This window comes from Cannabis sativa, chromosome 1 (assembly GCF_029168945.1).
Source record: "Cannabis sativa cultivar Pink pepper isolate KNU-18-1 chromosome 1, ASM2916894v1, whole genome shotgun sequence".
NCBI classification, from domain to species: Eukaryota; Viridiplantae; Streptophyta; class Magnoliopsida; order Rosales; family Cannabaceae; genus Cannabis; species Cannabis sativa.
Window position 1 is genome coordinate 68233132 of NC_083601.1, and position 72089 is coordinate 68305220.

The window sequence follows — 72089 nt, forward strand, 5'->3', positions numbered from 1 at the left end:
CTGTCGATTGACAGTAAGGAGCTTGGGAACCCACACTTTCTGATTCGCCTGTCTACCCAAAGCCGAGGTTCGACCTGTCACCATCTCCGATTGCTTCGAACCACGCCCCACCATGACCTGACGACCCAATCGTCGCCCACTCGAAATCATGGTCGCCGGCATAGGCTTCCTCCGAAACACATCACGGTTAGCCCGAGAAGAAGAAGTCTGAGGCGGGAGGATTGAGTTTGCGCCAGAAAAAACATCAAGGTATGAAGAAGCCATTGAAAGCCACGGGCCATACATGGGATAAGGAATACCAAGCTCATTGACCACTGTGACAGGGGAAGAAAGAGAGCAGCCTCTTCTTTGATGCCCCAGTTTACCACAATTGTAGCAAAAAATTCCAATTCTATCATATTTGAACTGAATCCAACGGTGGCCACCCGAGTCCAACTCAAAGAAACAGCCAGAAAACAGAGGAGAGTTCACATTCAACTCAATCGAAATCTTAAGAAATTTACCCCACAAAGCCGGAGCACCTTCATCCAATTCCACCGAGAGGACTTTACCAGCTTTCCCCCCCAGGATCCTTCCATTTTCAACAGAGTAGTAGTCCCGTGGAAGATTATAGATTTGTATCCAAATTCTCGTCGAGTCAAAAGAAGTGGAGAGAGCATTCCTAGGGGTCCAAGCTTTAAGAATGAAAGTATAGCCTCGGACACACCACGGTCCATTATCATGAGCCCAAGCACGGTCCTCTGCTCGCGTGAAACCAAGCTCAAACCAGTTAGGGATATTAGTAGTCTCATACAAAGCAGCCACAATCACCTCAAATTTCCAAGTTTTGTCCACAAAGTCCCTAATGGTATCTTCATTAACAGACATAGGGGCTAAAACTTTCCCCACAAGGCCGAAAGTGGACAAAGCTTTCTGAGAAGAGGCACAAGGATATAACTTTATAGTGGATTCCACACGAGTAAAGCACTTACCCTTACCATTGAATGCAGGGTTGGTGGCATTAACTATGTCCATACTCGACAACAAAGGACAAAACCACCAAACACCACCTTAAACACTATAAAAAGATACACAACACTTAACCCCCCGAACCCCACACAGATGCTCACAGAAGGAGACAGACCAAACAAGAAGAAAGGAATCGAATCGCCCAAAAAGACTCACAAGTCAGCCAACAAAAACAGGACAAAGATAAGAAACCAGGAGGGAGTGAAATCTACAGAAAAAGCTCGAAAGGGAGCAAACAAAAACCACTGAGCTTTGACCACAAACAAAACCTCAAAACTCACCAGATATTCCACTCACACCAGTCAACAGCCTCTCGAAACCACACTCTCAAGCTCACCAGACTCACCACGCACACCAGACACTCACTCTCACTCTCTCACACTCTCTCGTTCTAATTATATGTAGATATATATGAGATATCTACTCTACGTCATTTAGTTTTGACCCTATAGTATAAGGTAGTAAAGTAAACTAATGAGAAGTTAAATATTGAAAGTCTTCTTTAGTTACAGTGGACTGTTCTACATTATAATTGAATTTATTTATTATTTTATATAACTAAAATTACTTTATATAAAGAATAGGCATACTTGAGTGTTTTATAAGCGCCCAACCTAGATTTGAATTTTTTTTATACTTTTTTTTTTCAGTTTTTTTAGTTTATTATTACTACAACTTAATATTTTTTTATTTTATCTCAAATTTTTATATTCTACCATATTACCATACATCAACTTCTCAGCAATACAAAATTTATTTTATTTTTCAAATTTTAATATATTTTATTCATTTCAAACATATAATATTAATATTTACATATATTCTCATATGTAAAGTAAAATTAAAACCCCAAATAATTAATCAAATATATTTAGAGCAATGAATAATAATATTCTATAAATATAGAGCATGAATATTGAATTTCAAAAAACCTTTAAAATAGAGAAGGAGTTTAGAGCATCTAATATAGCGTGTTTTCAGTTTAATTCTTTAAATATTTTAAAAATTCTCTATTTTAAAGCATCTAATCTGAGTGTTCTTAGGCCTCTTTTTAGTAATTTTTTTGCTTAATGGTCTATTTTTAGTAGTTCAATGTTATAAGAAAATTCTACAGTGCACCCTCTAAAGGAGGTATATCGACGCACTCCTATCTAAAACAATTTTACTACACATTTTTTAAAAATATTTATCACTCTTTTAATTAAAAAAAATAAATAAACTACTAATATTTATTGCACAAACACATCCAAAGTTTTATTATTATCATTTTACAAAAGCTTTGAATCAAAATTAATTTATGGCTGCAAAAAAAATTATTTTTATCATAAAAAATTATAAAGAACATATACATACATATGTCCAATATCTCCACTACTGCAAGCACGTAAAAGTAACAAAAAGAATATATATAATGGGTAATTTTCCTGTAAAACCCTTAGTTTGTACCTCATAACATGGTATAGTTTTTTGGCCAATAACATTAAAGTCGAATAAAGGTTACATGGTATGGTAGTGTGTAAGTTGTAAAGACCGCATATGAATAATACTTTGGATTATTAAATAATTAGGGTTTATGTATGATATTTTATTATTATTAATAATAATACAATTATGTGAATTTATTTGAGTTCGTATGTATTTATTATGCTATTTTATGTTTAATTATCCAATTTCTGTGTTTGTGTTCGGAAGCGGTGGAAAGCGGCGTTGGGGCCTTTAGAGAATTGTATTATATGGTTTAGAATATTTTTTCGGGATATCATTGCTAAGTTTTAGCGGTGTTGGTGTTTTCGGGGTTTGGTAAATGACTAATTTACCCTTGAGATGTTTAGCTCTTTCTATTATTGGTTGGGGGGCAAGAAGGTCTTTTACAAGACTTCTTTTGTCTTATTTTAGTTATATTCCTTGGCTGTGAATAAGTTAGAAAATGAATGAAAATAAGAAAAGAAAAGAAAACTTTGCTTAAGCTTGAAGAAAGGAAGGAAAGATAGGAAAATTTCTCTCTCTCTCTCTCTCTCTCTCTCTCTCTCTCTCTCTCTCTCTCTCTCGATTCTCTTGGGCAGCAGCTGGGAATTGGATTTATGAGTTTGAATTTGAGGATATTAGTTGTGATTGAAAGCTTTGCTTGAGGTAATTCTTCATATCTTCTATCTTTTGAATTTTGGTAGTTTAAGTTAGGTTTTAGTATGAATTTGGGGAATTGATGGCTGTTAGCTTTAAGAATTGTTTAAGTTAGTTTCTGGAATTGCATAGAGATTATTTTCATCTTTGTAAGCTGAGTTAAGTAGGTATTTTAATGGTTGCTTTGAAATTGGGTTTGTGAGCTCAAGTTGGAGCTCTAATGGTGGATTGAAGTTTTGTTTGATTTGTTGTGTTTTATCACTTGGGATTGGTTTAATATAATATATACAGGTGTTCTGGAAGTTTTTGAAAGATTTGGGATTGTTTTGAATTAAGGGGAAGATTTTTGGGGTTCCCAGCTCAGAACCGGAATTCCGGTTCCTGGGGCCCTGTTGCAACTGGTCGACCGGTTGGTCCCAGGAACCGGACTTCCTGTTGGGAACCGGCCTGCCGGTTGGGGCTTTTTCCCGAGCCCTAGTTTTTCCCGTTTTTAAGTAATTTAGAGTATTGGCATCCTTTTCATCGATAGGGTTAAGCTTAGTTTGCTTTTTATATCCCCGATAAGTGTTTTAGCGAGTCTCTCATCGGTTTTTGAACATAATGGTTTAGGGCCCTGTTAAACGTCGAGCTGTACTTCCACTCAGGCTGACCGGCACACTTGAGCACGGAACGAGGTAAGATAGCGTAAGAATATATATCTGAATGTATATGCTTGTTTTGAATGTTAATGTGGTTACGGTGTTACCAACACGAGTACCTAGGGTACGTCGTGTTCGTGGTACAACACTTAGTAATTTCTGGGAGTACAGTTAGGGCTCTACCAACACAAGTACAGAGTTGGTACTTTAGTGCATTTGGTATAGCAGTCGTACTACCCTTAAGAACGTTCTTAATCATTTGGTGAGCTTCGTTGTTAAGCTCAGGGCAGCTTGATCATAAAGCTGGCAGCGTGCTACTTTTATATATTTCTTGCATACCTTACTGAGTCTGTTGACTCATCAGTTTGCTACCTTGTATAGGTAAAGGAAAAGCAAAGCTGGAGGAACAGTGAGGTGGAACTCGGCATGATTGTACATATCGCGGCAGTGCAACCTGGAGGGTTTCGGTTTATTAGTATTTTGGAGTCTGTATTTTGGGGATGCTTGTCCGCTAAATTTTTAAAAAAAAAATGTATAAGTACATATTAGTAAAATACTTTTAACTAGTATTTTGATACTCGGGATCCCGATCCATATAATTATTATTATATTAATTATGAAAATTAGACTTCATATTTTATTATTATAAAATACGGGCGTTACAGTTTGGTATCAGAGCCACCGGGTTGTTCACTGAAGACCGTCAAGATATGTACAATCAAGGCCAGTGTCGAGTTCAACTCACGGTTCCGTAAGCTTTATTTCTTTTTGCAAACTATTTTAAGATATGTTGTGTTGTATATATGATTAAATAAGATGTTTTAAATCTTAATTGCGGTCTTGAAAATATTTTGACCACTGTCTGACCTACGTGCCTTGTGGGTTCGTAGGCTAAGTCCTAAATAATGGACGACCAGCGAAACGTTAGAAGGCAGGGTGAATTGGTTGAGACCGGAGGTGGTCGGGGTGGTAGAAATCCCCAAAACCCCCGTGGGCGTGGTAGGGGCCGCGGTCGAGTCCCGAGAGGTGGACAGGAGAATCCACCTCAGGTCCCTGTTGATTGGGAACAAAGGTTTGCTGAGATGCAAACTAGAATTGAGCAACAAGAAGAAGAGATCCGATGACTCAGGCAACGGGATGCTCCTGTTGAGCCTCCCCCGCAGCCGCCTGCTGCAGCTCCGGCAGTTCCCGCAGCCCCTGTGGTGCCAGCTGAGCAAAATATTGCTGGTAACCGCATGGAGCCTTTATATGAAAGGTTCAGAAAGCAAGCGCCTCCAGTATTTCTGGGAGGCCCTGATGTTTTAAAAGCTGAGCAGTGGTTGACCGTTATTGAGAAAATATTGAACTTTATGGGAGTAGCTGGAAATGATAGGGTGGCATGTGCCACGTTCCAATTTCAGGAGGATGCCCTGATTTGGTGGGAAATGGTATCCCTCACTAGAGATGTGACTAGGATGACCTGGGAAGAGTTCCGGGAATTGTTCAACGCCAAATATTACAATGAGGCGGTCCGCAGTGCAAAGCGGAAGGAATTTGTTGAGTTGGTACAAGGTGAGGGTATGTCAGTAACCGAGTATACCACCAAGTTTGATCGCTTGGCTAAGTTAGCCTCCGGGATTGTACCAACAGACTTCAGTAAGAAAGAAAAGTATTTGGCTGGGCTGAATGCCAAAATCAGACATGACCTGGTTATTACAACGAATGATACCACAACTTATGCAGAAATGGTTGATAAGGCTCTTCAAGCTGAAGGAGCAGTTAAATTTTTACAAGAAACCCGAGAGTCTTCTGGTGTTGGTGGGATCACTACTTTACCTATGTCGGGTCCTGAGAGAGAGTGGGGGTTCTACCTTTGAACAGAAGAAAAGAACTTTTCCATCTTCGGGAAGTTCAGGGCAAGGAAAAAGGTTTCGAGGAAACCAGAACAGAGGGGGACGTCAGACTTATTCTTATCCTGAGTGCCCGCGTTGCAAGAAGCATCATCCCGGGGTTTGTAACCGGAGAGCCTGTTTTCAGTGTGGTTCGGTGGGACATCTCAGGAAAGACTGTCCTCAGTTGAAGAAAGAGGAACCGAAGCCCGAGGTCAAACCTGTATCTGCACCTGCTCGTGTTTTTGCTATAACTCAGGCAGATGCTGCTGCCAGTCCTTCAGTAGTTACAGGTCAGCTTCTAATCAATGGTTTTGCTTATACTGTTTTATTTGATTCGGGTGCTACTCGGTCTTATGTGTCATCAAGACTTCTTGATCAGTTTGATAGACCTAGTGATATTCTCGAGACGGGGTTTGGAACTCTGTTGCCTAATGGAGAATTAATTATTTCAAGAAAGTGGATTAGGTCAGTAATAATTAGAATTGAAGATAGAGAATTGAGTGCTGATCTCGTGGAGTTACCATTGGCCGAATTCGATATTATACTCGGTATGGACTTTTTGTCCAAATACTCTGCTAGTATTGATTGTAAGCGGAAAATGGTGACTTTTGAACCGGAAAATGAGGAACCTTATGTTTTTGTTGGTTCAGTCCAAGGTTCTCGTGTCCCAAGAATCTCAGCGTTGAAAGCTAGGGATTTATTACGAGATGGGTGTGTTGGTTTTCTGGCAGTGGTAGTGGATTCCAGTAAACCTGTGTTACTTGGACCAGAAGAAGTTAAAGTGGTTAAGGAATTCCTGGATGTATTTCCAGAGGAATTGCCGGGATTACCACCTCAGCGGGAGATAGATTTCATCATTGATTTAATTCCTGGAGCAGAACCTGTTTCAAAGGCACCCTATCAAATGGCACCTGCTGAATTAAAAGAACTAAAGATACAACTCCAAGGGATGTTGGATCTAGGGTTTACTCGGCCTAGTGTGTCACCTTGGGGAGCCCCTGTACTATTCGTGAAGAAGAAAGATGGAACTCTTCGTATGTGTATTGATTATCGGGAGCTGAATAAGTTAACCATTAAGAATAAATATCCTCTGCCCAGAATTGACGATTTGTTTGACCAACTTCAGGGCAAGACTGTATTCTCTAAGATTGACTTGAGGTCTGGGTATCATCAATTGAGAATTCGAGAAGAGGATATCCCAAAGACAGCTTTCCGAACCAGGTATGGTCATTATGAATTCCTGGTTATGTCTTTTGGGTTAACAAATGCACCGGCAGCTTTTATGGATCTCATGAATAGGGTATTTAAGGATTTCCTCGATAATTTTGTAATTGTATTTATCGATGATATTCTTGTGTACTCTCGGTCAGAAGCAGAACATGAGCAACATCTTCGAATGGTTCTGCAGCGACTTAGGGATCATAAACTTTATGCAAAGTTCAAAAAGTGTGAGTTCTGGCTGTCACAAGTGTCTTTTCTGGGGCATATTGTTGGAAAGGACGGAATTATGGTTGATCCAGGGAAGATTGAAGCGGTGAAGAATTGGCCTAGACCTAAAACAGTCACGAAAATTCGAAGTTTTCTCGGTTTAGCGGGTTATTATCGGCGTTTTGTAGAAGGATTTTCCAAAATTGCGATGCCGCTATCCGAGCTAACTAGGAAGAATCAGCGATTTATATGGTCAGATAAGTGTGAAAAGAGTTTTCAAGAGCTGAAGCAACGATTGATTACAGCTCCTATTCTAGCCTTGCCTTCTGATCAAGAAAAGTTTGTAGTGTACTGTGACGCATCAAGGCAGGGTTTAGGCTGTGTGTTAATGCAAGCAGATAAAGTCATAGCTTATGCTTCTCGGCAATTGAAAGATTATGAGCAGCGTTACCCAACTCACGACCTAGAACTTGCAGCACTGGTGTTTGCCTTGAAAATTTGGCGACATTACTTGTATGGTGAAAGGTGTGAGATCTATACTGACCACAAGAGTCTCAAATATTTCTTTACCCAGAAGGATTTGAATATGAGACAGAGAAGGTGGTTAGAATTGGTAAAAGACTATGACTGTGAAATCCTGTATCATCCTGGAAAGGCAAATGTTGTGGCTGATGCCTTAAGCAGAAAAGGACCTGATCAGATATCCAACATGGTTATGATTTCCTCTCAGCTAGCCTCGGAAATGACTAGAGCAAACATTGAGTTGGTGACCGAGAAATTATTTAATCTGACACTTCAGTCAGATTTGCTGGAAAGAATCAGAATGGTTCAGTTAGAAGATCCTGAATTGGTTAAAATTCGAGAAGATGTCTTAGCAGGCAAAGCTAAGGACTTCTCCATTGCTGACAATGGGATGCTTTTATTTAAAGCTCGGGTGTGTGTCCCTGATTTCTGTGAGCTTAAAAAGGAAATTTTAGAAGAAGCTCATACTACCCCTTACTCATTACATCCAGGAACCACCAAAATGTATCAAGATTTGAAACCTTATTTCTGGTGGTATGGGATGAAGAGGGATGTAGTGGACTATGTCACTAAATGTTTAACCTGTCAGCAAATCAAAGCTGAGCATCAACGACCGGCGGGGTTACTTCAGCCATTAACACTTCCAGAATGGAAGTGGGAAGACATTGCAATGGACTTTGTGGTTGGCTTGCCTAGAACCACAGGAATGTATGACTCAGTTTGGGTTGTGGTGGATCGTTTTACAAAGTCAGCACATTTCTTACCTGTTAAGGTAACCTATTCAGTGGATCAGTATGCTGATTTGTATGTGAAAGAAATTGTTCGTCTTCATGGAGTACCGAAGTCAATCGTTTCAGACAGGGATCCTAAATTTACCTCAAAGTTTTGGGTAAGTTTGCAAAAGGCTATGGGAACTAATTTGAAATTCAGCACAGCCTTTCACCCTCAAACAGATGGGCAATCTGAACGAACCATCCAGATACTTGAAGACTTGTTACGAGCTTGTGTCATGGATTTTGGAGGGTCATGGAGTAGGTATTTGCCTCTGATTGAATTCTCCTATAATAATAGCTATCAAAGTACCATAGGAATGGCTCCCTATGAGCTGCTCTATGGAAGAAAGTGTCGTTCCCCAATTCATTGGGACGAAACAGGAGAACGGAAATACTTGGGTCCTGAATTAGTTCAGAAGACGAATGAAGCAATAGACAAGATCAAAGCTCGAATGCTTGCTTCTCAAAGCAGGCAGAAAAGTTATGCAGATCCTAAGCGACGGGATGTTACATTCCAACCTGGTGATCATGTCTTTTTACGAGTATCCCCGATGAAGGGAATCAGACGCTTTGGAAAGAAAGGTAAATTGAGCCCTTGGTTTATTGGACCTTTTGAAATTTTGGAAAAAGTTGGGCAAGTTGCTTATAGGTTAGCCTTACCTCCAGCATTATCAGCAGTGCATAATGTATTTCATGTTTCCATGCTGAGGAAGTATGTGTCTGATCCAATGCATGTTCTGAGTTACGAAACATTGGAATTGCAACCTGATTTATCATACGACGAACAACCAGTGCAAATTTTGGATAAAAAGGAAAAGGTTCTCCGAACCAAAACCATATCATTAGTCAAAGTACTCTGGAGGAATAGTAAAGTGGAAGAAGCCACTTGGGAACTGGAATTTGACATGAGGGCTCAGCACCCTGAGTTGTTCAGGTAGATTTCGGGGGCGAAATTTTTTTAACGGGGGGATAATTGTAAAGACCACATATGAATAATACTTTGGATTATTAAATAATTAGGGTTTATGTATGAGATTTTATTATTATTAATAATAATACAATTATGTGAATTTATTTGAGTTCGTATGTATTTATTATGCTATTTTATGTTTAATTATCCAATTTCTGTGTTTGTGTTCGGAAGCGGTGGAAAGCGGCGTTGGGGCCTTTAGAGAATTGTATTATATGGTTTAGAATATTTTTTCGGGATATCATTGCTAAGTTTTAGCGGTGTTGGTGTTTTCGGGGTTTGGTAAATGACTAATTTACCCTTGAGATGTTTAGCTCTTTCTATTATTGGTTGGGGGGCAAGAAGGTCTTTTACAAGACTTCTTTTGTCTTATTTTAGTTATATTCCTTGGCTGTGAATAAGTTAGAAAATGAATGAAAATAAGAAAAGAAAAGAAAACTTTGCTTAAGCTTGAAGAAAGGAAGGAAAGATAGGAAAATTTCTCTCTCTCTCTCTCTCTCGATTCTCTTGGGCAGCAGCTGGGAATTGGATTTGTGAGTTTGAATTTGAGGATATTAGTTGTGATTGAAAGCTTTGCTTGAGGTAATTCTTCATATCTTCTATCTTTTGAATTTTGGTAGTTTAAGTTAGGTTTTAGTATGAATTTGGGGAATTGATGGCTGTTAGCTTTAAGAATTGTTTAAGTTAGTTTCTGGAATTGCATAGAGATTATTTTCATCTTTGTAAGCTGAGTTAAGTAGGTATTTTAATGGTTGCTTTGAAATTGGGTTTGTGAGCTCAAGTTGGAGCTCTAATGGTGGATTGAAGTTTTGTTTGATTTGTTGTGTTTTATCACTTGGGATTGGTTTAATATAATATATACAGGTGTTCTGGAAGTTTTTGAAAGATTTGGGATTGTTTTGAATTAAGGGGAAGATTTTTGGGGTTCCCAGCTCAGAACCGGAATTCCGGTTCCTGGGGCCCTGTTGCAACTGGTCGACCGGTTGGTCCCAGGAACCGGACTTCCTGTTGGGAACCGGCCTGCCGGTTGGGGCTTTTCCCGAGCCCTAGTTTTTCCCGTTTTTAAGTAATTTAGAGTATTGGCATCCTTTTCATCGATAGGGTTAAGCTTAGTTTGCTTTTTATATCCCCGATAAGTGTTTTAGCGAGTCTCTCATCGGTTTTTGAACATAATGGTTTAGGGCCCTGTTAAACGTCGAAATTTGTACTTCCACTCAGGCTGACCGGCACACTTGAGCACGGAACGAGGTAAGATAGCGTAAGAATATATATCTGAATGTATATGCTTGTTTTGAATGTTAATGTGGTTACGGTGTTACCAACACGAGTACCTAGGGTACGTCGTGTTCGTGGTACAACACTTAGTAATTTCTGGGAGTACAGTTAGGGCTCTACCAACACAAGTACAGAGTTGGTACTTTAGTGCATTTGGTATAGCAGTCGTACTACCCTTAAGAACGTTCTTAATCATTTGGTGAGCTTCGTTGTTAAGCTCAGGGCAGCTTGATCATAAAGCTGGCAGCGTGCTACTTTTATATATTTCTTGCATATCTTACTGAGTCTGTTGACTCATCAGTTTGCTACCTTGTATAGGTAAAGGAAAAGCAAAGCTGGAGGAACAGTGAGGTGGAACTCGGCATGATTGTACATATCGCGGCAGTGCAACCTGGAGGGTTTCGGTTTATTAGTATTTTGGAGTCTGTATTTTGGGGATGCTTGTCCGCTAAATTTTTTAAAAAAAAATGTATAAGTACATATTAGTAAAATACATTTAACTAGTATTTTGATACTCGGGATCCCGATCCATATAATTATTATTATATTAATTATGAAAATTAGACTTCATATTTTATTATTATAAAATACGGGCGTTACATAAGTACACTTGATTTCTTTTTTGTTAAAAAAAGCGACTGACTGTATAGAAAAAATTTGTTAAAAAAACAAAAAAAAAAAAAAAAAAGGCGCTTTATATATGTCGTGTGTATGTATACATTAATGGACTTTATTTTTCTCGGCTTTAAGTTAATAAACTTTGTTATTTTAATTTTTTTTCGTTATTGAAAAAAAATGTTTTAAAAAAAATACATATATAATTTAAAAAAAAAAAAAATTAAAATGTGTCATAAAAATTATATTATGTTCATAAGAATGTGTTAGCGGGTGCAATTTATGACATTTGACTAAACTGAAATTTGTGTATAAATAAAAAAAACAACATTGCTATTGGGCACTAGTGGTGCCAAGTACCTTCTATAGGTGGTGCCCCACGATTGGTTATTGATATTCCCTAAAAGCTATTTTCTTAAGTTATATGGGACTTGATACTTAATTACACCAATAGCGGTATGATACCGAGGAGGGTTCTAGACATCAGTGGTGCCTTTTAACAATTCTCATAAGAAAAAAATATATGAATCTGAGTTGTATAGATAGTAGCATTAAAGAGAGCCTCAAAAATAGATTTAATCTTGTACAGAGAAGGAAGTTGTCTAGTATAGATAAAATTTTTCTTAAAAATGTAAAAGAACTGTAAGTTTCTCTTTTGAAGGAGAATTCCATGCGGATGTAATGGACTCGGTTTGATTAATAGAAATTATCTTTCTTGATAAAAAAAATTAATAAAGCAAATTAATTTATATGGTCAAACTATGTATGTAAATAAATTAGTGGCGAAAGTATTTAAGTAATCAATTTTGTTATATTTAACTATTAGTATAAAAAAAATTAATAGCAAAATTGGTAAGTAAAATTATTTTTTAAAAATAAATACCTGTTTAAAAATAATTCAAATTAACTTAAAAATAATAATAATTCAAATTAAAAATTAGAATTAAAAATTAATAAATTTTTAATTATTAATATTATTTTATTTTTTAAAATAAATTATAATTAAATATTATTATAATATGTATAAAGTTTTAATTGTATACAAACAGTCCTATAGTAAGAGTATGTACCTTACATCATAATAACCACAGGATCTAAAATCAATGGTTAAGAAAAGTTCCCTACCGGTAGGAAACTTTTGCTAGGTCCTACCATAGTCTTGCCCTATATATATATGTGAAATAGATAGATATAGATTATAGATTGATACTTTACAATAAATTTATCATAATATATATATATATTAATTTATATATCTATTAAAAAAAATTACTAATTAAATACAATGTAAGTTGGTTGCCCATTTTTTTCACAAATTTTACCCTTCAATTCATTTTAGTTATAGGATATTATAGTTTGAGTTTAAAAATCAATTTAATAATTGTAATTGTCTTGAGGGATGTCACACCTCATGTGAGGGATTAAATAATTAGCCTTTTATTATTAATAGCAATTTGGGGAATCATTTGGTAAAGTTTTAACTATGTCAAAAAAAAAAAAGTTTTTAGGTCTGCCCCACCCAACATATTTGTTTTTTAATGTTATATTATTTATAATAATATAATATATAAATTAAATATATGTAATAAATTAATAATATGTAACATATGACAATGTATATTAGTTGTCATCTTTTTGTAATATTTGGGGGAGTTACTTGTTAGTATGAGTAACCTCCATCATTATCACTAACATTAAGAGTGTAAAAAGATGTTACATATCTTAATTTGAAATTTTTAATGCTATAGGAATTATGGTATGTATATGAGTTATATGTGAGTCCATAACATCTATGAGGGTTATGAGTTTAAATTTCAAATAGTGATATTTTAAACACTATATAAAGAGATTTAAGGTGCTCATTTTAAGGAGAGTTTTCTATTAAGAAAGCACTTTTCTAGAAAATCCTAAGGCTTGATAATTCCCAAAGCTATTTCTTAGAGAGTTCCCTTAGTGCTTAAAGATAGGGAAAAATAAGCTTTTGGACAAAAGTGTAATACCTTGTTCAAGTCATGGTAATTTTCACTATTCTACACTCAAAGTTGTGAGTGAGTGTATATATATATATATTTATACTTTTCTTATATATAATATACATAATGTATATATATATATATTGTATATTATGTATTGTAACATTTCTTTAATTTTTTTTATTGGTCCTTATATTGTATTGTAATAGAATTATATTATCATAGTTTTCTTCAATTATAATAAAATCTCTAACACTTAATTTATTTCTAAATATTTATATTGTGTACCCCTAAAAATACATATATAGATGCCTATATAAAAAAATATAGAAATATACTATTTTTTTTTTTTTTGTGGGATGCATAAATTATAAGAATATTTCTATATTGGAAAATATATTTTTATTTAAGGAAATAAATTTCTATTTAAGTAAATAAATAAATAATTGATTTTGTGATAAATGAATATTTTATATTCATTGAATCTGGACAAAATCAATTATGTAATATTCTATATATGGTCAGATTTCTATATTCATTACCTGATTTGATTTCCTGAATTAATTGTCAAAATATTCTGACAATTAATGTGGCGCAGATACTGTTGGAGTATCTCACCTATAAATATAGGGTCTCGGTCCCCGAGCTACTCACTCATTCTGTTCATAACAGCAAAATTCCATCTAAAGAGAGTTGAGAGAGCGAGGAAGCCCGATTACCCACATCAACGAGTTTCCTTTGCAGATCAAAGTTTTTGGGTTTGAAGCTCAAAGATTCAATGGCTGGAGGTATTTCGATCCTTAAATTATAGTGCATATATGATTTATTAATTCCGCACTTTATTCATAATCATGTATGTTTCAGTTTATACATATAAATGTCTAACAGTTGGTATCAGAGCGGATTATATATCTCTGCCTTAATTTATTTTGAGTTTTATATATATATATACTTTTACGGGGTTCTTCATTTATAATATAAATTATATATATTTTATATATATATACTTTCATATTATATAATCCCGATTATATATATACATTCATACTCAATTCTTTTTTATACATATATATATATTTATATTCATATACATCTTTATATATAAATATATATATATATATTTATATTCATATACATCTTCATATATAAATATATATACGTATATGATCGGTTCTTAATTTATATATATTTTTTATATATTCATATTCTTATAATTCTGATCATATATATACATTTTAATTCAACGTATATACATATATATATATTTATATTTTAATTTTGTTTATATATATTATATATATACGTAAGTATTGTTGTATATATATACGTATATATATTTTTTATATATACTTTTATTGCATGAAATTGTATGTAATACTCTCTTCCATACATTAATGATGATTTTATGCAGTATATATTGTATACGAGTATATATATACATGAAAGTTTTATGCTTCGGTCCGTATTTTTTCCGTTTTCATTTTTGGTATTTATTTTGAATTCTATATGCATTACTATATTCATAAGATATTATAGATCGATTTTGTGCATCAAAATAATTTTAATACTTTAAAATCTGAAAACTTTACTGGAAAAATTCATTTGGACCCGAGAACACCTTTTGAAATTAAAGTATACATTTTGCGTGTTTTCAATGCTTGAAATCAATATAGATCTCTAATTTTTTTCATTTAGATCATTTTGGAATTGATTTCATGATTTTTGGAAGTTTAAGGAAAATTTATTATGTCGTTTTTCAGGGCAGATTTTTTTTTAAAAAAAAAGGAAAATTAAGAAAAATTTAAGAAAATTCCGAAATTTTATTATTTTGATTTATTTTTGGAATTTTATTTTATTTCCTTATTTTGTTTATTTAGTCAATTAAATTACATTTGTTTAAACTTTCCATTCTTATTTAATATATATCTTCATATATTATATGTTATTTAGTAATAAATTATTATGGAAAGTTTTTAATTTGGTAAATTAATAACATGCTTTTTTTTACATGTAATTACAATAATTGTGATATTTTAAGAATGTGAATATTTAATTATTCTACAATTAAGTGCGCAATTATTATATTTATTTACCAATTAAGTAATTTATTGATTAAATTAATTGATAATCTGCCATTAAGAATATTCTTGAATTTTGCATTTAATTCATTTCATATAATTAATTGTACTAATTTGTATATTTACCTTATTTATACAAATTAATTATTAGTACAAATATTTAAGATATTATTTGGTTATAAATGCATAATTAATTACATATCATGGAATTAAGCATTTAATTTATTATCATACAATAATTGTTTTAATTTGTATTTATTTGGAAAATTTATTTTTAATACAATTAATTTTGATTTGTATGATTTAAATGCTATACATAAAATCCTTTTATAGTGGTAGATATATTTAGAAATGTTCAAACATTAAGATATGTTGAATATTTTATATAGCACATTAAATTTCATAAAACTTCATAAAATTATTCATAAAACTTCCTAAAATGAATAAAATATGAATAAAATGTAAGTAATTTTGTGGTTTGACATAAAAAAAATATGAACTTGGGACAAATGCTCATATCTAGATTGGTTTTTAATGATCTTCGGACGACCACACTAGGAGCACTAATCTCAGTGATTGTCTACTATGTTAATAACGAAATTACTTTTAGGTAGAGCCCAATACCTAATGTCAAAGTGAAAATATAATTTTATATAATTAGGGAGTAGCCACATCATCCTTATTTGTATAAAATTATATATTAATTAATATTCACCTTAATGAACATAACTTGTAATTAATTATATAGGTATAATAATTTTACCCCACAGGGATTTTATTATATTTGTATAATTAATTAGGATAATATGTTAAATTAAATTCTCTTAATTTACCCCACAGGGAGTTATGCGGATTTAATTTAATAGTGTTATCACAAATTTAATTAAAGATAGATAATAAACCTTCATTTTCCAAAACTAATTGTTTAATTAAATCTATCATAAAGTTCATCTAATTTTATTAAATTTAAAATTTAGCCCACAGGCAATTTTGGATTTAGTAAAATTTTAATCTTCAGTTTATACTTTGGTGTCTAGTGAACCACATAATTTTAAATAATTAGGGAGTAGCCACAACATCCTTAATTATATAAAATTATATATATTAAGTGGATCAAGATCACATGATGGACATGAATTATGTGAACATAATAATCTTACCCTACAGGGATTTTATTATATTTACATAATTAATATGTTAAATTAAATTCTCTTAATTTATCCCACAGAAATTATGTAGATTTAATTTAATAATTTTATAATAAAGTATAAAATTTTGAAACATTTATAAATAATTAAGTGTTTCATACCTTTCATTGAGATAGAAATATTAAACTTAAAGTTTTTTCATAAATTGTGTAAATCTATCATAATCTACATCTAAATCTAATCTTATTAAATTAAAAATTTAGCCCACAGGCAATTTTTGTTTAATAAGATTTCATATTTAAGCATGTTTATTCTTGGTAAAAACATGATTCATTTAAACCTCAAAACTATATATGTAATTTTATTACATCACTATTCATAAATTTCTTCCATACCAGTAGAAATTTCCAAAATTTATTCTGATAACTTCATCTAAAATGTACAATTTTTACTGTATAATTAAGAAAAATAAATCACGCTTTATTATCACCAATAAATTTTAATTTATTGTGTATGAATTCATTCTAATATAGTTAATGTGATTATTAACACATAGTGGATTATTTTAGATTGTTATTCCACATTCATAATTTCTTGCAAGGTTTACAAATAAACCTAAGAAAGTCAGTAACTGTGAGCAAATCTTATCCACAGACAAGATAACTTCTCACATTTAGAAGTTTAAGGAACAAGCAATATAGTAGTGACTTATTTGTTTTAAAATTAGCAAAGACCTTTATGTTCCAAGCTTCTTTTGAAACTTGATTTAGACACATTTAAAGGTCTTTACTATAAAATGATGTCACTCATAAAGATATGCAAGTTCAATCTGACAATAAGAAATGTGTTATCAATAAGAATTCTTCTACATTATAGCACCAAAGATTATGGACATATCTCCATAAATAGAATAAATGTTAGTAAATGGTGGGGATATTCACTTGATTTTACTAACTTTATTTAGAACTTGTGTGAATTTCATTAAGAATATGTATTCCAACAAGTCAAAATCGGTGCATACTAGAATTCTATCATATTAGAAATCATACAAGTCAATTAATTTTGAAGACATGGACTCAAATTTGGCATCTCCTTTTTAACGATTACTCACATAAATAATTTTTCTACAAAAGTATAAATTTATATGTTTCAAAGACATTTAAATCTTAAGTAGAGAAATGGTGCATTTTGCATATTAAGATAGTGAGATCAAATATAAAATGGAGAATACTACATTAAAATTCGTGAGTATGGATAAACTCCCAGTCTATTTGCAAAGTTTCTTTAAAAGCATGGGTTCATTGCCCGATACATATGCTTGGTACACCCATATTATAGTGTGTAACAGATTTAAGAAACTAAGCATTTTTTGGACATGGGGTGGAGCCTACATAGCAAACTCCAAACCTTCCTAAATCTTTGTCTATTGATACTCTTAAATGGGGTGTACATATCGAATCGTGTTCTAACCAAAGTTGTTTCTCAAACATATTTTGAGTTGTGATAAGGTTGAAAACCGACTTGATGACATGTACACATTTTATAAATACCCATATACAGTTAGAGTACAATTGTCAAAGAAAAGATCTGGGCCCAAATACCATAAATAAGCATTTCATCATAAAAGCTATAAGGTCTACGGGTTACATATTTTATTATCCATCTCACAATACTAGAACTGTGGAATTAAGAATTGACTTGATCAGTGGGAGTGATCAATCTAGGAACCTAGTTTCAGAGAAACATCATTCATATTTTCTCAAATTTCCACCTCAAGTGTTAGATTAATTATGATTTACAACAACCCTTAAGATTAATGGTTATTGAGAATTCATAACTAATCATTAATAATCTACAAGTCATTGATAAAATTCTAATAAGTTATGTTATTTAGTAATTGCTTATAATTTCTAAAATAACATGCATATTAAACCATTTGCTCTTTTAAGAGTTTGTTGGTCCATCCTTAAGATGACTTATTAGAACAATAAGATCAATGTTTCCTAGTGATTACATTTTGTACAATAAGAGTTCAACTACAATATTAATTTGAGACACAAATTAAATTATAGGATGATAAAGAATTATAGTTGTAGTACAACATGCCATGAATGAAGAAATGAATATCTTAAAGAGCAATAAAGTTTATCTTTAGTAAAGTTGCTTAGTAAAGTTGCCTAATGGGGTGGAGAACATTAATTAAGCATAGGTTTTTTCATCAATAATATTCATTAGACAACATTGAGAAACATAAAGATATAAAAGAATATTCATTGCTAAGAAGTTCATTTTGAACTAAGAATCAATAACAAAGGAGATTTACATTCTCACTTGTTTTTATAAAAGATTCTATTATAGACCTTGGCATCTGTTGCTTGTTTTAATTCATTAATCAATTCCAAACAGTGAACTAGAGGAGAAGGTATACAAACTGCCATAAAGATTTTTCTCTAATAAGTGGTGAACATATGCAAGCTTAAAGTGTCTACCTATAGATTAAAACAAACATCTCACAAATTGGTATTATATCATCTTTTCCTTTAGGTTTGAAAAGAGAATTATGGAAATAATCATATACCAGAAGGTTAGTGGGAGTAATATTTGTTTTATACGTAGACAATATGTTACTTGCAAATGATGATAAAAGTTTTCTATGTAAGTTGAAATAATTCATATCTCAAATTATTATTTTGAGATAAAGAATATGAATAACATATATATAATTTTAATTAATTAGAGAGTAGCCACAGCATCTCTGATTAAATAAAATTATGTATAACTTTTATCTTTAAGTGTGATAAATTCAACTCGAACCAGCATCTGAAAAATGGTCTGGAGTGAGAATAAATTAAGAACATTCATTTGCTTCTATTTTAGAAGCCTAATGTATGCCTATAGAGTCTGAATAAGACTTTGCATTACATTTGTTTCAGGATCGTTAAGTAGTATCAGAATAACTAAAGTTAAGACCACTTTATTCTTCATACAAAGTGATGAGGTGTCTTTAAGATACTAAAAATTATAATCACACATATTTGTTAAGATGAATTGACCATCTGGAAATATAGTTAACCAATTAGATTCTTCCACACTTCACTGGTTATATTGATTCACGTAAGTCAATATTTTATTACAACCTTAAGATTACCAGTAAGTTATATTGTGGAGAATCTTGATTGTTATTTCCACTATAGAAGTCACATTCATTTATTGTTTTGAGGATACATCTCGTATGATGTATTTTAGAGTTTCATAGTAGGCCTAGAGTTCAGAATTACAGTTTCATTAGGCCATTAAGAAAGTTTTGCGATAAATTCAGCTACAATATTTATGGCTAAATAACTATAAAAGTACTGGTCAAAGCTAGCATATCGACATTAAGAATTTAGTCATAAAAAGGCGTGATAAGTGGTCATTAATCACGCAAACTGAATTGGGTAATCGCATATCCTTGACTAAAGGCATGCCGCAACACAAATTCAAGGATCATAAAGTAAATGTGGGATTCAGTTAACCCATATGCAGTTTTTTATTTGTATAACCAAAAATTATTCAATGAAACTCTAATTTCGATATTTTCTCATATTTATGTGCACCTTAATTTCATCTGAGAAAATTATCGTAAGAGGACCTGAATAAACATAAGGGTTAGGGTTTATTTAATTAAGTACATTGCCACATTAAGTACATTGTTATATAATAAATATATCGTAATACATGGAAGATAATACTCGACTTATAATGAGGACATGTCGCTATGATTCGTATGTTTGTTATATAATGAGGAACATTTGGGTTTGAATGTTTTAGTTTAAATACTGACCAAGTGGGAGAATATAAGAATATTTCTATATTGGGAAATATATTTTTATTTAAGGAAATAAATTTCTATTTAAGTAAATAAATAAATAATTGATTTTGTGATAAATGAAAATTTTATATTCATTGAATCTGGACAAAATCAATTATGTAATATTCTATATATGGTCAGATTTCTATATTCATTACCTGATTTGATTTCCTGAATTAATTGTCAAAATATTCTCACAATTAATGTGGCGCAGATAGTGATGGAGTATCTCACCTATAAATATAGGGTCTCGGTCCCCGAGCTACTTACTCATTCTGTTCATAACAGCAAAATTCCATCTAAAGAGAGTTGAGAGAGCGAGGAAGCCCGATTACTCACATCAACGAGTTTCCTTTACAGATCAAAGTTTTTGGGTTTGAAGCTCAAAGATTCAATGGCTGGAGGTATTTCGATCCTTAAATTATAGTGCATATATAATTTATTAATTCCGTACTTTATTCATAATCATGTATGTTTCAGTTTATATTATATTCTAACATAAATATATATAATATATATTAAAAGAATTTAGATATGCAATGCAAGTAGACAATATAATTGTTTGAACTAGTCTTCCGGTCTTCGTTCAACAAAGGCATCCAGAATTCTCAATATCAGTAGTGTCCAAATTTTCTAGAGTGGTTCTCCTACTCCTACGTGAAAAAATTACTTTATTATTATTATTAAATCGCGTGCTTCGTACTGCATCCCAATACTTATTATTACATATTAATTACATGTCAGGGATGACAACAATCACTACAAGATATAAGTTGTTCTTAATTTATAATATTTTCAAGGCATGGTTCTTGACAGTATACGCAAAGATAAACAAAACCAATTATTAGAAAATATGTAAATAAAACGTAAGTTTGGAATTTGGATGGTTGCCTTTTGCTTGCTTGCAAAATCAGAGATTGATCACAATCTAGAACATGTAAATTCATGTAAAGGGCTCGTGATTCTAGGAATTAAACTACATAAAACTAACTAAATATTCCACTTAGGTACTGTGGCAGTTAATATAGCATCTACTTAGTGAGTAAACGTTGACTTACACTATTACAAGGACCTAAAATAGAAAAGCAGGCGACCCCTCCTTACCATATAATGATCACAAATCGCCAAATTTGAAACTTAAGTAAGTGGGAAATGCATATGCAGCTGTTGGTTTTAGGCTCCGTGTTCTCATACTGCCTACTATAGCTAGTTAGTCCTCATTTTCCACTTGCAGATGCAGTCTAAAAATAAAAACCACATTCACATGAGTTGAAATCATACAGAGAGATTAATTTTCATATTGACAAACTCTCAACCTGATGAGTTTCTTCAAAATGACTAATGTAAATTCAATCCCATTATGCAGTTTTTTCTTCCTTCTTTTTCTTAGCCAAGGTGGAGTACTCTCCCAGTCATTGCAGAAGCAAGAACAGTCAGTGCTTCTGAGGCTAAAACAGCAGTGGGGAGACCTTCCTTATATGAGTCAATGGATTCCATCATCAACAAACTCTATTTCTCACTGCTCTTGGCCTGGTATCACCTGCACCTCTAACTCTGTCACTGCTCTGTATCTTTATGATGCAAACATCACCACTCCAGTTCCTTCTTTTGTCTGTGACCTTAACAACCTCACAGACATTAATCTTGGCTACAACTACATTCCCGGGGAGTTTCCAAAAGCTCTGTTCAACTGTTCAAAGCTTGAATCTTTATACCTCTCCGACAACTACTTCGTGGGAACCATTCCTAGTGACATCAGCCGAATGGTTCAGCTCCGAAATCTTTCTCTCGCCGGTAATAACTTCTCCGGCAACATCCCGGCGGCTATCGGGCAGCTTAAAGAATTGAGAAGACTCGAACTAGGGGCCAACTTATTCAATGGCTCTTTATCGACGGAATTTGGTAGCTTGTCTAATCTTGAAATTCTGTGGTTGTCCAATATTCAAACTCTCTCTCCCTCAAAGCTGCCTTCCAACTATACCCAATTGAAGAAATTGAAAACATTGTGGATTACTAACTCCAATTTGATGGGGGAAATACCTGAAAGTATTGGAGATTTGACAGCGTTGGAGTCTTTGGATTTGTCCCAGAATAACATGAGTGGGAAAATCCCAGATGGAATATTCAAGTTGAAGAACTTAAGTGAGCTTTATCTTCACAGGAACAGACTTTCCGGGGAGATTCCTCAGGTGGTTGAAGCTCTAGAGTTGAGGTTAATTGACGTTTCACAGAACAATTTAACAGGGAGAATACCAGAAGACTTTGCCAAACTAAGCAAGCTCACCGGTTTGGCTTTATTTATGAATCAATTATCCGGAACAATCCCAGAAGGCATAGGCCGATTGCCTAATTTGGTGGATTTTAGTGTTTATACCAACAATTTGTCAGGCGTTTTGCCTCCTGATTTGGGCAAGTATTCAAAGCTCAGAACGTTTGAGGTTTCTTCCAATAGGCTTGAAGGCAAATTGCCTGAACATGTTTGTTCTGGGGGTGTATTGACCGGAGTCGTGGCTTATGACAACAATCTTAGTGGCCAACTGCCGGAGGGACTAGGATCGTGCAGTTCTTTGACTATGATCAAGGTTTCGAACAACAAACTTTCAGGGAATATTCCTAGTGGCCTATGGGAATCCTTAAACTTGACTCACTTGATGTTGGGCAACAACTCATTCACCGGTGTGCTTCCTCAGAAATTGGCCTCGAATCTTTCTCTGCTCGAAATCAATGACAACAAATTTTCAGGTAACATTCCGATTGGTTCATCTTCCTGGAGAAAACTTGTGGTTTTTAAGGCCAGTAATAACCGTTTCACAGGATCCATTCCTTATGAATTAACCACTCTTTCACTTTTGACAACTCTTTCCCTTGATCAGAACCAACTCACAGGAGATCTTCCATCACATATTCAATCATGGAAGTCCCTAAACATTCTTAATCTCCGTGAAAACAAACTTTCTGGGCAAATTCCATCTGACCTTTCTTTCTTGCCTACTCTCACCTCTTTAGACCTTTCAGATAATCAACTTTCTGGCCAAATTCCATTTCAACTTGGTCTTTTAAAACTCACTTATCTCAATCTCGCATCCAATAAGTTGACTGGAACTATCCCACATGCATTAGAGAACGGTGCGTATGCTGATAGCTTCTTGGACAATCCTGGTCTCTGTACAAGTTCCAACTATTTAAAACTCAAGCTCTGTAGCTCCTTCCCCAGAAAACAAAACAAAATTTCAACACCATATCTTGCTTTGACAATAACACTAGCAACAGCTGTCTTCTTGTTAGTTGTGTCCTTTTTATTCTTCATAATCAAAGGCCGTTGGAGCAAAAATGGACTTGATTCGAAATGGAAGCTGACCTCATTCCAGAGACTGTCTTTCACAGAATCAAAGATCCTGTCTGGATTGAAAGACCATAATCTGATTGGAAGTGGAGGCTCCGGTAAGGTCTACAGTGTCCCTGTGAATCGTGAAGGTGATGTTGTCGCCGTAAAAAGAATATGGAACGACAAGAAAGTTGACCACAAGCTCGAACAAGAATTTCTTGCGGAAGTTGAAATATTGAGTTTAATTAGACATTCCAACATAGTGAAACTCATGTGTTGTATCTCAAGTGAGAGTTCAAAACTTCTAGTCTATGAGTACATGGAAAACCGAAGCCTAGACCGATGGCTACACGGCAAAAACAATCAACGCGTTGTCTCAAACTCAGCCAACGGTTCCGTCCATGGTGTCGTTTTGGATTGGCCCAAGAGGCTACAAATAGCAGTTGGCGCTGCACACGGCCTCTGCTATATGCACCATGATTGTGTGCCGCCAGTTATTCACAGAGACATTAAATCAAGCAACATTTTATTGGATTCGGAATTCAACCCGAAAATTGCAGACTTTGGCTTAGCCAAGTTGTTGGTCAGGCAAGGAGAGTTTGCCACAATGTCTTCCGTGGCTGGTTCTTTCGGCTACATGGCTCCAGGTAAATCTTATTAACAAAGCTACAATTTCTCTATTAATTATGTTTAATAAAATTAACATTTAATTTTCAAACTTGCAGAGTACGCTCATACAGTAAGAGTCAATGAAAAGATTGATGTTTATAGTTTCGGTGTGGTTCTCTTGGAACTGGCAACGGGAAGAGAGGCGAACAACGGCGGTGGTGACGAGCACAGCTCCCTCGCCGAATGGGCATGGCGTCACGCTCAAGAAGACAAGCCTATTGCGGAAGCTTTGGATCCTGAAGTAAAAGAGCCATGTAATGTTGAAGAAATGAGTTGGGTCTTCAAGGTCGGGATCATATGTACGGAGACTCTGCCTTCCCGGAGGCCTTCCATGAAAGAAGTTGTACAACTCTTGCTTAGATGTAGCCGTCCAGTGATGGATTTAGATGAAAAGTTCTCCATGACCGAATGCAATGCTGCTCCGCTCTTGAAGAACTCGAAGCGTGAGAATGTTTTAGAAGAAGATGATGACACTACTTTTGCGAGCATGGTATGAATATGATGATGTATACTATACGTAGTTTTGTTGTCTTAGTACAAAATAAAGACCTTAGTCCTAATGGATTAAAGGTTTAAGGTTTAGAAGCAGTTTTTTCAGTAGAGCAGAGTTAATTAACCACTTATTCAGTCTTAAATAGATAGTGTTATGAAACTCTTTATGTATATATTTTCTTACACTTGAGTTAGAGTAGTCATGAAATAAAATAAAATGATGAGAACAAGTGTTTGCCGAAGAATCACTCACCCTCCGCTATTACATTAATTTTTTTGCTAACAAGCATGGACCTTATAAGGAATATTCATTTCATGCACGAAATATGTTGAATCTCTTCGCCATTGATGAACACTCGAGAACAGAGAACTTGCGGAACAGAGAAACCAGAAACGAAGAGAAGAAAGAAAGAGAGGAAAAGATAGAGAAAGATAAGATTGTAAACAAAGGGCAATCTTGTTATGATCAGTGATAGAGAATAGCTTTATATAGCCATTGATTACAAGCATAGAGAATTAGTTAGAGCTAACAGAAATCAGTTACAACTGGTAGAGCATAACAGACTGCTATGACTAACAATCAGAACTAACTAACTCAGGAATAACTAACTCTAACTAATACTCCTAGCACGGCCCCTCAAGATTACAATTGGAAGCATCAAGAGACTTGATATCTTCAATGGTAAGCTTGGATCGAAACTGAGAGAACCTGTTGGTGGAGATTGCCTTTGTGAGACCATCTGCTAGTTGGTCTGGTGCTGGTACATGTTTAACTTGAACTAGTTTGTGAATAATTTTCTCACGCACAAAGTAGAGATCAAGTTCAATGTGCTTAGTTCTTGCATGAAGAACGAGATTGACTGTGAGAAGAACAGTGCTAAGGTTGTCACACCATATCACGGGGGGTTGAGGAGTCTTGATTCCCAGTTCAGTGAACAAAGAATGTATCCACATGAGTTCAGCAACTGTACTGGCAAGACTTCTAAACTCAGCTTCAGTACTTGATCGTGATATGGTGTGTTACTTTTCGCATTGCCAAGCAACTAGATTATCACCATAAAATATGGTGAAGCCTGATGTAGAACGTCGATCATCTATGTCTGTAGCCCAGTCGGCATCGCAGAAAGCAACAATTTCATTCAGAGGAGAACGTTTAAGATGCAACCCGTGAGTTATAGTACCACTTGTTAGGTTTTATGCCCTAAATAAAACTCCATTTCAATGTAATATATTTTATTCAACATCAATAAAGAAACAGAAGTATTTTTCATTCATTTGTGTATGTTTTGGTTCACTTTATCAATTGCTTGTCTATTTGATTTATAAATTCATCTTAAACCCTTTTCACATACTTGATTATGTTTATTGTGTTGTCATCACATTGGAAAGTAAACATGACTATGTGAATAAAGTTTCCTAGATTTATCAGACACAGGGTTTTACTGATATGATAATCTACAACAAGAGTTTACTTGCATTTGGAGAAATGCTATGTTCTTTCCAGAACATTAGTTAAAGTAAAGCTCAGGTTGGATGCATGGAGTATGCATCGGAAGGGACCGATATTGAACTTTGACTTAGATTTAATTAAACTTACCGTAAAATCTATTCAAGTCAATATCGCCAAGTTGATCCTAGAGCAAATGTTCTTAATCCTGTTATGATTAGGCTCAATCTTGAAAGGCTATTCGTGTTCTTTGATTTGTTAGTTAAGCCTACTTTTAGGTCAGGGTGATACGTACATTTTGGGAACATGGTAGTGCAATTGAGTGGGAGCGCTAGCATAAACATGGAATCTATAGCTTCTATCTGGCGAATAGTAAGCAAAGGATGATCTCCTTCGAGCTTGACCAAACGAACATAAATGGTGGAGTACTCATTTCACATAAGCTGAAATATCATTTATATGGGGTCAAGTGTTTTAAGGATAAAATACATAGTAGGGTGTTACGGTAATCTAATCCATTTACAGTGTAGATCATTCATATAGAGGATCATTGATCACATTAGGATTATAACAATGGATAACTAATGATGCGTCTATATGGTGGAACATATAGAGCATTCTATATACTGAGAGGGCAATTCTAAGTTCTATGCGTGGATTCAACGAAGAATTAATAAGTTAGTGAATTTTAGTGCTAAATTCTTGATCTACTTATTGGAAGCTCGGTTATATAGACCCATGGTCCCCGCACTAGTTGAGATAATATTGTTTGTAAGACTCATGTAATTGGTTTTGATTAATCAATTATAATTCACAAATTAGACTATGTCTATTTGTGAAATTTTCACTAAGTAAGGGCGAAATTGTAAAGAAAGAGTTAATAGGGGCATATTTGTTAATTATGGTACTTTGTATGGTTCAATTAATAAATATGATAAATGACAATATTATTTAATAATTATTTATAGTTATTAAATAGTTAGAATTGACATTTAAATGGTTGAATTAGAAAATTGGCATTTTTGAGAAAATCAGATACAAAAGTGTTAAAATTGCAAAATTGCAGAAAGTAAGGCCCAAATCCATCAAGCCATGGCCAGCCACTTTTGTAGGCATTTTAAACTGATATTTTCATTATTTTAATGCTAAATAATTCAAACCTAACCCTAGTGGAATGCTATAAATAGATAGTGAAGGCTTCAGGAAAAATACACTTCTGAATCAAAAAACCTGAGCCTTTCTCTCTCTACCTTGGCCGCCACCCTCTCTCTCTCTTCTTCCTTAGAATTTCGAAATTACCTTAGTGATTAGAGTAGTGCCCACACAGAGCAAGCAATACCTCAATCATAGTGAGGAAGATCGTGAAGAAAGATCATCAGCAAAGGAGTTTCAGCATCAAGGATTCAGAGAAAGAGCTCCAGGTTCAGATCTTGATAATACTCTGCTATAGAAAGGATACCAGGGTTAGAGATCTGAACGGAAGGAGTCATTTAATTCTGCTGCACCCAATGTAAGGTTTCTTAAACTTTATACGTGTTTATTTCATCGTTTTAGAAAGTTCATATTTAGGGTGTTAATAAACATACTTGTGAGTAGATCTAAGATCATGGTAAAATAAATTCCAACAACTGGCCTCAGAGCCATGGTAATTGATTTACAACGATTGTTTGTTTGTTTTTGGATGGTATCATGTTGTATTGAGTGTTATTTGATGATTGATTGGTGTTTGTGAATTTCGTTAAAAATAATTGAATATCTGTTTCTGGAATTATTTTTATTGGATAGTATGGAAAAAATTAAGCAAGTTACTTTTTTACAGAACTCAATTTCGATTTAATTTGAATTAGTTATGATTTTTTGAAGTTTCGAAAAAATCGGAGGTGTGCTGAAACTTGCATGCGCGCGCGGAAATCATGCACGACATGGTTCTGCCCTAATCACCCTCCTGCGCGCGCGGACGGGTATGCACAGCATCCCGTCCGTACAGCTCGCAATTTTTTCGTTTTTCTTCGTTTTTTCATGCTTTTTCATGGAATTAACTTCCGATTTTTCGTGTAGTTCTATATTTATACTATTACTATTCCTAATTCAATTCTAATTATCATTTTGAATTAATTTAATATTTTTTAAATTTAATTCAAGATATTAGTGTAATTTGAATTTAAAAATAGTTAATATCTATCTCATTTGCTTAATAATTTATCTTATTTTTAAATTTGATTATATCTTATCTTAATTTTAAATTTAAGGTCAGATTTTAAATATTTTAAATTAAATCTTTTTTTCAAATAATTTGACCTTATTTAAATTTAAAATAAGATAACTATAATCATGTAATTTTAAAAAGATGTAAGATATTTTGCTAACTTTTAAATTTTGTTATTTTATTTATTTAAATTACATTTAAAATCTGAAAAAGATATTCATTTATTCTTTCTAATTTTTTATTTAATTTTTATTTATAAAATAACATTTAATTTTTTAAAAGTAGTTAGCAAATTTTGAAATGATATTTAGGTTGGTTGAAACCTAATTTTTCAAAATTGTAGGTTTAATTTTAAATTTAATTTTTTTTTAAAATTCGAATTTTTCAAATTTTTTTTTAAATTTTTCGAAAATTATTTTTTTATTTAATTAATTATTTTTCGAAATTAATCATTTAATTTAAAATTAAATAAATCCTACATCCAACTATCCAGCTAACCTTGTTGCAGGAGTATGTGTTTTAGCTTGTGTGTAAGTTTTCAAAACCTATTATTGCTTGATTGCAAATAGCCATGGTTAACTTGTTGACAGATCCAATGATCTGATTTTAACTCATGGCTCCCTTGGTCAAGTTAATAATTTGTAACAGGTAAATTTACAATCTTCTTTCATCTGTGTATGACCTAGTAACATGATAGGACCCATCCAAAGTGTGCCTGTGTGAGCCTATGTGTTTAATTTTATTATAGATGCATATAGGTTGTTGTTGCTAAATAAAATGTCATAGTTTTTGATAGATTTTATTTAGGCCTATTTAGCTTTTGGGCTTAGTCAATTAATAACAGTTGTTCATTTTAGAGGAAATTACACTTAGTATGGGATTTTAAAAGTTCTTATGATAAATATGGCACATTTAAGTTTGGCCAATTTATATGGTATTTTTTTATTTTTAGGTTTTTTTATGGTATTTGATATGCCATATATATGTAATTAGGTTTCTAAATCCCATATTTAATGTTTTTATTTGTTTAGGAATTTTTATTTGTCATTGATGCCGGAAAAGTCACCGGAGTTTCTTCTAGGTGCGGGAAAAGTCACCGGAGTAGCGGTCGGTGCGGAAAATTCGTCGGAGTTCTTTGCGCGGCGCCGGAAAATTCGTCGGAGTTGGCATTTTTGCGGAAAAATCAACGAAAAATCACCAAGAAACCGGTTTCTTGAAGTCTAAGAAACCGGTTTCTTGGTGATTTTTACTGACAATGCCAATTCGACGACTTTTCGACGCTAGCAAGTACTCCGGTGACTTTTCGGCGGCAAGAAACTTCAGAAAAGTCATCAGAATTGGCATAGTCGCCGGAAAAATTACCAAGAAAGCGGTTTGGTTTCTTGATGAAGAAACCAGTTTTTTGGTAATTTTTCCGGTAATTTTTCTGACGACAATGGCAATTATGACGAATTTTCTAGCATTGGTAGCAACTCTGACGACTAATACACCGACATCTACTCCGATGACTTTTTCGATGCACAAGAACTACGAGAAATTCGTCAAAATTGGCATTGTCACCGGAAAAATTATCGGACTAATCACCAAGAAACTGGTTTTTTTTCGGTTTCTTGGTAATTTTTTTGTGTTTTTTTCTCTATTTGGTTGATTGATGAAACTGGTTTCAATTATTTTCAGTGTATATCATTTTTGTTTTGTTTTCATAATCTTTATTATTGTTGTGTAACAAAATTAGTTCCTTGATGAAGAAACCACTTTCTTGGTGAAGAAACCAGTTTCTTGATGAAAAAACCACTTTCTTGGTGATTTTTCTAATGATTTTGCTGGCGACAATGCCAATTCTGACGACTTTTTTTACGCCGGCAATAACTCTGGCAATTTTTCCAACACCAGGAACTACTCCGGCAACTTTTTCGGCACCGACATCAAACTCCAGAATAGTCGTCGGACTTGGCATTGTCACCAGTAAAATTACCGGAAAAATCACCAAGAAACTAGTTTCTTGATGTTAGAAACCGGTTTCTTGGTGATTTTTCCAGCGACAATGCTAATTCTGATGACTTTTTCGGCGCCGGCAGCAACTCCGGCGACTTTTTCGGCACCGACGGCTACTCCGGCGACTTTCCGGTGTCGGCAGTAAACTCCGATGACTTTTCCAGCACAAGTGACAACTTCGGCAATCACTATAGTATTATTTGTTTTATTTTTTAAAAAAAATAAATATGAAGAGAATTTTAATATTTTTTATGGTAATTTAATTAAGTTTTTATTTTTTATGAATTTTAAATTCAGATTTCTTTTTAATGTCTTATATGGTTTTTTTTAGAAAAAAACCCATATTTTTAGTTTGATTGGTTAGATAATGCCATATTTAGTGGCATTTACTTTTTATGCCATATTTATCATAACCTTAATAATTTTTCCCATATTTTTGAAAATAGCCCCTCATTTTAAGGTTAAATTCCTCTCTTTTGGGCCTTGTGTGAGAGTTGGGAGCCATAGTAGTGGGTATGACATACTGAACCCAGCACCCCCTCACATGAACCACCCCAATTGTGAAGGCCCATTTGCCTGATTTGAATAACTGTACTAGGTTAATTATACTAGTTTAACCTAATAAAATTGATTAGCAACATAATTAATTTCATTTATTTTGAAATTAATTTAAGAAAATCATAGTTTAAAGAATTTTATATTCTAAGCTAAACTATATGTATTTTCTTGTATTTAATTAAATATAGAATTATAACCATCTAGATTCTTTCTGAAGCTTAATTTAAATTTTTCATTAAATATTCCTATTTAAGTTGATATTTAGTTATCTACAACTAACCAACTTAAATCTGAATATCTTTTGGATTTAAAATTTCAAAATTAAGTTGAGGAATTTTAGGCATTGGTTATTAAGATTCTTTAGATATTTTTTTAAGTTAATATATTTTCGAATATTAACTTAAAATGGAATATTTTAGATATTTTTTAGGTTAATATCTTTTCGAATATTAACTTAAAATGGAATATCTTCAAATTAAGTGGTTACAACTTAATTTTAATTTAGTTAAATCTGATTTGAAAGATATTTAAGTTGATTTTTTAGATTCTTCTAAAACAACTTAAACAAGATATTTTCAAATTTGTTCCATTTAATATTCGAATTTATTTTTTGAATTTAATTAATAATTGAAAATTAATTAAACTTGATTTTTTATTTAAACAAACTTTGATTTGTAATTTTTCATTATAACATTATGGAACTTGTTCAATATTTATTTGAATTTATTTTTCAAATTAAATAATAACTGAAAATTAATTAAAGTTGATTTTTTATTTAAACCAACTTTAATTTATAATTTTTCATTATTATAATATCGAATAGTATGATTATACAAAATACATATATATATTTTTTAAAAAATAATGAGCTTTTAATCAAAAGATATTCGATCTCCATTGTTGGTCTTACAATAGTTAAACTTTTTCAATATAACCTCGAGACGCTAGACTTCGTCCCCCTATGGATGGTTATTCGTTGAACACTTTTAATACCGTAAGATTTCATTTGATAAGTGTTTTGTGAGTTTTCGTCTCTATTTAGACTCTCCCCTACGGTGACTATTTAGAGATAAACTCATAAAACATGAAACAATGGTGGAAGCTCATAAAATGATAATAACCTTGACTCTCGCCTACCGGGACAACGTTGGATTCTCATTTTGATCGAATAAAAGTTTGCTAAAATAATTTTATTTTAGATGAGCTGACAACTCTATTCAACTAATGTTATCTTTGACTCTCGCCTACCGGGACACTGTATTTCATTATGTTGGAAACCTTGGAAAATAAACTATGTTAGATTTAGTATTTTTATAACATATGTGATTATTTGTTATTTTCTGAACTTGTGTATGAATTTTGAACCAAAACCTTACTTCTGTTTTATTGATGTGTTGTAGTGTCTATAATCCTCTTCCCATTCCACTCCTAGTTAATATCTTAGCAATTGAACTTGAAGTTATAAACTCCTTGTCAGAGTAATACTTCACATATGCTCATGATGGACTTTAAATTCCAGAAAGCAGGTAAGCTGGGAATTGTTCACTCTGAAGAGCAAAAAGTTCATAACTCCATAAATCCTACTACTTCAAGCTTAGTTGAGAAGATAAGAGAAAGTGATTCCACTTCCTCAAGTTATACTTCACAACAAAATGAACCAGCAAGAACAACAATTAACAAACGAATAAGTAGTAATGCTTTAGTCTTCGAATCATGTGTGTTAGAGAATGATAAATCCATTTGGATTCTTGATTCTGGGTCTACAAACCATGTAAGTTGTTCATTGCAATTGCTTGAGAATTGGAATTATTTGAAATCCGGAGAGTTGAAACTTAAAGTTGGTAATGGCGAAATAGTTTCGGTTAGAGCTAGAGAAAAAGCCAAACTCAAGTTTCAAAACAGAATTTTGGAATTAGACAATGTCTTATACATTCCAAATTTCAGTAGAAACTTGGTTTCTGTTTCATGCTTACAATTGTAACAATACAAATTAGATTTTTCGAGTTCTGCTCCTACCATTTCTCGAAATGACATTCAGATTTGTGTTGCATCCATGGAACATGGGCTTTATGTTCTTAGACCAGAAACACCATTTGCCTTACATAACGAACTTTTTAAAGTAGCTAAACCGAGAAACCACAAAAAGCAAAAGATCGTTGATGATAATGAAACATATCTATGACATTTACGTTTAGGTCATATAGGCTTTGATAGACTCAATAGGCTAACCAAAGACGGTCCATTGAAAAATGTCGTCTTAGGTGAACTGCCAGTACGCGAGTCCTGCTTGGAAGGAAAAATGACTAAACGTTCTTTCTCTGCAAAGGGAGAGCGTGCCAAACAACCCCTAGGGTTAGTACATTCCGATGTCTGCGGACCTTTGAATGTCAAAGCCCGAGGTGGTTATGAGTGTTAGGCTATTTTTAGCCTAAGTTTTGGGTCACATTTTATAGTTGTTTTTCTTCTTTATAATTATTTTTGGAATAGAATTACGTTTGTTTTCTTTGGTTTCAGGTTTCTACACTTAGAATGTAGAAATTGGACAAATTTCGGAAAATAGTGATCTATAAAATAGAGAAATTTTTGAAAGAAAATAAAGCTGAAACTTTAAGCCTAAATTTGACTATGTTCTCATCATATTTTGGAAAAAGTCGAAACATAAAAGTTTTAGATCTATTTTTTATCTTTCCAACGCATCTTGAATCAGCTCATTTGGAGTTCGGATGAGAAAGTTATGCTCATTTTACTAAAACAGATCGAAGCAGAAAATTCCATCTCGCCGCGGCTAGAAAGTCTGGGCAGAAACGTGGTTTTTTGATGCACTTTTGGCCGCGGCGAGCGTCTGTACGGTCAGGGGTATTTTTGTCCGACGAACCCTAAAAGTTAGATATAAATAGAAAACTGTGATTGGAAGTCGAGGGGAGCGATTTGGAACCCTAAAAGACAGCAGAGAGCAGCAGGAAGAGCAGAGGAAATCAAAGTGAAGATCCAGAATTCATCCACCAACAGTTTCTTTCTTTATTCCTCTTTAATTTATTTATGTTGAATATTGTCTTAGGAATGGTTATGGATTTATTTCTGAACTAAATTTCTCATTTAGGGAGGATGATGATTGTTGTTTAATATTTTTGCCTAGTTAATGTTTAATTGCCATTCCTCCATTCTTGTTTGTGAAATTATCTTTATTTGTGCTTAATTTCATGTTTAAGATTGATCACCTTGTGCATGCTTTACGATCTCAATTCGAAATCTGAAAAGTGAGAATTGAGAATGCTAAAATTTGGATAATCGATGTTCTATGTGAAACGAGAGTATTCACATGACTTATGTGACAAGTAGATTATTACCTAATGCTGATTTCATGTTAGTTTAATTAAGCAATTAATTAGATAACATGTGATTTAGAACCTAGAAGATCTGAAAAGAGCTAGATTACTTTATAATCTGTCATTCACTTCAAGAATAGGATAGCAATCAGACATTAACGATTTGGGTAAACAACAACAGGATTCTCCTCCCTATCATCTCATCTTGCTTAAACTTTAACTGTGTTATAAGTTTTCTGAATTACTTTGATTCTTTTAAATCATAATTATTTTCGATTTGCCAAATAGAATTATAGGTATAGTTTAGTAGTAGTTAATCCAATTCCCTGTGGTTCGACCTCACCTGTGTGACTTTACTACTTGATTGCGTATACTTGCGTAGTAATTAATAATTTTCGCAACAAGTTTTTGGCGCCGTTGCCGGGAAATTGTATAAAGATTGATATTACATAAAATTATACTAACTTCTACTTTGGTTCTTTTTGCTTATTTCTAATCTGTTTCTTTTAGATTAAATTTTGTAATATTATTAAAAATTAAATTTTGTTCTAATTTGGTTTTACTTTTTAGTTTTAGTATTAATTTTGTTGTTTCAAATTTTTATCTTTTTAGTACTAATTTAGTTTTATTTTTTTTTTAATTTTACTAATGTTTTATTTATGAGTTTGACATGCAAGACAAATCCAGATGCTATATCTTGAGGATTTTGCCCAACAACACAATGAACCATTCTATTCTGCTTGGAGGAGATTTAAAGAGCTTGGAGAGAGATGTTATCCCACTTTCTCAAGTGGATGTTTTACGTGGCTCTTTTATAATGGACTTAACGATGAAACAAGAAGCTGGGTTGATTATGGAGCAGAGGCAACTGGAGCGCCTCTATTAATGAGAGGCTATGAAGCAATAAATCTGTTGAATGATATGGCAGGTTTTGATTACGACTGGCATTGGGATCCATCACTTCAGGATTGGAGTCACCAATACCCACCTTATTGCCCAAATTCATCCCAACAAACTGAAAAAGAGGAGCAACTACTATCACTTCTACAATCACTTCCAGGAGAGATTAACCGCTTAACTGACATGGTTAGATCCTTATGTGATAATTCAATGACTCATGATTCAGAATGTAATAACTCCAATGATGAAAGTTATGAGAGTTGTTGGTACAATGAAGAAGGGTCATTATTTGAATACAAGAAAGATAATGAGCCTACAATTGAAGATCAAGATCCTTGTGAAGAGGAAATCATTGAATATGAAATCACAAGTGAGGGTATGGATAGCCAAGTGGAGAGTAAGCAACAAGAAGAAGGGTTGTTAGATGAAAGTGTAGAAACTGTGACATTGGAGGATGAAGAAGAACATGACATCATTGATTCAACTTCATCAATGATATTGACTAATAAACCACCAATGAATTCATATATTTCATCAACACCATATTATATCCTCTACAAGCTACAAAAGGCATCTCCCCAAGCACATCATCCAAAGTCTTATGTTGTTGGTACTGATTTTGGTTCAAACTCATCACTTGCCAAGCTTGAAGGCAAGTACAACAACAATTTTCAAGTTGTCTTGCATGACACTTATTACGGGGGTCAACCGCTTATTGATGTGGCACTCAGGTAAGTTTCTCTCAACACAGTTTTATTTTAACACATTGGGGACAATGTGCATCTTTAGTTTGGGGGGAGAAATTTAAAATTTTTAGTTTTTCTTGTTCAGTTTTTTTCGTTTTTTTAGTTAGTCTTTGTTATTGTTAGTGTCATGTGTTGATATCTGAGCTGGAAGATTGATTGAACTACTGTTGTTTACTTGTACAATGGATCGGAATCTTAACTGTGTGCTTGACTTGCAACTCTTTGAATTAAATTGGATGTTGTGTTAGAAGGTTGTTCATGTAGATATAAAATATTTATTTTTGACGCATATGACTTTTGTTCTATTTGGATTGTGGAATGATTGGTTTGACATGGAATAGAATTTGTTTGACATACTCTCTTGAAGCGAAATTCTTGTTGATTTTTGTTTGGAAAGTGATTTAGGCAAATTTTCTTTGGATCGATTGAGTCTTTCAAGCCTACCTAAAAAGTTTTATCCTAGTATACCCAAAGTTGAGCCTTAGTCTATTTCCAAAAAATTTCACCACTTAACTAAGTTGAATTCGTTATCTTTAACTACTTTCATCCTGAACATACCTTATTATGCCATAAGCTTTTAAGTAAGTTTGGGGGGGAATGGAGTGTTGTAAGTGGGAAATAATTTTTGAGAGTAAGAGATTGGAAAAAAATAGTTGTTATGTGATGTGCCTCTGTTGAAAAAGTAAAAAAAAAAAAAAAAGAAAAAAACAAAAGAAAAAAAGTAAATGTGATAATTTCTTCTTGAGGATCAATTGTGAACAATGGGGTAGGCACACAGGAAAAAATATGCAATCTCTTACTATCTTCTTTGGGGTATATGAAAAAGAAAAAATACGTGGGTGCTTGTTTGGTATAATTGTGCTTATGGTATAATGTAGCTTAAATGACTTTTTATCTACCCATTTACCTAAGCCATGCTAATATAACCGAAAAAGACCTATTCATTCCGAGCAAAAATTATCAATATTAGTGGAGAGAGGTATGTCATCAAAACTTATTGAACATGGGTTAGCGGAATGTCGGAAAGTGTAGAATGGTTGTGATATGAATGTCAAATGCAATGTTTTGTGTCTGTATGAATTGCTTACTTCTAAATGGTGCATCCAAGTTAGTTCTTAGAGTTATTGAGTTAAAATTCTGGTTATTGATTTGCTTGAAGTTGTGCAGGTGGTAGTGGTAGTTCAATTATTGGAAGGTTTAGTTATCTATTGCATTGTTTTTTTATAGTTTAGTTGAGTTTTCGCTTTACTCGGGGGCGAGTAAAGATTTAGTTTGGGGGAATTTGTTAGGCTATTTTTAGCCTAAGTTTTGGGTCACATTTTATAGTTGTTTTTCTTCTTTATTATTATTTTTGGAATAGAATTACGCTTGTTTTCTTTGGTTTCAGGTTTCTACACTTGGAATGTAGAAATTGGACAAATTTCGGAAAATAGTGATCTATAAAATAGAGAAATTTTTGAAAGAAAATAAAGCTAAAATTTTAAGCCTAAATTCGACTATGTTCTGATCATATTTTGGAAAAAGTCAAAACATAAACGTTTTAGATCTCTTTTTTATCTTTCCAACGCATCTTGAATCAGCTCATTTAGAGTTTGGATAAGAAAGTTATGCTCATTTTACTAAAACAGATCGAAGTAGAAAATTCCATCTCGCCGCAGCGAGATTTCTATGGCTGCGGATAGAAAGTCTGGGCAGAAACGTGGTTTTTTGATGCACTTTTGGCCGCGGCGAGACCACTTTTGGCTGCGGCGAGCGTCCGTACGGTCAGGGGTATTTTTGTCCGACGAACCCTAAAAGTTAGATATAAATAGAAAACTGCGATTGGAAGTCGAGGGGAGCGATTTGGAACCCTAAAAGACAGCAGAGAGCGGCAGGAAGAGCAGAGGAAATCAAAGTGAAGATCCAGAATTCATCCACCAACAGTTTCTTTCTTTATTCCTCTTTAATTTATTTATGTTGAATATTGTCTTAGGAATGGCTATGGATTTATTTATGAACTAAATTTCCCATTTAGGGAGGATGATGATTGTTGTTTAATATTTTTGCCTAGTTAATGTTTAATTGCCATTCCTCCATTCTTGTTTGTGAAATTATCTTTATTTGTGCTTAATTTCATGTTTAAGATTGATCACCTTGTGCATGCTTTACGATCTCAATTCGAAATCTGAAAAGTGAGAATTGAGAATGCTAAAATTTGGATAATCGATGTTCTATGTGAAACGAGAGTATTCACATGACTTATGTGACAAGTAGATTATTACCTAATGCTGATTTCATGTTAGTTTAATTAAGGAATTAATTAGATAACATGTGATTTAGAACCTAGAAGATCTGAAAAGAGCTAGATTACTTTATAATCTGTCATTCACTTCAAGAATAGGATAGCAATTAGGCATTAACGATTTGGGTAAACAACAACAGGATTCTCCTCCGTATCATCTCATCTTGCTTAAACTTTAACTGTGTTATAAGTTTTCTGAATTACTTTAATTCTTTTAAATCATAATTATTTTCGATTTGCCAAATAGAATTATAGGTATAGTTTAGTAGTAGTTAATCCAATTCCTTGTGGTTCGACCTCACCTGTGTGAGTTTACTACTTGATTGCGTATACTTGCGTAGTAATTAATAATTTTTGCAACAATGAGTACTTTGTCACTTTCATTGACGATTACTCTAGATATGGACATCTTTACCTTATGCATAAGAAATCTGAAACATTCGCAAAGTTTCAGGAATTTCACGCATTGGCTCAAAACCAATTAGGTAAAATATTAAAGATCTTGCGAACTGATAGGGGTGGAGAATATATATGGATATGCAGTTCAAAGATCATTTAATTGAACTTGGAATTGAATCCCAATTAACCGCCCCTAGCACTCCACAGCAAAATGGAGTTGTAGAAAGATGGAATCGCACGCTTTTGGAAATGGTTAGATCCATGCTTAGTTTTTCAACTCTACCTACGTCCTTCTGGGGATATGCATTATAGATGGCAACCGACATTTTAAATGTTGTTCCATATAAATCAATCCCTAAGACACCCTTAGAACTATGGATTGGTCGTACACCTAGTTTACGCCATTACAGAATCTGGGGGTGCCCTGCACATGTCTTAAGAAAGAAAGACGACAAACTTGAGTCACGAACTGAAGTTTGCATGTTTGTCGGTAATTCTAAAGAGACTAGGGGTGGACTATTTTATAGTCGCAAGGATGATAAAGTGTTTGTTTCTACAAACGCCACTTTCCTTGAAGATGACTATATTAAGAATTTCAAATCACAAAGTAAAGTAGTGTTGGAGGAAATGCTTTCAGATATAAGTCCTTCCAATGTTCCATTCTCTTCCACACGTGAAGAGGACAATCCCACTCCCTCAGTTGAACCAACTGAGAAATCTACTACTGAAGTTTCTGTTCAGAAGATCACCGTACCTCGTCGTAGTGGGAGGGTTTCAACAAAACCTGCTCATTATGGCTTGGATGGTGAAATAAATATGGTCGTAGGTGACGGTATTGAAGACGATCCATTAACCTATAAACAGGCAATGGCTAGTCCGCAACGGAAACGATGGTCGGCCGGCATGGATTCAGAAATGGATTCCATGAAAAAGAACAAAGTCTGGGAATATGTAGACGCACCTGACGACTATCATCCGATAGGATGCAAGTGGGTTTACAAGAAGAAAAGAGGAGCTGGAGGCGAAGCCAAAACTTTTAAAGCTAGACTTGTAGCCAAGGGTTATACCCAAAGAGAAGGCGTGGACTATGAGGAAACTTTTAGTCCTGTTGCCATGCTTAAATCCATCTGAATTCTTCTCTCCATAGCTGCTGCTTTCGATTATGAAATCTGGCAAATGGATGTCAAGACTACCTTCCTTAATGGGGTACTTGAAGAAACCATCTATATGGAGCAACCAAAAGGTTATGTTCTTCCTGGGCAGGAAAAGAATGTTTGCAAATTAAGCAGGTCTATCTATGGACTTAAGCAAGCTTCTCGCTCATGGAACAAAAGGTTTGATTAAATCATCAAGACCTACGGCTTTCTTCAGAATGAAGATGAACCTTGTGTTTACCAACTCAAGGAAGACCAAATACTAGTATTCCTGGTCCTTTATGTTGATGACATTTTGATCATTGGAAACAATGTCAAGAAAATGACTCACATCAAGGAGTGGCTTAACACTCAATTCGATATGAAAGATTTGGGTGTAGCAGCCTATGTTCTTGGTATTCAGATTATTACAAATTGGAAGAACAGATCTCTTGCTCTCTCTCAAACAACCTACATAGACAAAGTCTTAGAGAGATTCTCCATGAACAACACCAATGGGGCAAACATGACTTAGATTTAATTAAACTTACCGTAAAATCTATTCAAGTCAATATCGCCAAGTTGATCCTAGATCAAATGTTCTTAATCCTGTTATGATTAGGCTCAATCTTGAAAGGCTATTCGTGTTCTTTGATTTGTTAGTTAAGCCTACTTTTAGGTCAGGGTGATACTTACATTTTGGGAACATGGTAGTGGAATTGAGTGGGAGCGCTAGCATAAACATGGAATCTATAGCTTCTATCTGGCGAATAGTAAGCAAAGGATGATCTCCTTCGAGCTTGACCAAACGAACATAAATAGTGGAGTACTCATTTCACATAAGCTGAAATATCATTTATACGGGGTCAAGTGTTTTAAGGATAAAATACATAGTAGGGTGTTACGGTAATCTAATCCATTTACAGTGTAGATCATTCATATAGAGGATCATTGATCACATTAGGATTATAACAATGGATAACTAATGATGCGTCTATATGGTGGAACATATAGAGCATTCTATATACTGAGAGGGCAATCCTAAGTTCTATGCGTGGATTCAACGAAGAATTAATAAGTTAGTGAATTTTAGTGCTAAATTCTTGATCTACTTATTGGAAGCTCGGCTATATAGATCCATGGTCCCCGCACTAGTTGAGATAATATTGTTTGTAAGACTTATGTAATTGGTTTTGATTAATCAATTATAATTCACAAATTAGACTATGTCTATTTGTGAAATTTTCACTAAGGGCGAAATTCTAAAGAAAGAGTTAATAGGGGCATATTTGTTAATTATGATACTTTGTATGGTTCAATTAATAAATATGATAAATGACAATATTATTTAATAATTATTTATAGTTATTAAATAGTTAGAATTGGCATTTAAATGGTTGAATTAGAAAATTGGCATTTTTGAGAAAATCAGATACAAAAGTGTTAAAATTGCAAAATTGCAGAAAGCAAGGCCCAAATCCATCAAGCCATGGCCAGCCACTTTTGTAGGCATTTTAAACTGATATTTTCATTATTTTAATGCTAAATAATTCAAACCTAACCCTAGTGGAATGCTATAAATAGATAGTGAAGGCTTCAAGAAAAATACACTTCGAATCAGAAAACCTGAGCCTTTGTCTCTCTACCTTGGCCGCCACCCTCTCTCTCTCTTCTTCCTTAGAATTTCGAAATTACCTTAGTGATTAGAGTAGTGCCCACACAGAGCAAGCAATACCTCAATCATAGTGAGAAAGATCGTGAAGAAAGATCATCAGCAAAGGAGTTTCAGCATCAAGGATTCAGAGAAAGAGATCCAGGTTCAGATCTTGATAATACTCTGCTACAGAAAGGATACAAGGGTTAGAGATCTGAACGGAAGGAGTCATTTAATTCCGGTGCACCCAATGTAAGGTTTCTTAAACTTTATACGTTTTTATTTCATCGTTTTAGAAAGTTCATATTTAGGGTGTTAATAAACATACTTGTGAGTAGATCTAAGATCCTGGTAAAATAAATTCCAACACCACTCAGATAACGCAGGATGCGTTTTACAGCTAACCAGTGACTAAGTTGGGGATCCTTCATGAACTGGCAGACTTTATTGACACTGAAGGAGATTTCAGGTCGTGTAATTAAGAGGTATTGGAGTGCACCAACAATAGAACGATACAGTTGAGGATCTGGTGTAGGTTCACTTCCATAAGCAGACAGCCAAAGACTATTGATCATAGGAGTGGGGGATGGTTTTGCATCATGCATCTTAGCTTTGAGCAGTAAGTCTCGAATGTATTTAGCTTGAGAGAGATGTAAACCTGAGGAGGTTTTTTGCACTTCAATGCCTAAAAAAATAGTGTAAATCTCCAAGATCTTTAAGAGAGAATTGATGATGAAGAGAGATAATAAGATCTTGAATGGCTTTGTTGTTGCTGCGAGTAACTAAGATGTCATCGACATATACTAACACTAAGGTAGTATGTGTAGATGTATGTTGGATGAAGAGTTAAGAGTGAGTGATCCGACTTAGATGGGATAAACCCAAGCTGTAGAAGACAGTGGTGAAGTTTATCAAACCAAGCACGTGGTGCTTGTTTCAAGCCATATAGTGCTTTATGCAACTTGCACACTAGATTATGAGCTGTGGTGCTCTCAAAACCGGGGGGTTGTAGCATATAGACTTCCTCATTCAATGTACCATTAAGAAATGCATTGTTAATATCAAGTTGCTTACTAGACCAGCCATTTGATATTGCAAGTCTAAGAACAATTCGAATTGTCACGGGTTTGACAACTGGGCTGAAGGTCTCAGTAAAATCAAACCCCGGTTGTTGATGAAAGCCCTTGGCTACAAGATGCGCTTTGAATCTGCTGTGTGTTCTATCAGAGTTTTCTTTTTTTTCAAAAAACCCATTTACATCCTATGGGAGTCCTTCCTTCTGGTAATGGAACAAGAGGGTAAGTCCCATTTCTTGTTAATGCAAGCATCTCATAGGTCATAGCTTGATTTCATTGTTCTTGTTGTAAAGCCTCTTTGACATTTCGTGGAATCTTTGTAGTTAAATAGACTTTGGGTTTGTGAATTCCAGACTTTCCCCTTGTTTGCATTGCATGAGTGTTTGTTGGAATGGCTGGTTGAGTTACGACGTTGCTTATTCGTTGCCGGTGTGGTAATGGATGCCGGTTACGGTGCAACGATTGATGCTGGTTACAGTGCGTGTGATATGAGATTCATGAACAATAGCAGGTGGTGAGGCAATATGAGGAATGCTGATGGGTACTGGTAGTGAAGCACTGCTGTGATGAGTCTGTGAAGGAGCAGAAGTGACCAAACTTGTGTCCTGAAATGGCTCAGGTGGGTTTGAGGCAGATGCAACTTGTTCCTGTGTTGGGACATCAGTACTTGCCACATGTGGCACAGAATTATTAGTGTAATCAGGAACATTATGCATGCAAGAGTTGCTAAAAGTGCTTGTGAGAGGAATGAGTACAGATGTAGCAAATTCAGCATATGAATATGAATCAGTGGACAACTTGGGAATTGTTGTGAAGGGAAATGATGTTTCATCAAAGATGACATCACGGGAAATGTATAATCTGCCAGATGAGTCTAAACACTTGTATCCCTTATGATTGAGACTATACCCTAGGAATGTACATGGAGAAGACCGAAATTGTAATTTGTGTTTGTTATATGGTCTAATGTTGGGAAAACATTTGCAACCAAATGTTTTTAGGGTAGTGTAATCAGGAGAAATATTGTATAATTTTTCTAAGGGAGACTTGTGTTGAAGAGTAGGTGTAGGTAATCTGTTAGACAGATAGACAGAGGTTCTAAAAGCCTCATCCCAATATTTGAGAGGCATAGAGGCATGTGTAAGAAGAGTGAGACCATTCTCAACAACATGTGTATCCCAGTGAGAAGGCCATTCTGGTGTATCCCAGTGAGAAGGATTGCTCGGGTTCTAAGGGAGACTTGTGTTGAAGAGTAGGTGTAGGTAATCTGTTAGACAGATAGACAGAGGTTCTAAAAGCCTCATCCCAATATTTGAGAGGCAAAGAGGCATGTGTAAGAAGAGTGAGACCATTCTCAACAACATGTGTATCCCAGTGAGAGGCCATTCTGGTGTATCCCAGTGAGAAGGATTGCTCGGGTTTCCTGATCCTTAACAAAACATTTATCAGCATGAAACTCAAAGAATACATTATTGTCATGAGCAAATTTAGAAACACTAAGCAAATTCTTTGTAATTTCAGGGACATGTAAAAGATTGTTCAAAACAAGAGGATGAGAATTATGTGTATGAATAAAGGATTTGCCTATGTGTTGAATGGACAGACCTAAGCCATCTCCGTCATATAGTTGATCTGCTCCTTCATACTCAGTGCTTATGTTCAGGTTTTGCACATTAAGAGTGCAATGATTCGATGCTCCAGAATCCGGATACCAGTTACTATCATCAACAGTGGTGGTGGCTGCTATGTTGGCTTGAGCATTGGGGGCATTGGTAGGGGGAAAAACTCCTGTGAAACTCTTGTCGAACCTGTAAAAACAATCAAGAACAGTATGCCCAAGCTTGTGGCATAGCTGGCATTGAACTCGATTTGAGGAAGTAGTGAATCTTCCCCCTCTGCTGTAACCAGACATGCCACGGCCATTAGTATTGAGATAAGGAGATGAAATAGGATAGTTACCTCCAGTAGTTGTGCCCCGATTTGGAAAACCTCGACCATTTCCTCGTGTTAAACCAGAAGGTGGAATTCGATTTGTGTTTGAGAATCTGCTGGTGCAATTTTGACCATTCTGGTATGCTATATTGGCTTCAGCAAACTGATCTATATCAATGGTTGTGAGATTGACACTTAGATCATTTTCTTGATCAAAGTCAGTCTTTTCAATTTGAGACTCAGAAGCAAGCAAGAGAGCTTCAATTTCTGCTACTGAGTACTCTTCGATTCTTGTATTGGTCGATATGATGAAAGTGTCATACTCAGGAGGCAAGCCCTTAAAAATAGCAGCTATGTGATCTCTTGAGCTCAAGACTTCTCCAACTGAGGCAAGGAGATCCACATGCTGCTTCACTTTTAGCAGGTAATCATTTAATGACAGAGATCCTTTTCTAAGCTTCTGCAATTTCGTCCTGAACTCAAGAATTTTGGATGAAACTTGCAGAGTAAAATGTTTCTCAAGAGCACTCCAAATTTGTCTCGCTGTATTGCATCCAACCATGCGTGTGAGGAGGCTCTCTGTCATTGAGGAGAGAAGCCAAGAAACCAGAAGCTGATCTTGAACCTCCCATTCAAGAAAAGCTGGATTGAAGTTGTTCGAGGCTTGATCAGTGTCATTCAAGAACTGAGGAGGAGGCGCACGATCTTGAATGAACATTTGTAATCTATTTCCACGGATTGCAGCCAAAACCTGCTGTTTCCACAAGAGAAAGTTGTGATCATTTAATCTAATGGACATATTGTGATTGAAATATACTGGATTGAACTCATCGGAGTTGCTTCTTGATCGACTGAGATTTGAAGCTCCATTAGTTTGAACAGTCGGTCTGTTGGGATTCGAATTGCTCTGTGTGTTGACACCACCAGCTCCAACGTTTGCCATGTTAGCAGTCAATGGGGGGAACAGCTCTGATACCATGTTGAATCTCTTCGCCATTGATGAACACTCAAGAACAGAGAACTTGCAGAACAGAGAAACCAGAAACGAAGAGAAGATAGAAAGAGAGGAAAAGATAGAGAAAGATAAGATTGTAAACAAAGGGCAATCTTGTTATGATCAGTGATAGAGAATAGCTTTATATAGCCATTGATTACAAGCATAGAGAATTAGTTAGAGCTAACAGAAATCAGTTACAACTGGTAGAGCATAACAGACTGCTATGACTAACAATCAGAACTAACTAACTCAGGAATAACTAACTCTAACTAATACTCCTAACAAATTAGTAGAGAAATGTTAAGGGAATATTATTTGTACGTAACCTTTTAAGCTTTTGTGCTAAGCTTAGTTCTATTGACTATATGTAAGCTTTTTTGATTGTATATAAGCTTTTGTACGTAAATTTTTGAACTTTTGTTTATAAACCTTCTAAGCTTTTGTTCAATTTTCTTTTGAATCAAACCAAAAAAAAAAAATATTTTTGTATCAAATAAAAAAATTCCTCTAATAATTTCAAACTAACATAATGACATTTTAATTTTCTGTAGCACTTTTGAGATATGGCATATGACATTTTGGCGGTTGTATTGTATGACATTACCAAAAAAAAATGAATTAAGAAAAAAAACGAGCCCTTGCTAAAAAAAAATAAAGAAATAGTATGAGAATGTGACTCGTGAGTCTTACTATTCTTCCTTCTATTAATTTATATTTGAAAATATCGCTTAGTCAAAGTTTTAAGTCATTCACATACGTGGGGTTACCCGTTTGGCCCCTTATTTGTGTTTGAATTGGTCTGCGTCTTCGTTCAATAAAGATAAAATTTGACCAGAAGATACTTATTGCTTGCCGTGTACAACTCAAGTGTTCACATTAAAAAGAGAAGTTAATAATGAGCATTGCTATTAGTACCCGTAATGCTTAGCATCTTCTTGACATGTTGCGTTGCGATTAATTAACGATATTTTTTAAAATTTATTATATTAAATTATATGGAACCCAATACTTAATTGGACCAATAACAATATTAATACATAAAAAAATGCTAGACACCACTAATATCTTTTAGCACGTTAATAAAATATGGGTTATGCTCGGATAATTCTATGCCACAGGTCAACCATTTGAAGATAATAGCGAACATATGCTTGTTTGCAAAATTTTAAATAGATTGAGATTCATATCAATTAATCATAATCCAAAGGTTTATTACACTACATAGTAATTATTTGACTGATTTACTGAGGCAGTTATTCTAGCTTATCTTACTATTGTCGAAAAAACCATTCTTTGGTGATTATATAAGCTTCACAAATCCTCCAAATTTGAATCTTCAAAAAGTGGAAAATTCGGCCCTTGGTTTGGTTCTGCCTCTGTTTTCTCATATTGCTGCCACCTAGTTACAACCAACTACCATGACTTTGCACTTGCAGATATCAAATGAAAAAATAAACCCATATCTTCAACTGACATCAATCTTCCTCCATCAAAACAAATAGACAGATTGAAAAACTCTCAATCTGATGAGTCTCTTCAAAATGAATAAAGCCCATTCAATCCCATTATGCAGTTTTCTCTTCTTTCTTTTTCTTAGCCATGGTGGAGTACTCTCCCAGTCATTGCAGAAGCAAGAACAGTCAGTGCTTCTGAGGCTAAAACAGCAGTGGGGAGACCTTCCTTATATGAGTCAATGGATTCCATCATCAATAAACTCTTCTTCTCACTGCTCTTGGCCTGGTATCACCTGCACCTCTAACTCTGTCACCGCTCTGCATCTTTATGATGCAAACATCACCACTCCAGTTCCTTCTTTTGTCTGTGACCTTAAAAACCTCACAGATATTAATCTTGGGCTCAACTACATTCCTGGGGAGTTTCCAAAATCTCTGTTCAACTGTTCAAAGCTTCAATATTTAGACCTCTCCGACAATTTCTTCGTGGGAACCATTCCAAGCGACATCAACCGAATGATTCAGCTCCGGAATCTTTCTCTCGCCGGTAATAGCTTCTCCGGCAACATCCCCGCAGTCATCGGACAGCTTCAAGAATTGAGAAAACTCGAACTAGGAGCCAACCAATTCAATGGCTCTTTACCGCCAGAATTAGGTGAATTGTCTAATCTTGAAATACTGACGCTATCCAATAATAAAAAACTTTCGCCGTCAACTCTCCCTTCTAACTATACCCAATTGAAGAAGTTAGTAAATTTGTTTATTACTAATGCGAATTTGATCGGAGAAATACCTGAAAGTATTGGGGATTTGACAGCATTGGAGTTTTTGGATTTATCTAATAATAGCATGAGTGGGAAAATCCCAGATGGGTTGTTTAAGTTGAAGAATTTAAGTGTGGTTTATCTTCACAAGAACAGTTTTTCTGGGGAGATTCCTCAGGTGATTGAATCTCTGAAATTGACTGTAATTGATATCTCAGAGAACAAGTTAACAGGGAGGATACCAGAAGATTTTGTTAAGCTAAACGAGTTAACGGGTTTGGCTTTGTTCATGAATCAATTATCAGGAAATATTCCAGAGGGGTTAGGCAAACTACCAGGTTTAATGGATTTCAGTCTTTTCATGAACAATTTGTCAGGCGTTTTGCCTCCAGATTTGGGCAAGTATTCAAGCCTCAGAACATTCGAGGTCTCTTCCAATAAGCTTGAAGGAAAACTACCAGAACAACTTTGTTCTGGAGGTATATTAACCGATGTCGTGACTTATGACAACAATTTCATTGGCGAACTACCCAAAGGACTCGGAAATTGCAGCTCTTTGAACATAGTCAAAATTTATAACAACAAATTTTCTGGTAATGTTCCTAGTGGTCTGTGGACATCGTTGAGATTGAGTAACTTAATGATTGGCAACAATGAGTTCACTGGTGTGCTTCCTGAGATGTTGGCTGAGAATCTTTCTCGGCTGGAAATCAATGACAATAAGTTTTCAGGTAACATTCCAATCGGTTCATCTTCCTGGAAAAATTTGGTGGTTTTTAAGGCCAGTAATAACAGCTTGACAGGATCGATTCCAAATGAATTGACCAATCTTCAACTTTTGACAACTCTTTTGCTTGATCAAAACCATCTCACGGGGGATCTTCCATCACATATTCAATCATGGAGGTCCCTTAGCACTCTTGATTTTAGTCGAAACCAAATCTCTGGACAAATTCCTGAAAGCCTTTGTTTCTTGCCTACTCTTAACTATTTATACCTATCAGAAAACCAACTTTCTGGAGAAATTCCATCTCGACTCGGTCAATTGAGGCTCACTGATCTCAATCTCTCTTCCAATAATCTCATTGGAACAATCCCGCCTGAGTATGAGAACGGTGCATTTGCTGACAGCTTCTTGAACAATCCCGGTCTCTGTACAAGCTCCAAGCATTTAAAACTTAAGAATTGTAGTTTCCAATCCAGAAAACGTGACAAACTTTCAACCCCTTATCTTGTGTTGATCATAGCACTAGGTGCAGTGGTCTTCTTGTTATTTGTGTCCTTCATATTCTTCATAATGAGAGGTCATGGGAGCAAAAAAGGACTTGAATCAAAATGGAAGCTAACCTCATTCCAGAGATTATCTTTCACAGAATCAAAGATCGTGTCAGGACTGAAGAACCATAATCTTATTGGAAGTGGAGGCTCTGGTAAAGTCTACCGTGTCCCTGTGAATCGTGAAGGCAATGTTGTCGCCGTAAAAAAACTATGGAGCAACAACATGAATGTAGACCACAAGCTTGAGAAAGAATTCCTTGCGGAAGTGGAGATATTGAGCTTAATTAGACATTCCAACATAGTGAAACTCATGTGCTGCATCTCAAGTGAGAGTTCAAAACTCTTAGTCTATGAGTACATGGATAATCGGAGCTTAGACCGTTGGCTACATGGCAAAAACAATCAGCACATCACTACTTCACCCTCCGGTTTGGTCCATGATATCTTCCTAGATTGGCCCAAGAGGCTACATATAGCAATTGGAGCTGCACAAGGCCTCTGTTATATGCACCATGATTGTGTGCCACCAGTTATCCATAGAGACATTAAATCAAGCAACATCTTGCTAGACTCAGAGTTCAACCCAAAAATCGCAGACTTTGGCCTCGCCAAGTTGTTGGTCAGGCAAGGAGAGCTTGCCACAATGTCTACAGTGGCTGGTTCTTTTGGCTACATGGCTCCAGGTAAATTTAATTAACTAACCTACATTTGTTCTTCCCTATGTCATAACATCTTATATTACGTTTAATTGCAAACTTGCAGAGTATGCTCATACAGTAAGAATCAATGAAAAGATCGATGTTTATAGTTTCGGTGTGGTTCTCTTAGAGTTGGCAACAGGGAGAGAAGCGGGTGACGGCGGTGGAGACGAGCATAGCTCTCTCTCTGACTGGGCTTGGCGTCACATCCAAGAAGACAAGCCGATTGAGGATGCTTTGGACCCAAAAGTAAAGGATTCTCACTTGAAAGAAATGTGTTGGGTATTCAATGTGGGGATCATATGTACGGCAACTCTGCCTATGAGGAGGCCTTCCATGAAAGAAGTTGTACAACTCTTGCTCCAATGTAGTCGTCCTGTGATGGGTTATGGCGAAAAGTTCGCCACAACCGAATACGATGCTGCTCCGCTTTTGAAGAACTCAAAGCGTGAGAATGTTTTAGATGTAGAAGATGAAGAAGACCCTACTTTTGCTAGCAATGTATGATGTAGAGTTTTCCTGCCTTGTTAGATAAATAAAAGTTAATCACAATAGATTAAAGGTTCAAAAGCAGTTTGTTAATATAGTTGAATAATTTTGTCCTAAGTAGATAAAATTAGGAAACTAACCACTATGTATACTAATTTTTTAAGGAGCAAGAACAAGCAAATTAGTGTACCTTATTGTTACAGTTGTGTTAGAGCAGTACTTCTTGTATTCTATTCCTTAATGGTTATATAATTAAATAAGGTTCTTGCTCCCTAGAAATTAATTGTTCAATCTAAACTTCTGAGAAGTGTGTTTGATACTTTTTTTACTCAATTGATCTCTCTGCTTTAAAGCCCTTTATACATGCAAACAAAGATAATCTATACCTGCACATTGCTGAAAGTATATGATTTTCAATGTTCCATGCATTTAAGCATTTTTTGTTCTCTTCCTTACTTAGATCAATGGTCAATGAACTTAAATATACTAAAGGGTGTGTAACCATTTCTATTTGAAATTTTGCAAAAACACTAAGTATCATTTTGGTAGCTTATGTTTTAATAATGGTGTCATTAGTACTCTATATTATAAATCATATATATTATCTTGTGAGCATAGGTTAATTTTGTACACATATTGTACAAGTACTATCAATCACATGGGCACTTCTTTAGGAAGATATATTGGGATACTATTTTGCTCCTTGTGTTTTGCAAAAGTTACTAATTAGACTTTCTGTTTTGTTAAATAATAAAATAGACAATGCATTTTTCAAATTGGTAAAAAATAGACCCTGAGCTTAATTTTTGACAATTTTCTTTTTAATATAACCAACTTGAAGACAATTCTTAACATTAAAAGATATAGAAAATGTAAATAGTTTTGTCATAATACATTTAGATCGAATTATTATTAAATCTTATTTTGACAAAAAATTAGTTCGGGGTCCTATTTGTATCATTTTGAAAAATACATGATCCATTTTGTTATTTAAAAATACAGATGGTCCAATTGGTAGCTTTTACAAAACACGGAGTCCAAAATAGTATTTACCCAAGATATATATTCTACAATCTTACTTACGCAAAAAGAATTTGATAGAATTTTGCCCTGTAAATTTCAATTTGTTGCAAATATTCCCTCCAATAATATTTTGTTCATTTTTTAAAACAATTTATTGATTTAGTACTAATATAACTTTAATTAAAGTCACTTCAAGAATCCATACAAAAACTAAATACATAAATAACATCAATTTTGAGAATAGAATAGTATATACATTTATGTTTAATGTTAGTAAAATAAATTTCAAGTAGCTTAAAATTGTTAAATAAACTTTCGTACTGAAAAAAAAAAAAATATTCGCAACATTTTATATAGTTCTAGAAAATTTTTCTAGAAAAAATAGTTAAAGAAGCAAAAGTTTACAAACGTTTGGAGAAAATTCTTAATATTTTTAATGATACACCAACCTTATCATCTAATTATATGTTGTATGTAGGTTCAGGGTCATCTAAAATATATTAGAAGCACTGTTCTAATTTTTAAAATTAAGCCCTTATAAAAAAATATTTTTAAATATTATCATACGATTATATATTTTATAAAACACCAAAAGCTCCAATTATTTTATTAAACTTGTTATTGATTCCAATACCACAAAAATTAATAGAAAAAAGGAATATGAAATGTTTGAAAAAAGTAATAAATAACAATTTTTTTTTTTTTTTTTGCTTAAAACAGTAACAGAATTGAAAATAAACTTTGAAAATTGGGATGGAAGTATCTAATAATAAGGTTAGCCCCTTAAAAAGTTGAGTTCATCAAAAAAAATTTAAAGGCATTAAAAAAAATTTATTGGACCCTTTATTTTTTTAAGAGCCCTTACAGTAATCCAACTTGCACACCATAAAGACCGGCCCTGAATAGGTTACAATAATGAGTAAATAAGTACATATTCGAATTTGATGCTTCTTTTCATCTTACTTATTAGTTTTCGTGATACGTATATCTAAATATTATATATAAAAATTCTTAATCAAATAATGATAAACAAATATGACATTTGAACTTTTTTTAGCACTTTTGGAGGTTGTATCACATCTTTCACGAGTGAAAAATAGAAAAATCAGTGGCCAAGAACATGCATGGGAAACGAACTAACAACAACCATGGAAGGGAATAGTCAAAGGGGTCAGCATGTCCACGAGTAAGAGAATGAGAATCTCCGACTCGTGAGTTTTACTATTCTTCCTTCTTCCTTCTTTTCTTTTTTTCAATATATAAGAATAAAAATTAAAGAATGTTCTTCACATACATAAGGTTATTTCAAGTTCCGCCCATTACTTTTTTTTTTTTTTTTGTGTTTGGTCTTCGACTACGTTCAACTAAGGGTGTTCAGGGGCGAAGCTAGAATTAAAGAGTAGGGGGGCCAATATCAAATAACGCATACAATAAAGTTTTACATTAAAAATTTCAGCGACGGAAACTTTATGTATGTCCATTTTTTTTAGTTTTCAAATATAGAAAACTAAAAAATTTGAATTAAGTAATTTAAATATAGAATGAATGTTGTTTAAAATATTAGAAACTCCGTTTAATAGTAGTAATATTTAGTCATTAATGTTAATTAAAAAAATGTATTAATTATAAACTTTGATAGGTCACATTTATATATGGGAAAAAAACAAAAAAATACAAAAAAGGAAAAAAAATTACAAAAATACTTTGGGCCGGCCCATTAAACATTTATACAGTCCACATACAAATATTTACAAAAATACCACATGCACTAAGCCTTCAGCTGTACAGAGCGAACCATGAAGATGAAAATACGCGCTCGTTTCAAAACCGCAAAACAACCAAAATGAAACCAAAACGAGAAAAATACAACTATTAATTCTGGCAAAATCAACTGGAAAAGAATACCTGCAATGATCTAAACTGAAAATGACGAAAAAAAAATCAGAAAAACTGTGAAGAAACTGAAATTACACATTTGTTTTCTATTTTATTCGATCAAAATAACTCCCACTAATATCGAAATCTATATTCATGAAATATAGATCTGTAACAAACAGATCTGGAGCTCCCACTAAATCCAAAACAATGTATGATGTGAAAAATTTAAAAAAAAACCTCATGAAGAATACATCTACGTTATATACAGTTGCATTTTGATTTATTTTTTGTTTTAGTTGCCTTATAGTTGCATTATCGTTTTATGATAGTTTATATATTATGCAATAATTTAATTTGATGGGGACTAAGAAATAGTAGTTATACATAGTAAGTTTTGTGCAAATAGTTGCATATTAATTTTATAGTGAAATAATATATGCAAGTAGCAAAACTATAACAAAACTACAAAACAACTGTATGCAAGTGCAAATAGTTGCCTTATAGTTGCATTATCGTTTTATGATAGTTTATATATTATGCAAGAATTTAATTTGATGGGGACTAAGAAATAGTAGTTATACATAGTAAGTTTTGTGCAAATAGTTGCATATTAATTTTATAGTGAAATAACATATGCAAGTAACAAAACTATAATAAAACTACAAAACAACTGTATGCAAGTGCAAATAGTTGCCTTATAGTTGCATTATCGTTTTATGATAGTTTATATATTATGCAAGAATTTAATTTGATGGGGACTAAGAAATAGTAGTTATACATAGTAAGTTTTGTGCAAATAGTTGCATATGAATTTTATAGTGAAATAACATATGCAAGTAGCAAAACTATAATAAAACTACAAAACAACTGTATACAAACTAAAATACAGGAAAAACTCTTTGAACATCAACATCCATGATAAATCTCATTGTTACCCATTGATTGATATAAAAATGGGACTGACCAGGTTAATCTAATCTATTAGCTTTGCCACCTTCACTCATAAATCTTAATCATGTTTGTCCTAATACTTTTCTAATATAAAACATGCTGCATGCAAAATATGAAGCTTGATCTGGTGATTTTCTTTAGTAGGATATGTATTCAATTTAGTGACTAAAAAATTCTTGATTAAATAAATTTTAAATTTTCATACTTATTCTAATCAAAATTAAATTAATAACAATTTATATCTAAATTCAATTTTATTGTGATTAAATTCACATTTGGTTACATGTGACTGAAAAGTTTGTTTGTACTTTTTGTGTATTACAGAGAAAAAAGTAAGAAATTATTATTATTTTTTTTGGTAAGAGAAAAGTAAGAATTATTATTTGAATAGAAACTGATATGTATGGTTCAATACACATGATGGTAGTTGTGAAAAATTACTCATAATATTAATGTGTATAGTTGTAGAGTAGTAGTACGTATATAATATCCATGCAATTAATTACTCTCATCTGACACAGTTTTTACTTTTTTTTTTTTTAATATTTTAACTCAAACTAGGAATTATTATATATATGTATATTATTATGTCATGCATGGCAATTATAACAACTTGGACCGACAGTAGAGGATGATCAGAAATTTGAAGCACACATTTCAAAAATATTTACTATTCGATCTGAATAAATATAAATATAAATTTACCTGTTTTGGACATTTTCTAATATAAAAACTGAAATAAAATTAAAAATAAAAAGAAAAGAAGAAAAAAAGAGAGTGAAATGATGGATTGATTTATAGAAAATGAAAAAAGAGAGGGAAGAGAGTAGGATTTGATTGATGATGGATGGAATGATGAGTAAGTGGTAAATGTGTAATAAAAATAAGTTTGTAAGTATAAATGTAGTAATAGGCGTGTGAGGGTAATTATGTAATAAAGTGTGTAAAAATGATTTTTCATGTAAAAATTTCTTTATATATATGTATAATATTTAATTAACTAAATTAAGGAGAGTGCATTATATTTTATATTTAAAAAATATTATAATTTTTATAAATTTACGTTTATATTTATATGTGTATATATATATATACTAGAAGAAAGGTACGTGCGAGGCACGTATACTTCGTTTTATGTTAGGTGTTTTCTACTTTATTTACAAATAATATAATAAATAATTGAAGAAAAAATATTATTAGTTATTGTTTGAAATTATTTTTAATGTATACAATAAATAAATAATACATTTCACATTAATTAATGTAAATAATGGTATTACAAATTAAAAGTATACTGAATGCAATATATTAGTTTTAAGAAATCTTGATTATCTAATTGCAGATTGTTCTCAAATTAATCCAAAAATAAACTTAAAATTAATATTCAAAATATTAATTAAAAAATATCGTACTTTTAAGAAATTTAAAACATTTTCACACAACATGAATTAAATAATTGTAATTAAAAAAACAATAAAAATATTATATATATAAATACGATATAATAAAACAACATTTTAATCTTAAGCTTATAATTAAAATCTAATCACAACAAGCTAATAAATTTTTCGTTGTTGATTGAGACCACTAACACATCTCACTCGTAGGTACCATTGCTTCTAATTGATATTGGTGCCACAAAGTGAAGAAATCAATAATCAATACTTCACAAAATATAGAATTTTTCAAGAAAATAAAATGAAGATACGAAGCTACTTGATCTTTAACAAACAGAATAAACACTTTCACAAAGTTGTTCTACATTTAGCAACAAAAATCATCAAATTGAATTTATACAGATATATAAAACATAAATACAACTGTTGTATTCTTTTACAATGAGTCAATGACTACAATAATGATCACAATTGTTTTTTTATTCATTAAAACCCAATAGCCATATTGGAATGTCAATGTTCCAGAACCATTCCTATAAAACACACATAGATTACCTACATAAATATTTCTCTCAAAAGACTCAAATCTTGAAACATTAAACTGAATCATTTATCATAATCCACCAATTTTTAGAGTTTCTAAACAATCAAAATATTAATCTCAATATTAAGTATTTATTGAGATTAAAAGAAATAAAAGATTGCAAATAATTGAAACACAAAGAGGTAAGCATAAGAATTTTAAAAATATTGAAGAATCATTATTCGACTTCAATAGATCCTTTTGTTTCTGTAAAATGTCAATTAAACTAAAACACTAATGTTCCATGATCATACATATATATATATATAAATTTATATAGAGAGATAGAGAGGGGATTTTCTTAGTCTTTTTGTTTTCCTTCTCAACCTTTTCAACTTTCGGTTTGAACTAAAGGCACCGTTCAAGCAACTCCATAGCTATCTTAGCTTAGTACTTCTCCTCGTAAGGCTTCTTTCCTTTAGCAGTGACAATTTTTTATTTTGAACCCACAATATTGGTAATCTCTCTCAGAGATTCAAGATACTCCTTCTAAATTTGCTTTTGAAATACCAGATAGTTTTACAAAAACGTTCAATAAAAACTTCACAATTTCTTTATAAGTTGAATATAAAGTGATTAAAAAATTGGCATAATACCTTCTTATCTTCAATTATTAATGCACGGAACCGCAGTTGCAAACCAAGAGCATAATTGTAGATCTTGTGATATGAAATTAAGTCGTAAAACAAGTACTGAAATATTCTATATATCTGAAGCAATTTCATAATCTCCATGCTAGACTTAAATGCTTCCTTTTCTCATTTAATATAAATATTTATGTATGATAACTGTTCTCATTAAATACTTCGTTTAGCCTTTCCTATAATAAACAATAAATACTCATAATTTTTCATTTTGAAATTATATTGTTTATTGAAAAAGAAAATTAGATAACCAATGATTCAGTTTTAAGATCAATATCATCTCGAATATATAATATGTGCAACTTGTGTTATGCAACTTCTTTTAAATAAAAATAAAAATATAGTCAAGCTACTAATACCACTTCAAATCTTAAAATTGAGTTGAAACATACCAAGAACGAGCTACTAAAGCAGAGGACTAAGAGAGGAATTTTAGTGCATGGGAGAGAAGAATCGATTACCTCGTGTTTTATAAAAAGAAAATATCAATTCAAATATTAATGGGATTTATTTTATTATTATTTTATTATATATAAATAATATTTTATTATTTTATTAAATAAAAATAAAAAGTCATTCCATGAATTTCTCATAAACCAAGAATTCAGTTATATAGGCACACTTTATATAGAATAGATACTAGTATATTGTTACGTGCGATGCACGTATGCTATATGTTATATTAAGTATTATATTATGAGTTCGGAAGGAAATAAATGAATAAAAAATAAATAATATTTAATTTAGAGAGATTTGAATAATAAATTTAAATTAAACTTTTATGTCCAGTAAAAACATATTGGAAACAATAATAATGGGGTTATAATATATGTTGCATTTGTTCTAGTTCTTAAAATAATAGCAGCAAGAACATCTTTGACCTGGAAAAACAAATATTACAAAATTAAGAATAAGCAAAGCGTGTGTAAATTAGACAAAGAAGGAACCTTCAATTCTCAAAGTCTCGATTATAAAGTAACAAAGAAGTATTAAAATTTCATCTACTCATTATAAAATATTAAAGGTGTAAATTTTACCAAAAGCAATGAGAATTAACAACTTGATGATTGCATTCTGTTTCAGTAGGTGAAATTGAGAGAGAGGCTTTTGTTGTGTTTGCCTGTATGGGTGATGAATGGGTTAATCGTAAAGATTGTTTAATTTTTTGGGTTTAATTATTGGGTTTATTTTTTGAAATTTAAATGAAGCAGTGTAAAAAAATTTCGAAAATTGTAGTTTGTTAGAGAGATATGTAAGTTAGTCGTAAATATTTTTTAATTTTTTGGTTTAATTATTGGGTTTATTTTTTGAAATCTGAATTTAGCCGTGTAAAAAAATTTCAAAAATGGTAGGATTTGTTAGAGAGATATGTGGGTAAGATATTTTTTTAATTTAAAAAAAGATTGTTTAATTTTTTGGGTTTATTTTTTTGTTAACGTTTAACGTTAAGTTTGTTAAGTTAATCGTGTAAGGCTAAATAAAAAAAGAATCGTTAAACCAAAAAATGCCGTTAGATAAACACTTTTAATATATAAAGATATCATATTTGAATATTTTAAAGACTCCACTCGCATTATCATCTTATTAGTTCCTATAAGAGTGACCTATTGTATATAGCTTATACAGTAGAACCTCTATTTAAGAATACTCTATTCAAGAATAACCTCTAATTTGTTATAAAAAAAATTAAGTCCCGATTTGGGCCAGTTATAAATAAGAATAACCTCTAAATTGTAATTAGTTATACATTTTCTAAGTCCCGTATTAATAAAGTATACCTCTATATAAGAATAATTACATCTTAATAAAATATATACATGTATTTTGTAAATTTATTTATGTAAAATTAATAATTTTATTTTAAATTATTATACATGTATGAAATTATATTTACTCTAAAATATTTCTATTATGATATAGTATTAATGATTATTTATTGTTATTATTGTTACATTGATATTTTTTTGGTTTTTTAATTTTTTTTTCTAGTGTAACTCTATTTAGTTATAACTATAATTTACTTGGTCCCAAGTGTATTCTTGGATAGAGGTTCTACTGTATATAACGAATTGATGGGCTTTTGAGAAATGAGGGGGGGGGGGGGGGGAGTAACACTATAGCTCTACCCCTGGGGTGTTCACCCGATTCAATCCGCATTTTTTTTATCAAACAACATCCAATCCGCACTAAGTGCGGATTTTATATTTTGAATCTAATCCGATCCGCATAACAGTAAATTATTTAATATTTTATAAAAAAATTAAAAAAAAAAACTATTGTTTCTTAATCTCCAATAATAATATATTTTCATCTCTATTTATATATAAATCAAACCAATATATATGTCAATATATATATACTCTTGTTTAGATTTACACTAAAATATATATGTATTCATTACTAAAATAAATAAGTTAGTATATATATATATATATATATATATCTTTATATATTAAAAGTGCTTATCTAACGGCATTTCTTGGTTTAACAGAATACACTTTAAAAATAAAAGAATATTCTGTTAAATTTAACGATGTTAGTAGGTTTGATCCTCCCGTTAACTTTAAAAAATATATAAATAATTAAACCCAAAAAATTAAACAATCTTTTTTTAGTTTAAACCCATAATTAAACCAAAAAAATATTAATATTAATATTGTTACACGATTAGCTTAACAGATTAGGCTTACACGATTTTTTTTTTAAACCCAAAAAATTAAACAATCTTTTTTTAAACGTTTAAACCCAATAATTAAACCTAAAATTAAACAATCTTTTATTTTTTTAAATTAAAAAAAACTACACTGATACCCACCCTAAATAACAATCATCAATATAAAATTTAAACTCTATACAAAAAAATCGTTGATAACCGTTAACTTTCAAAAATATATAAATAATTAAACCTAAAAAATTAAACAATCTTACGTTTAAACCCAATAATTAAACCCAAAAAATATTAATATTAATATTGTTACACTTAACAGATTAGGCTTACACGACTTTTTTTTAAACCCAAAAAATTAAACAATCTTTATTTAAACGTTTAAACACAATAATTAAACCCAAAAAATTAAACAATCTTTTTTTTTAAATTAAAAAAAAAACTACACCGATACCCACTTCTAAATAACAATCATCAATATAAAATTTAAACTCTATATAAAATAATCATTTATAACATAAAACATTTGAATAACAATGTGTATATTATAGGTTTATATACACAATTATGACATTCTTAACAATTAGTTTTATAAAACATATCGTTTATAACATAATTTACAATTAGTCACTAAATTTTTAAACAAAAACCATAAAAATTTAAAATAAAACTAATATTTACGTGGCTTGTCACGTAACTCTCATCTAGTATATATATATATGACGAGTTAATATTATTTTAAATCTTGTACATTTTATAATATTTACACTCATTATTTCGTTTTTTTAGAATCACACTCATTATTTTGTTAATATTCTATATTTTTTAAAATAGTACTAAGTAGTATCTTGAGCTCAATTTAGCTCAATTTTAGACGATTTTTTTTTTTAATATAATCAATTTAAAAATAATTTCTAACACAAATAGATACAGAAAATATAAGTTGTAACTAGTATATATATATTTTTGAAACAATTAGTATTGTTGCTCCTAAATTCGCCCAATATACGTGGACCAGTCAGGAAGGGACACGTGGATCAAATTACTTGGGAAGAACTGCTAAGTCTTTGTATGACACCAGGAAGCATTATTCGCATGGGTCCCGGAAGATGTACCCGGAGTACAAGGTACTCCCGGAAGCGAGCATAGCTTGAAGGCACTCCGGGATGTGTCAGGTCTCTCCCGAGAAATCAAGTCGCATTTAATGCTGCATGGGAGGAAGCGTGTTGGGACTGTAACACGCAATAAAGTCTGACGGCACAACCCCCAAACAGCAGCGCTACAGTAATGATCATTTAAGTCTAGCGACGGCTACTCTGCGAAAAGTCACGTCAATCATAAGACAAAAAGGACATTCTCCATAAAAACCCTACAGCACCTAGGGATTTGACCATGCATCACCCATGGTATATTCATCGGAAATGCCCAACTTTATGGATACTTACAGACACATATGTAAGAACAATTCTAGGGATTACCCCACCAAAACACTATAAATACCCCCTCAAAGCTCATTTAATGGGGTCGGAGAATCTTGGCTGCTCAAGAGCAAGAAGAGAAAAAACTCACCAAGAACATTCTTTGTATTAAAGAGAGAAACATTCTCCCAAGTGTAAAATCTGTATTAAAGATATCCATAAATAGCAGTGGCTCGTGGACTAAGGCTCATTAACGCCCCAACCACGTAAAAAGTCTTCATCTCGCTTTCTTACAGCTCATCATTATATTCATATTTTACTAGTTGCCGAAAACCTCGGTCAACATTTTGGTGCTTTCATTGAGAGCTGAGGAAAGCTGCTTCACAACAAGCATTTAACTTCACGATAATGGTGGAGACGAGAGCTACACGTCACCCTCGCCCTCTAGAAGACGCTCAAGATCCCAATGAAGAGGATGTAGCCTCAAGGGCAGCAGAGGAGTCCGAGGAAGAAGTTCCAGATGAAAACCACGAGGAACACCTCGACGAGTACGCTTACGATGATGGAAGCTACCAAGAGCTGGTGCTCCTCAGACAAAAAGCTATCGATCACGAAGCTGAGATCGAAGCTCAGAAAGTGCAAAATCAAAAGATGCATGAGGTGATGCTAGCCATGCAGAAAGCCATGGAGGCGGCTGGCATTCACGTGCATCCCAAGGCAATGGCCGCTGGACTCGACAGGGACCCAGCTACGTCTTCGCCTAATTCCCAGCAGCAAAGGCCTAGGGAACCTAGCCCTGTAAGGCACCCTGCTGAGGAAAACCAAGCAAAAAACCCTACTTCTGCCCCTGGTCGAAAGAAAAAGGCGCAGGATCCGCGAAAGGTCCGCTCAGATTTTCCTAAAGGGAAAGGTCCGCAGAGGGGCAAGCCCCAAAGAGGGAGTCTTGGCCCTCAGGACCGAGGGGACCGGAAAAGCGTTTCCGTGCACCAGGAACCGGGGGGTAGAGGAAGAGGAGGACAGAGATGTCCACCCATTGATCTGAGAAATCAAATCAATGGGAATCAAGGTGACCTCCGGGATCACCTTGATCAAAAAAGATACAGACCCGAAGTCTCCTCGGGTACTGTAAACGAAGGGATTATGGCAGAGCTTGCCATCCTTCGAAAAGATATTGCCCGAGTCTCCCGGAGGCAGAAGGGAGATGACTCCGACTCGGACAGTGAGGACCGGGAGCCCTGTGCCAAGCATATCCTGGAGGCGGAGCTCCCTAAAAACTTCAAAATGCCCGAAATGGCGGCATATACTGGGAACTCCGACCCCAGTGATCACTTGTCACGATTCAACCGAGTCATGACAGTCATGCGGGTCAGCAATGACGCCAAATGCCTATGCTTCCCCCTCACTCTGAGCGGCTCGGCGGAGGAATGGTTCAAGAAACTAGAACCAGGATCGGTGGGATGTTGGAACAAACTCCAAACCAACTTCCGGAGACAGTTTGTCGCCCCCAGGAAGGTCAATTTGGAGGTGAGTGCCTTGACTAACATCAAGCAACTACCCACCGAGACCTTGAAGAATTACATCAAGAGGTTCCGAGAGGAAGCCTCGAAGACCAAGAAGGTCGACGACGGACAACAGCTTGCGCTTCTCCAGCGAATCCGCACCGGGACTCCCTTCTGGAACGAATTACAGCAAGAAGGCGCTGCTAGCCTTCAGGACTTCCAGAAGCGAGTCCAAAAATATATTAACCTCGAAGAAGCCCAGATCGTGGCTTACGGAGGCTATTATCCCACCGGGATAGCAGGATACATGCCAGGAGTATCGCCCTCGGCATCGTCCCGACCGCGACCCCTCCAATTAGTGGCATACGGTTTTACGCTACTCCGGATACGACGGGGGCCAAGCTACGCCGGCATCTTCCCATTACGGCAATCCGTCCGGGTGAATGGACGGGCTCCTTCACGGGCTGCCCCAACCGCTAGCTTAACAGTGCCCTACCCAAGGGTCTAGAAGCAAGAGATCTTCCAAGGGCGACCCGAACGGGAGAGAAGCGCCCAAAAGAAGGGGTACACACCCCAATACACCCAAGATACGAGCTCACGGACTCTCAGGAACGTGTCTATTTTGCCACAAGGCAAAATACGCATTACCGGAGACCCCAGCCACTGTACAGGGACAGCTCCCGGAGAGATCCGAGCAAAAGGTGCGAATATCACAACGATATTGGCCACAGCACCAACGAGTGTAAAAATCTCAAAGATGAGATTGAGAATCTGATCCGTTTGGGCCACCTCTATGAGTGGATCAAGAATAGGTTACCCCACCTTAACCCGGGGCAGGTGGCAGGGGGCATGCCTTCGGGAACACCAGGGGGTACAGCAGGAGCATTGCCTCCAGCTGCTCCCGCAGGTGACGCCCAGCATATACCCGGACTACCGCCCCGGCCTAATGGACGGGTAGCCATGATCTCCGGAGGTCCCCATATCGGAGGAAACACTCGAAAGGAGCGAAAGAGATATGCCGAGGCCGCAAGGCACAGTGAAGTGTGGGAGGTCACTCAACTCCCAGCTCAAAGGCCTCGGCTAATGGACCAGCCCATAACGTTCACGGAAGAAGACGCCAAGACGGTGCGCTTTCCTCATCACGACCCGTTGGTCATAGAGACCCCCATTGCAAACAAAGTAGTGGCCAGGGTCCTGATTGATAATGGAAGTTCCGTGAACTTGCTCTTCAAAGAGGCCTTCACTGCAATAGGGTTGACCGACCGGGACCTCTCTCCTAGCGGATCGCAGCTCACAGGGTTTAACGGGACAACTCTAATCCCGATGGGAAAAGTCAGGCTCCCAGTTACCCTGTGCCTGGACACTCCCCAGAGCACGTTTAAGTATTGCACCTTCGTGGTGGTAGACTGTCCAACAGCCTACAACGCAATCTTAGGCCGACCGGCCCTCGTCGACTTTGGTGCAATAACTTCTATCCGACACCTATGCCTAAAATTTCCTACCCAAGAAGCCGGAGTCGGAATGGTGATGGGAAATCAAGGAGAGGCCAGGCAATGTTACAACGTTGCCACCCACTTGCCAGTGCTCATGGTCCGGGGGCCCCCTGAAGTAGAGAAGGCTGAAGAAGACGAGTTGGATCCTCGTATAGGATCCGAAAGGGTCGTAGAACCAATGGAGGACGTCGAAGAAATACCAGTGTGCGACGACGACTCCACCAAAGTACTCCGGATAGGGAGAGGCCTAGACCCGGAGGAAAAGGATAAAATAATAAAAACACTGAAGGGCGCCATTGACATTTTTGCATGGCGCCAAGAGGACATGACCGGCATCAGCCCTCATGTCATCACCCATGTCCTCAACGTCAACCCGGACATGCCTCCTATACAGCAAAAGAGACGCCCGCTCGACTCGGCGAAAGCCGAGGCCTTAGAGAAAGAGGTGGATAAACTTTTGTCCAACTGCATGATCCGCGACGTATACTATCCGGAATGGCTGGCCAATCCGGTCCTGGTGCCCAAGCCAAACGGGACTTGGCGGGTTTGCATAGATTTCACAGATCTAAACAAAGCCTGCCCCAAGGACTGCTTTCCGCTGCCCAGAATCGACCAGATGGTGGACGCCACCTCCGGATTTAAACTACTATCTTTCATGGATGCCTATGCTGGGTACAATCAAATAAAAATGCATACGGCAGACCAGGAGTGCACTAGCTTCAGGACCGATAAGGGGGTATACTGTTACCTAGTCATGCCTTTCGGACTGAAAAACGCCGGGGCAACCTATCAAAGAATGGTTAACCGGATGTTTAAAAGCCTCCTGGGACGAAACATGGAAGTATATGTAGACGACATGCTCGTCAAATCCAAAGCATGCAATAGCCATGCAAACGACTTAGAAGAATGTTTCGAAGTCGTCCGGAGATACGGCATGAAGCTTAATCCGAAAAAATGTACCTTCGGGGTCAAGTCGGGAAAATTCCTGGGCTTCATAGTCAGCCAAAGGGGGATCGAGGCAAACCCGGAGAAAATCCAAGCTCTCTTGGACATGCCATCCCCCAAGAAACATAAGGACGTGCAAAGTTTGACCGGAAAGGTGGCCGCATTGAGCCGCTTTATCTCACGATCCACGGACAAGTGCATACCCTTCTTCAACATACTGAAGAAATGCCAAAAGTTCGAATGGACGATGAATGCGAAGAGGCATTCAAAAGGTTAAAAGACCATATGGCCAAACCTCCTATCCTATCAAAGCCCGTCCTTGGAGAAGACTTGTTCCTTTACTTGGCCGTCTCCGAGCATGCGGTCAGTGCTGCATTGGTCCGAGAGGAAGAAAAGATTCAGCACCCCGTGTACTATGTTAGTAAACGCATGATAGGGGCCGAGACAAGGTATCCGGTCATTGAAAAGCTGGTATTCTGCCTCCTGATGGCATCACGGAAGTTGAGACCATACTTCCAAGCCCATCCGATCAGAATTTTGACCAATCACCCACTCCGACAAGTTCTCCAGAAACCAGAAGCCTCCGGGAGACTCCTCAAATGGGCAATGGAACTAAGTCAGTTCGACTTACATTACGTGCCCCGGATCTCCGTAAAAGGCCAAGCCTTGGCGGACTTCATCACCGAATTTAATGAAGCCGAGGCAACAGCCAATACACCGGAGCCATCCATCCCCACTTGGAGGGTATTTGTGGATGGGGCTTCTAATGAAAACGGTTCAGGAGCCGGAGTGGCTATGATATCACCTACTGGGTTGCGGCTCCAGGCAGCACTCCGATTCAACTTCACAGCTTCGAATAATGAAGCCGAATATGAGGCCCTGATAGCAGGGCTAAGGTTGGCTAAAGCTGTAGGAGCCAAGAGGGTGGAAGTCTACAGCGATTCTCAGCTGGTCGTAAACCAAGTATCCGGAGAATACCAAACCCGCGGCGAAGGGATGGCCGCATACGTAACAATAGTCCGAGAACTGCTCCACGAGTTCACAGACTATAAAATAGAAAGAATCCCCCGAGAAAAGAACGCTCACGCGGACTGTCTGGCTAAGTTAGCCTCGGACAGTGAGATCGAAGAGCTGGGGGTAGTACCAGTGGAACGTTTGGCAGAGCCAAGCATCAAAATAAAAGAGACCACACAAACGGTTGGGCAAGAACCTAGCTGGATGGTCCCCATCATAAAATACATAACCACAGGTGAGTTGCCCCAAGAGAGGGCACTGTCTCGAAAGATTCAGTATCAGGCTCATCGTTATGTAATGATGGATCAAATTCTCTACTGAAGAGGACTCAGCATGCCTTATTTAAGGTGTGTATCGGACCCTGAAGCTAGACAAATCATGCTGGAGGTCCATGAAGGGTTCTGTGGAGATCATACGGGAGGACCCAGCCTCTCAAAGAAAATATTGAGGCAGGGATACTTCTGGCCAACAATAAAAAAAGATTGTATAGACTATGTCCAAAAGTGTGACTCGTGCCAAAGGTACGCGAACATACCGAGAGCTCCTCCAAATGAGATCACGCTGATGACAAGCCCCTGGCCCTTCGCGGTCTGGGGCATAGATCTCATCGGGTCTCTACCTACGGGAAAAGGAGGAGTAAAGTATGCAATAGTAGCAGTAGACTACTTCACAAAGTGGACAGAGGCTGAGCCTATGAAGACAATAACCGCTAAGAAGGCGTTGGACTTTGTTATCAAAAACATAGTGTGTCGATACGGCTTACCTCACAAAATAGTCTCGGACAATGGAAAGCAATTTGATTGCGAGGAATTTACTGACTTCTGCAACCAACACGGAGTAGTGAAAAGCTTCTCCGCGGTAGCCCGGCCTCAAACAAACGGCCAAAGTGAGGCGGTCAATAAAATCCTAAAGGTCACCTTGAAAAAGAAGCCGCCGGCTTGTAAAAATAACGGGCCTGAAGAATTGCCAAGGGTATTGTGGGCCTACCGGACGACCCCCAGAACCACAACCGGTCATTCGCCGTTCTCAATGGCATACGGTTGTGAAGCAATGGTCCCGGTGGAAACATTATTCCCATCCCACAGGAGAACGACCTACGATCCGGCCACTAATCAGGCCCTGCTCCAAGAAGCTGCGGATCAAGTCGAAGAACTCCGGGTGAGTCCCAAATACGGATGGCCGCTTATCAAAAGAAGGTGACCAAGTATTTTAACTCCAAGGTTAAAAACAGAAAAATTCGCTATTGGTGACATGGTCTAAGAAAGGGTCTCCCAGCCACCCAAGAACCCGGAGTGGGGGTACTTGGACCAAATTGGGAAGGACCATATGAAATCGAGGACGAAATCGGCTCTGGCACTTACAAACTGAAAAGAATGGACGGAACTACTGTCCCAAGAGCCTGGAATGCCGATCACCTCAGAAAATACTACCAGTAGCGAATTAAACTTAGCTTTTGTTCAAAGGGTTTGTACCGTCCAAATGTATGCCTCCTCTATATTAAATAAAACTGAGTGCCTTAAAAACAAAGTTTCTATGCCACTCAGGGGGGTACTAGGGTATACCGCACGGACAAACAAAAACAAGCTAAGTAAAATATCCTGACCCAAAGGGCAGGTCAAGCTAAGTAAAATATCCTGACCCAAAGGGCAGGTCAAGCTAAGTAAAATATCCTGACCCAAAGGGCAGGTCAAGCTAAGTAAAATATCCTGACCCAAAGGGCAGGTCAAGCTAAGTAAAATATCCTGACCCAAAGGGCAGGTCAAGCTAAGTAAAATATCCTGACCCAAAGGGCAGGTCAAAAACATGCGCAAAAATAAAGAGCGTAAGTATGAAACCCTGAGCCAAAGGACAGGTTGAAATATATAAAGTGTGAAAAAAGATCGCACATATATATAAATAAAAAAAAATATAAAATATCCTAGCCCGAAGGGTAGGTCATACACATATAAATGGCCCGGGGACAGGCCTTAAATTGTCTCCCCTTCAAATAAAAGCTGCCGCCTGTATGTAAATTGTTCTAAGGCAGCAGCAAGTATGTACAAAGAAAAAAAAAAGAGTTGTAAAGAGAACGGGTACAATCTGGGTCAATAATATGGCAGCTCAGTCAGCCCGCGGAGGAAGACGAGGTCCGATCCGTGCCTCAAGCTCAGCATCAAGTCTCTTCTTCTTTTCCCGAAATTTGGCAATCATGTCCTCGGGTTTGGGATAAAAAGAAAGCTTGATACTCTGATCATTGGTGGCCCAAGCCATGTAGACACCATCATCAAAGCGCTTCGGGCACCGGGCGCAGGAGACGGGAGAAAGGAGCTCGGCCCTCTTGGCCTTCCTGATAGACTGATCTTTGTAGTCCCGAAGCTCCTTCAACTCCGCAGCTAGAGCGGCCTTGGATTCGATATCCGACTGGTGAGTCTCCTCTAGAGACCTCACCTTGGCGGCCATTTCATCCAAAGCCTCCCTGGCCTCCCGAAGGTCTCGCCTAGCCTTCTCGGCAGCCTCGGTTTGAGCCCTTAGCTCCTCCTGATGGTGGGCCTCCATCCTGCCTCTCCGCTGGGCCTCGGCCTGGATCATGTCCTCCGCCTGAGCCTCCCTCCGGATGGCCTCCTCTTCCCTGGCCTTGGCCTTCTCTTCCTTGGCCTTGGCCGCTGCTTCCTGGCGCTCGGCAGCCTCACAGTAGATCTGCCTCTCCCATTGTAAGGTCTTGGAGGACCTTCTTGACGTCGTTCATGTCCCCAAAATCGGACAGAGCGAAGCCATGGCTTATGATGTTCTTGGAGAGGCGACCAGCCTCAGCTGCAAGCTGAACCATGACGGGGTGTAAGGAAAAATTCCTCAAAGGAAGAAAACAAAATACAAACACCAAAAAAGGAAACGCAAGAAATTGCAAAGTACTTACCACTGTGAGGGAATGGCTGAGGTCCTGGACCTGGAAGATGGAGTTCAGGGAAGCGCAAGTGGCAAACCGCTTGGGCGCACAGCGGGTAAGCTGAGAAGCGAACTCACCGGTCATTTCCGCGGCAAAGGGAGCCAAAGTGGGCCCTAGGAGGGGACGGAACTAGTCTGCCAAAGGATCCAGGTTGAGGTTCCACGGATCATGATAGTCCGGATGGCTAATGCTCGCCTCAACCTCCGCTCGCAGAATCCTCCTAAGGGCCTCCACATCGGCATATCCCCGGGAGTACTCGTCCATAGCGTAGTTGTGTTTGGCTATGCGAAGCTCCTGCCTTGCCTCATCCCCCGGAATCGGGGTAAGCTCAATATGAGGAGGAGCAGGATTTTCCTCCATCGGAGAAACCCCGCCGTCTAGGCCATGAGCGGGAGTGTCAGCCCTCCGAGGCCTCTTCGGCTCATCCTGGGCAATCATCTTGCCCTTACGCTTGCGAATCAGAGCCACTTCAGGCTCCTCCTCGTCCTCCTCTGCTACCACTGGAAGGGCTTGAGGCTCTCCAGCACCCTCGGCGGCTTCCTCCGAGAAGTCCCACCCTTTCCCCTGGCCTTCTCCCGGAAGCACCTCCTCGTCATCCACTAAGTCAATGGTTTCGGGAGGGGCGCCGGAAGAAACCTTCAAGGAAGGGGCCGGGGGAGAGGGAGTGAAAGCCGGAGGAGCCACCGGAGTATGGACCCCGGCAAGCTGTTCCAGGATGGCATCCATGGAGGTACCTGTTCCAATAAAATAAGCAAGTGTTAGAAGTCCGTGAGAAACTGCTTACAAAAAGGTGCAGCAAATAAACTACTCCTACCCGGACTCCCTAATTCGGCCCTAGCAAAGTCCCGAACTTTAATGCTGGCAGCATCATCTCCAAGATAACTGTCCGAGGGCCGAAACCAGCTGGACGCTATGTAAGCCGACGGACCTAAGGGAATAGGTTCCGGAGGGCCGGGACCCATCCGGGACCGACCTAGGTAATCTCCTAAGTTTGTAAAATAAAATTCCTTCAAATGATCCCCCCACCGGGTCGACGGCATCTTAAACCTACGGAGACGCTCGTCGAACCCTATGGGCCTACGACTGGTATATTCATCAACGGAAGGGACATATTGAATTATCAAAGGAGACTTACCACCAGCTCCAGAAGTGCTAGCACCGGGAGCGCCCGAGTTTGGTTCGGGGACTGAAGGCTGAGGCCGGGAAGTCTGGTTCTCAGAAGAACCTTCAAGACGAAGGGGTCCCCCGGCGGAAGGACCTCCAATCTCTTCTTGAAGTATCTTGTCAAAAAATTTAGCTTCGGACTTCCCGCCAATGGCTTGGCTCCTCCGCACCACCGGGCTCCCCACGCGAAGCCCTCTCCCGGAGGCAGCCTGGGCACTAGAATACGCCTTCTCCTGGGCCTTCCGGTAGAGATAATCTTGGTACTTCTTCTCTGCCGTAGCAATGAGCTCATCCCGGAAGGCCTTCTCCGCGACCGGCGCCCTCACGTTAGGGCAGATAACCTTGGAGAGGTTGGAGTCATCCACGGATTGGTGAGAAAGGATAAGTTTAGCCTTTCTGCAATTCTCCGTGGTGACCAGGCCCCCGACGTCAAGATCGGCATGGTCGTAGGAGGCGAAGGCTTGGGCCCTTCGAAGGAAAGCCTGAGTGGTGAGCGTCCGCTGGTAAGGTGGGATCCGCACCCACTCCGTGAGAAGCTCCGGATGGTCCACGACCCTAAAACCGGAGGAGAAGAAAAATCGGTGGCGGTACTCCTTAACATGAGTTTGCCTATTATACGGAACCACCCCTTCGTTAGCAGGGTGGATCCGGAACCCATAAAAACCGTCCTTAAGTTTGTCCCCTTTCTTGGGGACGGATACAAGTTCATAAAAATATAAAATCTCCGCCGGGCTGGGAGACCCCCAGCCGCGCGCGGAGTAAAAAATAAATAAGCCTGAGAGCAGGCGGTAAGCTTGAGGAATAAGTTGGTATGGCGCAAGGCCGACAAATACAAGAAAATTAACAAAATAATCCTGGAGCGGGAGCATTGCACCGGCCATCAGATGGGTCTGACTCCAAGCCCCGAAGCCATCATAGTTGAGGTTGGGTGTCTCCGAGTCACGGGGAGGCCGGTGGAAGGTCCCTGAGGTAGAGGGTTTGATTCCAGCTACATTAATAATGTTCTCCAGCTGGTGAGGGCAGGTCAGGGTCGATCGAAGCTCGGCCGCCTCCCAACCAGTGGCGCGGGATTTGTACCCTTCCTGGGCAACAGGTCCCAGAGAAACCTCCTCCAGGGTGGCAATATTCTTCCCTTTCTTCTTTGAAGACTTCGAGCCAGAAGCAGACATGTTATGCTCTGAGAAAAACAAAAAGAAAAGAAAACCCAGCAGTTAGGCTCCATACCAAACCCTAAATCAGAAAAAAAGGGAGTGGGGGTCCCCTAACCGCTGGAAAGAGGCCCCCTCCGGACACGTGTCACCTGGGAAACTCACAAGAGAACCCCTGAACAAGTGTCGGGTGCAGTAAAATCGCAGTAAAAGTGGTTTTGCAAAAAGGAAAAGAAAAGGGAAAAGTTTTACTATGCCCTAAGCGATGGCTAAACGAAGGATACATGGCCTTCTTCAAACAAAACTGTACGCCTACGACAGAGGCATGATAATAGCGACTCTACAGCTAATACAGTAAAACGTAAAGCAGAACTCGAAGAACTCAAACACTCATACTCCAGAAATCCCTAAGTGCGAACCCAGAAAACAAACAAAATAAATGTAAGCATGTTATTATGCAAAAAACTTACAGTCGATTGTTGAACTGGGGGTACTGGGTATGGTTGAGCGAGAGTTGAGAAGCACTGGCAAAACCGAACACTGGGAAATTACAGGAAGTGTTTAAAGTGTTAAGGCGGTTTGTGCTACTTCGAGGAATTTTCTCTCTGAGAAATTCAAGCAAAAATGGTAAGGAATGGAAAGTAACCAAAATGAAGGAAAGGTGGTGGCTTTATAGGCAAAAGTGCATGAGGAACAGGCGTCTTCACCTACCAATCGTACGGCAGGGGAAACGCACAATTCGAATTCCCAAAAGATCAACGGGCTAGATCAATCTACCATTAAGGCGGTGCAAACGTTTGAGTATCCGCCTGACACCATCAATGCGCCGCATCAATCATGGGGCGTGAGACGAATCGACCTCTGCAAAAGTGAATCACTGCATTTAATGCCATTAGTAGACACACCTTCACGCGCCCCCAAGTCGTATCATAAGACCGAGGAGGCGGCTGGAAACATTCCTGCGAACAAGCGTATTGTCGCATTAAATAACATCATTTAATGTGCCCCCACGCGCTCGAAGCTCGAGATAGGGAAATGAGGAGTCAACTGGAGACACTTGAACAAGCCTTGGTTTATTTTTACTAAGTAAACAAGGCTTGGGGGGTAAATGTTGCTCCTAAATTCGCCCAATATACGTGGACCAGTCAGGAAGGGACACGTGGATCAAATTACTTGGGAAGAACTGCTAAGTCTTTGTATGACACCAGGAAGCATTATTCGCATGGGTCCCGGAAGATGTACCCGGAGTACAAGG

At 35.8% G+C, this 72089-nt stretch overlaps 2 protein-coding genes across 2 annotated transcripts; both read left to right on the forward strand.

Annotated features, from left to right (window-relative positions):
- The first annotated feature begins 21121 nt into the window (after positions 1-21121).
- LOC115706090 (receptor-like protein kinase 5) lies at positions 21122-25001 on the forward strand. The gene is made up of 2 exons (XM_030633611.2): positions 21122-24242; positions 24321-25001. The coding sequence occupies exons 1-2, from the start codon at positions 21590-21592 to the stop codon at positions 24758-24760; spliced, it is 3093 nt and encodes a 1030-aa protein (XP_030489471.1). The 5' UTR covers positions 21122-21589; the 3' UTR covers positions 24761-25001.
- Positions 25002-46560: 21559 nt separating this feature from the next.
- LOC115705649 (receptor-like protein kinase 5) lies at positions 46561-50422 on the forward strand. Its single transcript, XM_030633050.2, has 2 exons — positions 46561-49585; positions 49665-50422. The coding sequence occupies exons 1-2, from the start codon at positions 46933-46935 to the stop codon at positions 50105-50107; spliced, it is 3096 nt and encodes a 1031-aa protein (XP_030488910.1). The 5' UTR covers positions 46561-46932; the 3' UTR covers positions 50108-50422.
- Positions 50423-72089: the final 21667 nt, after the last annotated feature.

What these genes read in the sequence shown, in the direction of transcription:
- LOC115706090 (XM_030633611.2), top strand. Translation starts at nt 21,590, where the DNA reads ATGAGTTTCTTCAAAATGACTAATGTAAATTCAATCCCATTATGCAGT. An exon ending in TTTCGGCTACATGGCTCCAG is followed by an intron (nt 24,243 to 24,320) that starts GTAAATCTTATT and finishes TCAAACTTGCAG; the next exon opens with AGTACGCTCATACAGTAAGA.
- LOC115705649 (XM_030633050.2), top strand. Translation starts at nt 46,933, where the DNA reads ATGAGTCTCTTCAAAATGAATAAAGCCCATTCAATCCCATTATGCAGT. An exon ending in TTTTGGCTACATGGCTCCAG is followed by an intron (nt 49,586 to 49,664) that starts GTAAATTTAATT and finishes GCAAACTTGCAG; the next exon opens with AGTATGCTCATACAGTAAGA.